Consider the following 65701-nt stretch of genomic DNA (forward strand, 5'->3'; position numbering starts at 1 on the left):
CTGTGCATTTAATTTCCGTTTTTACTTTCTATTAAATTTCTCTTCTACTCCATATTCTCTTAACAACATAAGTCAAAGCCTTAAAAGAGTAATTTTTTAATTGGTAAAGTTTAGGAATAATTAATTCAACCCCCCCTTCTTAATTATTCTGAGGCCACTCGATCCAACAAAAATAAGAAAAATCACACAAGTTGGCAGAAAAATCAGTGTCTAGGAAAAAAAAGTGAAAGGAAAGTGTGCTTGTTGTTTTGGCTCAAAATTTGTTCTATAATTGGTGCCTATTTTATACCAATCCTAGTTCTGAAATTACAATTGAAAATTATTGTGAAAACAAGTGCCAAAATCAGAGGTTTCTTGAGTCTTTTTTTTTTAGTTTTTTTTACTCTACTCTAGAGTCATTCTAAGTTTCTCTTTGAGTCCTACCTTGCTTTTCATTACTTTAATTGTTGAATCATCCTTGAAAATTTGTCTTGTCAAAACTCTTTTGGTTTAGCTTTCATCTCATTTTTTGGTCTTTGGTTATTGTTTGTCTCTTTGTTTCCTTGTTTGTGAGTTGCCATATAGGGAATTGGAAAGGAGGATTGGTGTCATCCCTTGAAGAATTTGAGTCAAGAAGCAAGGGGCCAACCACCTTAAGAGCTATTGGAATAAGAAGCACTCCAAATTGAGTGAAACACAAAAGATAGAATAGCCACCAAAATTGAGGACTTTTTTTTTGTAATTTGTAATTGGCAATTTTCTTTACTTTCAAACTTTGTAACAAAAAGGCCTTTCATTGGACGTAATTTGGGAGCCTCCAATAGGTCACCCTACTTCCATTTGTGTGTAATAATTTTAGGCAATTTTCCCTTAGGATGGTGAGTGTTTTGTTGGGAACCTTAAATGAGGTCATCCAAACACTCTTAGGATCTGCCTAGTTTTCATTTCTTGCACATTAATTTCTTGCTTACTTTCATAGCTTATTTCCTTTACCCTCCATTGTCAAACTGCCTAGATAGCTTACCTTTTACCAATTAGTTTTTACCTTATCTTTGACACCTCTTTTAGTGTTTATTTTGGCTAGTTTCAACCATAGTTTCTTTTACCTTTTGTTTCCAAACCCCCAACAAGAAAGAACCATAACTTAAGAACCAACATGAGTCTTCATTCTTTATCTAATGTTAATGGTGAGGGTTCTACTCCTAAGGACCCCTTGTATAAGATATTAGATGAGTTGAGATCCCTTAAGTTGTGGAAAGAAAAACAAGAGAGAAAAGAAAAAGGGAAAAAAAGAGTGGAAGAAATAAGTGAAGATAAAAGAGAGAAAATAAGAAAGGAAGAAAGAAGAAAAATAATGAAAGAAATGAAAAGAGAAAAGCATGCTTCCTATAGTAGTCATGACTCTTGCAAGAGTTTAAGTGAAGAACTTAGCGACTATTATAGAGGGCACCATAGTTCACATACTAAACATTACTCCCAAAGAAGAGAAAAGGATAGAAGGCCTCAAGAGGTTAACATTCGCCTCCTATATTTCCATGGAAAAGATAATGTTGAGGCCTACTTAGATTGGGAAATGAAGGTTGAACAACTCTTTGCTTGCCATCATATTAGTGAAGAGAGAAAAGTTCCATTGGCTACCCTTAGGTTTAAAGGGTATGCCCTCTATTGGTGGACTTCCCTTCTTAGGGAACGAAGGATTCATGGGGATCCTCCAGTAGAGTATTGGAATGATCTTAATAGTGCCCTTAGGAAGAGGCACATTCCTTCCTACTATGAAAGGGAGCTTATGGACAAGCTCCAAAGGCTTAGACAAAGGAGTATGAGTGTTGAAGAATATAGACAACAAATGGAACTACTCCTTTTAAGAGTTGGACTTAGGGAGGAGGAAAGAACAAGCATAGCTAGGTTCCTTAGTGGGCTTAATATGGAAGTGAGGGATAAGCTTGAACTCCTTCCATATAGGGACCTACATGAGCTAGTCCAACTTTGTATAAGAGTGGAGGAACAACTTAAAGGAAAGCCTTCTTCAAAATCTTATGGCTTTCACTCTTATCCAAGGAAGGCCCAAGCCCAAGGAATTTTGGGGGCTGCACCTTCAAAACCCAAGGAAGATAAGGGTAAGACCATAGAGAAATCCACCCCTAAGACTAGTTCCCAAGAAAGGACTAGCAACATTAAATGCTTCAAATGTCTTGGGAGAGGTCACATTGCCTCTCAATGCCCCACAAAGAAAACCATGATTATGAGAGGTCAAGACATTTATAATAGTCAAGAGGAGACTACTTCTTCCCCTTCCTCTCGTGGAAGTGAAGATGAAGTAAGGGGTGAAGAGTCTAGTGAGGAAGTCTACCCCTATGAAGAAGGTGACCTCTCAATGGTTAAAAGGCTCCTTGGAGGTCAAGCTTGTGATCTATCTCAATCCCAAAGAGAGAACATCTTTCATACAAGATGCAAAATTTTAGATAAAACTTGTTCTCTCATCGTGGATAGTGGATCTTGTTGTAATTGTTGTAGCACAAGATTAGTTTCCAAGTTGAACCTCACTATCATTCCCCACCCAAAACCTTATAAACTTCAATGGCTCAATGAGCAAGGGGAAATGATAGTTAACCAACAAGTGAAGGTACCTTTCTCCATTGGGAGATATGAGGATGAAGTTAATTGTGATATAGTTCCCCTGGAGGCTGGACATATTCTTTTAGGAAGGCATGGGAATTTGATAGGAAGATCATTTACAATGGCCTAACTAATGAAATTACCCTCACCCATCTTGGCACTAAATTTGTGTTGCATCCTCAAACACCTTCATAGGTGGCCAAAGATCAACTAACTATGAAAGATAAGAGGGATGAGGAAGAAAAACTAGAAAAAAAGAAAAGAAAAAGAAGGATAGTAAGGCCTTGTCTTCAGAGGCCAAGGGGAAGGAAAAGGAGGAAAAGGATTCCTCCAAGAAGATTGTTAACAAGGAAAATCATTTTGCAACAAAATGTGATATTAAAAGAGCACTCCTTCTTAAACAATCTTTCTACCTTCTCCTATCAAGGGAAACATCCCTTAGCACCGCCATACCTCTTGAGCTTGAGGTTATTCCTCAAGTAAAGGAGTTATTGGATGAGGGTTTGGTTCGCATGAGTTTCAAGAACCTCTGGATTTGAGTTCAAATCATTTTCAAGGGGGAGGGAATGATGCAATCCTACCCTCCAAGGGCATTGGATAGAAGACTCAAAGAAGATTGGGCCAAAGATGCAAAAGAAGGCCCCAGGGTTCACATGAGCCTAAGGGTAGATTTCGGGCCCATGGGCTAAGTATGAGCCCACTTATCTTTGTACATATTAGATTAAGGTTTCATTAATTTTGGTCCTTGTATTTAGGGCTCCATAATGTAGGTAGGGTACCCTAGAAATATAGGATTTTTCAGCCCTTGTATTTTAGGGCACCTAGACTAGTTTTTGTAGTAGGGGTAGTTTTGTAATTTCACATGAACTAAGTGAATATTTGATGTGTGTGGTTGGAAATAAATTTAATTGAATTGGTAGAAGCCCAATCCAATTAAATTTTAGAGGGGGAGGTGAGCATTTTCTTACTACACCCCATTGCCACATCATATAGTCACACTTTGTGCATGTCCTTCATATTTTACATGCCTCATGACACCTAAGTACGCTTAGTGGAGAATCTTGAAATTGATCTTGGATTAGTGGGCTGAACCATAACTAAAATTCACTAATCATAATTAGTTAAATTTTAGCTCCAAAGTTTGGCTCCACAAATTCAAGTGAAATTTGAATTGAAATTGAAATTTCCCTCCAATTTTGTGGGACACTTAGGCTATAAATAGAGGTCATATGTGTGCATTTTTTAAACTTTGATCATTTGAATATTAAACTTCAGATTTCAGAGCTCTTTTAGAGCATAAAATTTTGTGCTCTTCTCTTCCTCTCCCTTCATTCATCTCCTTCTTCCTCCAAGCTCTTATCCATGGCCTCCTATGGTGGTGAGCTTCTTCTAGACTCGTCTTCTCCTTGAAGTCACATCTCCTCTCTCTCTTCCTTCTCCATTCCGCTGCCATTCATCTTCCGAGAAGCAAAGGAATCCATTGATGAAGAAGATCATAGGCCTACAAGCTCCAATGGAGCTTACATCAGGGACAAGTTATGAATCAATGACTCGGAAAAAGCCAAAAGCTTATTAGTTATCACCAAAAATACTAAATGTAGTAACTTCTTTTTTATTCATTTGCTCTTCAATATGTAGCAAGGGCGTAGAAAAATATTTCAAGTGTGGATCGCATCTAAAATGGCCTGAAGGAGCTGTTTCAAGGGAGAGCATTAGTGCAATGAAGAAGCTTGGTCATCTTAAGGTTTGTTGTGTTTCCTACTGTCTTGTCAGTAATTGCTGGGTTTGAATCTTCAATTAATTAGTGTACTCCAGTGTGTGTGTGTATTAATTTTGTGAATTGTAATGACCCATAATTATTCTTGATGCAGGATATTGTATCACGAAATGTGGACTCTTCAAGGCGAAGTGTAAAAATTAAATAAATGAAAAAGTATTTTTACTAAGGTAACCAAGGATTGCAATTTTATGAATGCTAACATGTTAAACTTTTCTTAATGAATATTTTTTTAACACTATTTTTAAAGAAATATTTAATCTATTTTTTATCTCTTGCCACATCATCTGTAGGATGAAGTCCACAATGCCACAAAATTTGATCTACCAAATAAGGATAGAAAGGATTCCCAAGGAATATGCTTTTTGGGCAAGGTATATGGAGTGAGCAGCTCCTTTACATCATATCTATTTCATGGTGATGAGAAGTCTTTACAAATCACTTTTGAACTAATTCTTGTTAGATCTAATTTTGCACTTTTTTTTGTTAGATCTAATTCTTGTTAGTCCATTTAATAGCCCTGCAAAATGTGTTATTTTTCAACTAAACATCTGACCTTTTTTTTAACACTGCAGGTGCTGGATTTGGATCTAAGAAAAAATATATGTTTCGGAAAGTGACCATCCAGCTCAAGCTTGTGGAGGGTGACTCTGTTGGAACTGGACCATTTCTATGTAAGTGGAAATTTTATCTTCTTATTTAAAGAACAAATTTGCTCATGATGCTCTTTTGATGTTTTAGTATGGAGCTTATGATAATTACTATTTACTAGCTATAGTGCTTAGTTAACAATGAACATAATTTACGGTGTACATATTCAGCTCAATGCATTGAGCTTTTCTCAAGTGCAGACAACCAGATTTGCATCAATGAATTGAATATTACCAGTTTAGGCATCATAGAGATTCCTATTTGCTTAGGTGGCTCCATTTCATCCACTGGCTCCACTTTATATGTGCTCATGTTTTCCTGATTTGATTTCCCCCCTCTGCCACCTTGCCACTCCTATTTCTTCTTATTCAATTCTCTTCCTTTAGCATTTTTAAGTTAAATTAGTTTTTCTTTCTTGACTTGATGTTTTAATTTTTTATTCAAAATTTTAAATTATGATTTTTTAAATTATTTAAAATTGATTTAATTTTATCCTTTTTTATCTAAATTAAATTAATCATATTTAAAAATATATTTATAATCATTTAAAATAAGACGATGTTAAATTTTCATCAAATATGATTTCTCCATGATGATGATTTAATTTAGATAATAAAATTAAATTGAATTAATTAAAGCAATTAAGAGGAGTAAGTTATCTTGAAAAAAAATAAAAGAATAAATTAAATTTAACAAATAAATTAGAGGAAAAAAATTAATTTAACTATCTTTCTTCCAAGATTAGTAGGCTTGGTGCCTCTACATCTGGTTTTGGGCAATCCATTCTTGGCTAGTGCTTATCATAGTTTTGGGCAATCCATTCTTGGTGCCTCTCACTGTCTTGCCTTCTTCCCTTGTGTTCATTTCTTATCATAGTTTATTTGTTGTAATGCTTTCTCTGTTGGCTTCAGCAACTAGAAAGTTCAAGTCTTTTCAGCTCAAAGCTGGATTCTGGGAATCAATTAAATATGGGTACCTTCAATTTCCATTCTCCATTTTGTGCCTTCAATTAAATCTAGGAATCAATTTCTGCACTCCCATGTTTGCTTCCTGCACTCTTTTTGAAATTGAAGGTACTCTGGAATCCCGCGGTCTACGGCTATACACATGCTGAAAGATCCAAGAATAAAAAAGAGAGAAGAAACTCTGCTATCATAAATGCTAATAGTGGATGACCTTATGCTATAAATATATTTTTATTTGTATTATTAAATAGTAGATGTTATAATTATATATATATATATATGTATATATATGTATAAGATATTAGATGTTATAAATACTTCTCTAAAATTAAGTGTTGCCAAACATGTACTCTGCTGCTTTGGGAGCTAAAAGTTTTCACAGATTTTATACATATACATATTTTTCCTTTGATTAGTATATATGTATTGAGTTCCCATGTATTGAACTCCAAGATTGCCAAGACAACCTATATATAGTGAACTCCAAAATTGTATTAGAGGAACTTGTGTAACAACATTAAGAACTTCTTTCTTTCACACTCCTATTTCCAACATCTTTATTTCATTTTTAAAGTTTGGGATAAGGTTATCTTATATATATATATATATATATACTTGCTTTCATTTTTTTATAATTGTGTTATTCTTATTTATCTTTCAAAGTTACATTATATGTTTCACATAAACAATGATGCTTTATTATTGATGATGTCTGTTTGATCTTGGCCTCTTGTCCTTAGTGATACTATCACATGTGTACCAAGCACTCTCTTCATATTATGTTTTCCAATTTTTGAAGAAGACTAGGAGAGGAGGTTGGATGGCCTTTTGTGGAATTTTGTTATGCATAACAAGTTCATTTAATTTGTTTACTTGGTGATTGATAAACTTAAATTTTATGCCAATTTTCTTGTTTTCTAATGCATTCTTTCAATTTTACAGGATCAAAATTCATGTTTGCTGGTCTTGGACACTTTTCCCAACTATCAATCAAGGTATGTTATTTTACACTTACTGATGCTTCTCTTTGAACTCTGTACCTGAACGATAAGGTTTTTAAAATTGATGACGACACTCAACTATTCATCCTGTCTAGTACCAAATTGATGGTGAAAATTATTATTTGTTGGTCACCCCTTATTATTTGTTAGTCTTGGACTTTTATAGATTTGTCAGGATATAATTTGTTTTCATTATTCTCTGTAGTTTTGCTTATAAGCTAGCCATGAAATTTTGTTTGGAATGTATTCAACTTTGCCATGTGCAATGAGCTTCTAATTTTATTTATGAAATTCTTGATTTTGATTGAATGCATTTTCTGATGCTGATAAGTCGTATGGTTCCTGTAAATATTTTGTACCAAAACATTTGTAATTGCAATTCATGAAGAAAAAGGAAAAAAATAAATAATAATTCAACATCGGTTATTAGGATAACCGATGTTGAATTCCCGAATATACTACATCGGTTATTTGGAAAATCGATGTAGATTTCCTGACCTTGGTTACCTATTCAACTACGTTTGACGGCCAAAGCCGATGTAGAATGACAGACATTCTACATCGGTCAGTTAGACAACCGATGTTAAATTATGGAATTCTACATCGGTCCATGCCAAGGGACCGTAGTAGAATTAGCGCCATTCTACAATGGTCGTGACCAAGAGACCGTAATAGAATAAATGTCAATCTACATCGGTCTTCGTGACTGTCGTAGAACACCTGCCCCCCTTTAACGACGTCTTCTACAATATCGGTCCATAACCAATGTAGAATGACCAATATAACCGATGTAGAAAGCCATATTTCAAGTAGTTAATTATATTATTTTCATGGCCAAAGAAGTTATTCCTTGTATATAATTCATGCTCAGCAAGGAAAAAGGAAGACCTGACTAACATAATTTCATCAACAAATCACAACATACATGCAAACAAGGAATTGTCTCCTTGACAAGAAAACTGGTTAGCAACATAACAATCAATAATATCCACACCTTATATAAACATAGATACAATGAAAATTGAAACCAAATTAATTCAATTCAAAACATTAAGCCACAATTTAGTGAGTGTATAAAAACTAAGAACTACTATTTAGCCTTAACACAAATTCTACGGCTTTTAGGCAAAGAGAATTTCGTCCACAACTTTATGTTTGTCACGTGTACGAGACTTTAGATTCTATGGCTTTCATTAAAATCAATTTTACCAAATTGTAACTCAAACAATGCTACATCTTTAAAATTGGGTGGTTTACAAATTTGTTTTTCATTTTTTCCCTTTTTCTATACTATCTTAACATTTGTGTCAAACTAAAACCAACTTTCTCTCTTGCTTTTATAGGCTTTCCAAGAGAGAATGTAAAGATTATAGGAGAAAGACCACTTCAAGGCAATAGATGGAACAGAATGGACCAATCATATCCCATTCCTGACTATTGTGAGCCTCAGGCACTTCAGGGCAAGTTTGAGATTCCAATTCTCAACCTTACAATGCCAAAGAAGACAACTTCTCAAGTTGCTCCTAAACAACAAGAACTGGGAACTTCCCAAGAGAATGGTGAAGCAAAGCCCACAGAAAATGTATAAGACACCACTCCATCACAACCAACAACAACTACTAGTAAAGTGGAAGAACCAATAAAAGAGAAGAAAAGTGTTTCACCACCAAGCCCTGACTTAAAACACAACAAAAAAAGGATTGTCAAATCTTTTTAGAACCAATTCAGGATCAAAAGGTGAAAGAGGATTCTCAAGCCCTTCTGAATTTTATTTTGAGATTTTGTATTTCTTTAAGTATTCTATGTGTTTCATTCAATTTTCCAGTCCCTGAGCAAAATCTATTTTCCATAAAGTTTGTTTCTTTTTCTTATTTTATTTTTCTTATCATAACTTCTCCCAACCACCAAGATTTGTGTTCAACATGACATAAGAATCTCTACTTTCTGGAACAAGCTCATACATGCAAGAAACCTCACACATATCAACATATTTTTGGGTAATGAATGGAACAACAACTATTAGGTATAGAAGAAAGATCTTTAATTATAAATTATATGAACAAGGCCACTCATGATGTAAATATCAAAAACAACACAAAAGTTAGTGGACTCAAAGTTATGGAAGACCTTATCAAGCCTTTCTTGTCATCAGCACTAAGAAAACCCCATTCTCTAATAGTTGCTTCTCGAATTGCTGCAGCCGCTTGAAACCTTGCAATTGCCACCTAGGAATTTTCTGCATAGACAAAACCATTAGGGTATCAGCATGATCTAAACTAAAATACTCAATACCAAACAAATTGCAGTTCTCAAAATGAAAAAACTTAAAAAGGGCATTTAATAGTGTATAATGAATAACAATGATGGACAAAAATGTTCCAAAACAAAAATAATCTATCCAAACTAGTTTGATCCCATGGATTTGGTTGTACTTAAATTTTCTTGAAAAAGCAGAAATTTACCCAAGATTTTTTTTTACAAAAAAAAATAAGGGAAACAAAACTGAGCATGCATCCAAAAAAGTAAAAATTATACTTTCTCAAGGTAATCACCAAGAGATGATTTATTTTGAAGGGAAAATGCGCCACAAATGATAACATTATTTGGAAAACGCACAATCTACCAAAAAATTAACGTGCAAGAGATTGACAACTGAGTCGAAGTCAGTAAAATAAAAACCCTTGTTTCATAGCCTCTTAATAGTACTAAATTAAACGAGAAATAGACTGAGCACTTGATGACATTACTTGTATGACGACCTAACACGTACAGAGGCGCACGAACACACACTTTTAATGGCTGCTAAGCTAACAAAGCAAAAAGGGGTTTGAGGGACAGACTGTTTGACGTATGCTCCGCTTTGATGTGGCTGAGTTTGACGGAGAGAATGGTTGAGGGCTAACATTGTAAGGGAACAACGAAGGAGAGTGTTTGAGGGAGGGTGGCGTTAGGTCGCTCTTCGTAGGGACTGGAATGTTGCAATTAATGAATATGGTCTACGAAGATGGTCTTAGGTCAAAACCGTCTTTGTATTAATTTATCATAATTACAAGATTGCCACCAACTAACATTCTAAGACGATTATAACCGTCTTAGAATGTGCGATGTAAAAAACAAGTTTTATTCCCCTAATTACAAAATTGCCACCACTTCTTATTCTAGAACCGTCTTAGAATGTGCGTCGTAAATAACCTCTTTTGTAGTAGTGAATATTAAAATTTCATTCAAATAAGCTTCACCTTCTTCTGCTATTTTAATTGCATTGCCACCCCCACAAGTCCTATTTTATTTGATTACCTTATGTTTAAATGACATATCACGTGCAGGTCCTTTTCCAACGACCAGATATGGTGAACTATTTGTGTGTTTGGTTCCCCACAAGGTTTTAAATTGCAGTTGTGGGTTGTCGTGGCTGTAGCAAATCAAAAAATCTTTACATTGCAAAAAAATGCGACTAATGTGGATAGTAAAAAAAATTGGTACGTTACGGATGCAATTATAGTTGCAAATCGTAATTTAAAACCATGGTTCCCCGTTTAATACATGTGTTCTCTAATATTTTAGAGTCAAAATCCAAATTAATGCAAAAGCTACAATGTATTGCTTCCATCTTCACATGCGTTCACTTCCTCCAACACACCAAACTGTGAATGTATGTATGGTAGTTGTTGTGCACAAATTTTATGGATGAAGCAACAATTATCTGACTATGGCATCATTCTTGATCGCATACCTATTAAGTGTGATAATACTAGTGCCATAAATCTATCCAAAAACCCAGTTCAACATTCAAGAACTAAACATATAGAGATTAGACACCACTTTCTTAGAGATCATGTCTTAAAGGGAGATTGTGTATTAGAATTTGTTGATACTAAGAATCAACTTGCTGATATTTTCACTAAACCTCTCCCCAAGGAAGTGTTTTTCTCTATTAGAAGAGAATTAGGTCTCTTAGATGTAAGAGATTTAGAAAAATAGGAATTGATTGATTGGTTGATTGATTGGTTGATTGATTGGTTGATTTACTTTTTACCTTTTGATTGTAGATTATTTTGGTTGATCTTGTTTGAATTCTTGTTTTTATGATAGAATTTATGATTTCTTGTGTATATAGTAATTGAATGATTGAATTTAGTGTATTAGTAGTGAAAATTAGACATATAGGATGTATTTGAGCATAAATATAGATATTCTCTTAGAAACTAGCCTAGGATAGGCTCTGGTAATCGATTACCAATCAGTGTAATCGATTACACATGAACAGGCAGCCTGTAATCGATTACCAGAAGGCTTATTGGGCCTGTAATCGATTACCAATACCTGTAATCGATTACAATGCGTCATCTTCTATAAATACTCACGAAATCGGAGCTCGTGCGCAGCCAAAGCTTCCTCCACGTTTTCCTCCATACCTAGAACTTCAAACCTTCGATTCTCACTCGATTCTTCACCAAATCACGTCCCGTAAAGCCCAATCTTCCTCTTTTTCACTCCTCTTTCACTTCCACCGATCAAAATCCAGAAAAACTTCATCAAATGGCAGAGCCATCAAAGAAGAGAAAGGGATTATCTTCCACCGCCACCGCTGCTGCCCATCGCCGTCACGGCCCATCCGGAGCACCCACAGCACCTATTCCTCCTTCTTTGTCATCTCCAAGATCATCAACATTGTTTTCATCCGATGATCAACGTCTACGGTACCTTTCTCAGTTTTCTTCTAGAATAATCTTAGACCCTAAGTACCTAGACGTAGAGTTCTTTAATGATGAAACGTTTGATTGCTATCAAGTGTTTCAAAATTCTGGTCTTGTTGATTTCATGTCATTTAAATTGCCATATTATCCTGAACTTGTAAAGGTCTTCTACTGCAATTTAAAAATTCAGGATGGTATTATTATGTCTGAGGTGCATGGTACTTCTATGGTCATTGATCAGTCACTTTTCTTTTCTTTGACTCATTTACCCAGTCAAGGTGCACCTTTTGAGGGCACCATTGTTGATGACTGGAAATTCGATTATTCGAGTCATGATGCTCGTCGCATGGTCTGCAATGATCAAGCTGACATGACCGGTAGATTGTTGGCCGGGTCATTAACTTTTGATAATCGCATCATGCATTATATCATTGTTAGAATTTTGCTTCCTCGGTCTTCAAATTTAGCACAAGCTTCTGAGGAGGATTTGATTCTTATGTGGGCTTTTCTAACCGGTCGTCAGATCGACTGGGCCCATTTGGTTCGGTACCGAATGCATAAGGCATTACGGGCCAATGCACCTCTTCCTTATCCACATTTGATTACTCTGTTTTTGCGTCATTTTCAAATTCCGCTTGATGATGAACCCTTTGTTCAAGTCAAGCGTTCCTTTGCAATTGGTGCTGGTGCAGTGACCTCCTTTGGGTATCGTAAAGATCGGAATGGACAATGGCTGAAGAAGGATGCACTCCCTCCTCAAGATGAACGCACTCCTTCACCTCCTCTTCAACGTGAGGATTCCGCACTCATGAATGAAGTCCTCTCCGAATTACGAGGTCTTCGTTCGTATGTTGGTGACCGCTTCGACTCGTTAGATTCACGCTTTGCCGGTATGGACATTCGTCTTACACAGCTTGAAGAGGATGTCGGATACATTCGTCAGAGTTTCGATCTTCCACCACCACCTCCGTCTTCTTAGATTTTAGGTTATGATTATTTATCTTTTATAAGCCGTGTATTTTGGCTTTTAGTTTCTTAGAATTTACATTATTATGCTAAGTACTTTGCTTATTTATCTTGTGGATTGTAAATTTCAGTCTTGGATGTTTTGTGGTTGTTGACATTTTCAGTTATTTGGATTCTGGTTTGATTATTTCTTGTTTGTGAGTTTGGCTTATTGTATTTAATACTCTGATGCTTATATCTTGCTACTCCATTGTTATAACTGTGTTGATTTCCGAGTTCTTTGGCTTTTTGATGTTGCCAAAGGGGGAGAAAAAGGTTGTAGCAAAAGCTTAAGAAAAAGCTTAACAAACTTAGAAATCAAGTGATCATGTATTCCGAAATATAGGGGGAGAAAACGGATGCACATTTTATCTATATACAATTGTTTGTTGCTTGCTTGAATCTTGATTTCAGGTATTGTATTGTCATCATCAAAAAGGGGGAGATTGTAGATGCAATTGGCTTTGATGTTTTGATGATGATCATGATGATGTGTTGCAATTGATGCAAATGGGCTTTTCAAGATTAAATTTCAAGACAATACTTCAAGATTACAAGGCACAACATCAAGATGATCACTAGAATATTAGGAAGGGAATTCCTAATTGAATTAGCAAAGGTTTGGCCAAGTGATTTAAAATAAAAAGTGTTTTTCAAAGGTTTTACTCTCTGGTAATCGATTACCAGAGGATGTAATCGATTACCAGTGGCCAAATACGTTTTATAACAGCTATAAAAATTTGAATTCGAAATTTTAGACTGTGTAATCGATTACACAATTTTGGTAATCGATTACCAGCAGTTAGTAAACGTTTTAATTCAAATTTTAAAAGCTGTAATCGATTACACAATTACTGTAATCGATTACCAGACAGGAATTTCAGAAAAATAATTTCAAGAGTCACAACTTTTCAAAGGCTTTACTCATGACCACCAATGGTCTATATATATGTGACTTAAACACGAAATTGCTCAGAGAGATTTTCAGAACAACAAAGTGTTTATCCTCTCAAAGAGCAATTTCATTTTATCCTCTTAAGAATTCCTTGGCCAATTCAATTGCAATTCATTAAGGAATTAATTGAGTGCTCAATCTGTAAAATCCATCTCTTTCTAGAGAGATTTGTTCCTCTTCTTCTTCTCATTCTCTAAGGGATTAAGAGACTGTGAGTCTCTTGTTGTAAAGGATCTCTAAACACAAAGGAAGGATTGTCCTTGTGTGTTTAGAACTTGTAAAAGGAATTTACAAGTTAGTGGAACTCTCAAGCGGGTTGCTTGGGGACTGGACGTAGGCACAAGGGTGTGGCCGAACCAGTATAAAACTGAGTTTGCATTTTCTCTTCCCTTAATCTCCTTTATTTATTATTGCTTTATATTCATATTCAAGTTGCTTCATTTGAATTAATATTTAAAGAAGATTGTCATTAAGGGAATTCATAACTTAAGTAAAAAGTAAGATAGATTTTTAAATTAGGAGAAAAGTTTGGAATATCTTAATTCAACCCCCCCTTCTTAAGATATCTGAGGCCACTTGTCTAACACAAACCAAACACACCCTTTATATTATAGTTAGTTTAGTCTTAGATAAGCTCATTTCTTTTACCACAAATCTATTTTGCTTATTGAAGTTAAAAAATTAAACAGTATGTTTGATAACTTGTTTTCAATGTGGTTTAAGTTACTTTGTATAACTTCTTTCATATTGAACACATGTAATCTTGTAATACTTAATAAATTTCATTAGTCTATCAAATTTTAATATCATTTGTTATCTTCAAAATTATGAGATTTTTGAAGGATTAGACATCATTGCATTTCTTTAGTTCTAACATAAAAGACCCATACAAAGTCTCATTATGAAATAAAGCAATGTAGCAACAAAACAAACTTAATTGCTTTCAAGTTCTCAATTACGAGTAAGACCCACATAATCAGCGAGGCTGTATGGTTCAAACAACTCTGCAAAAAGGCTCTTCTTTCTTCTAGGGTTATGCTTCATGTCTTTGCACAATTGATCTTGATACCAGATGCAACAATTAGCAATGCATGATTTCCAATAATATCGTCCACCATATTGCTTCATATTGTCTTCCCACAATTTCACATCCTTTTCCATCTCTCTTATACTAGGCAACCCTATGTTTCCATCCAAGAAATGCACTAGCCACATGCTTTTCATTTCTGAGGCAAAAATATTTGATATGCCCTCGGCATATCCTACCATTGCCAACTGTGGGATCCGAGGGTGAATTACTTGTCTGAATTGGTACAACATCGGTAACGTTTAGAATCTTTATATAGTAGTAAATTAAGAGTATAAATAATTACTATATTGTTTGAATTAGAGACAATGACTAAAATTCAAATTCTAAAAAAATTTAGGGACTAAAAACTTAGTTAACCCTAAAATTTAATCACAAAGAACATGTTTAAGGCTATAATAAATAGCAGGTTGTGGAAGAAAAATGAGCCACACTAAGAACAGACCGACCTGTAGAGAGGAACTGTTGAGATTGTTGGCCCAATGATATAATTTTGGAAGATCGGAGATTTGAACATGTTTTTGATTTTTTGATCACCTTTGTATCCAGTGGCAAAAATTACTACATCTGTTTCTAGGACCTTAGCTTCTCCATCAATGATTACACCTTCTCTGCTGAAACTAAAGCTTTGTGATTTCTTTATAAGGATGGATCCTTCTTTTAGTTTGTCAAAGAAGTTATCAGGCAGCAGACTAAGCAAGCACGTGGAGAGGTCTTGAAGAAAGTTGTGATTAGGTACCAATCCATACTTCTTTAATGGCAGCTTCCATTTTAGAATAGTTTCAACAAGTTTAGAAATTCCCCATCTCTGAAAGTTAATAATGGAACTGTACATGAACATACTGTACTTTACTTCTAATTGCAAGTATCAATATGAAAAATATATATATATGTGACAATTTGGTTTTGCATGGATAAATTCTTTTTTAAACAGAAAAAAATACTTTTTCGGTAGACTAAAATAAATCTATATCTTCACTTAATTTTTCTAAAAGTTGAGGTGCATGAGTTGGTTTTAATTTAGGAGAGGAAACTTGATTCATTTTACTTTTTATTTTTAAAAATATTTGTGAAGAAGTTTAATTAATCAAGATCTCATTTACTATTACCAATGGTGAAAGTAAAGTGGCCACAAGGCCAAGTAGGAAGGGTTCTCCTGGCTTGTGAATTAACAGCTCCGCAAAGCGATTTAAGAATAAGAATCCAACAATAACACCCCAAGTGTCAAAATCTGGAAGAAACCAGTGTGCGGTCCTTTGGATAATTGTACAAGGATAGGTGACTCCTATAAAAGTGATTAGTGGAATGAAATTTCAGAAGGGGAAAGTTGAGAAGGAAATATAACCATTAACTATATAGTGATGTAGGATAGCCAAACAAATCCTTCTGTAGTTTATGTAGAAAATTTGCAACAAAAAATTTCTCACCATTTGCATTTGAACATTGAGCTGCTAGATCAAGACCAGATTTCTGTGACCCTATTATTGTAACTCTTTTTCCTTTGATCAATTCAGCAGCAGTCTCATTGTCCAAATTTGAGTAGTCCATGTAGTGCATGACCCTGCCATTAAAAACTTCTGGGCCTTTTCCGGGTGGAAATTCAGGAATATTTGGAAAACCACTGTATTTCCCAACGCAAAGAATGACAAACTCAGCCTTATACACCTGTTCATATAAATGTTCAATTTGAGATATGTTATTATTATAAAGCAAAAGTGAGCACTGCAAATGACAAAAGAATCTAATAAGCATACTGCTTCTTTATTCATTATTAATTAATTGAACTCAAACTCATCTTCCATGTCATTCTGTTTGCGTACGGTAATAGTAGTCTCCAAGGGTTAATCTCATCATATCTTATCTCCTTAATTCCTCGAGATAAGATTTGATGAAATGTGGTGAGATACAGTAAGATTTGATAAGATATGATAATACATGATTAGATAGGGACATAAACTAGTTAAGTATGACTCCAATATACTAGATTCATATTTGGGCTGGGTTGGTGACAATTGAGTCAATGATCCCTTAGATGACTCGGCCCAAAGACGACCGGAGGATACACAATCCCTAGTCTCTAGCGTTTTGGCACGAAGAGGCTGAAAAGAGTAAAAACGTCCACGATTACTTTCATGGACTCGGCTCAAAGACGATAGGGGAGTACACATTCAAAAATTTAAAACTTCTGCATACCTATGCCATGATGTCAATTAGTCACTACATTTTTTAGTGAAAAACAGAATTCAAGAATCCCATGGAGATACTTATTCACAAAACAAGAACAGATAAGTAAAAAAACTAAAAATATTTACCTCTATGGATAAATTCTTGGTATGTTGCAGAGCAATATGCCAAGTTCCCTTGGAGCAGAAGGGCCTGCCATTACCACCCCACAATTCCCATGATTTCATTTCTTCACTAGACTCTCCACCAACATAATCTATATCAATGACTTTGGAGTTGAATCTAATGTAAGGAATGAGAGAAAAATGTTCAGCATAGGAGTTAAGATAATCTAGCACTTGCTCGTGACTAGGATTATCTTCTTTAACTGAAGAAGGCCATGCAAAATCCAGGAATTGGTACATTTGTTTCTTATTTTGGAGCTTGGTGGACTCTATAGTATGTCTCCATAGTCCTCCAACACCATCCTCAACTTCAAAGACAATTGGATTAAATCCAAACTCTAAAAGGTATTTGCAGGCAACAAGGCCACTTGTTCCTGCCCCGATAATTGCAACCCTTCTTTCCATTTCAGCTATGGAGACAACAATTGGAATGAATTCTTTGATCCAGTGATGAAAATATTCAAGGCTACAATATTTTGAACCGAATGCTTTAGAACTAAATTAATAGTAAAAAAGTTTTGTTACAGACAGACCAACATGATTTCAGAAGATTCAAAACTTAAAAAAATTGTGTCCTTTGCAAAGACATGTGCAGTTTTGTTATATAGCTCAGTGTGATTAGTTTATATAAATCGTGCAAGGCGGGGAACGATTAAAAACTATATTGTTAATACAAGAGTAAATAATTCATGTATTAATTATATAAAGATCCCAAACAATGAATTTGTATTATTAGAATGTGTAGGGCCCTAGTTTTATGATTTCCTAGTCAGATAAATCTTGCAGAATGATCTTTTTTGGCAGCCTCTATCTGGAGCATGGATAATATATTTTAAATGTTTAATGATTTAGATTTCAGACTTTTAAATTCGCATATAGCACCAAATTGGTTGTTGATGGCTTGGCAAAATGGTTTCACCAATCTCTAGGTGGAGTGACTCCAAAAGTAGTTGTTGATCTTCTGATGTCGAATACTAAACCTGCTCATCATATGGCACCTCTTTTTACCTTAGCTAAGCATATCTTAAATAGACAGTGGTCTGTCAAAGTCTCTCACACGTATAGAGAAGCCAATTTTGCGGCTCATAGATTAGCTAATTGGTCCCTTACACTTGTATAGTCATCCCGAGTTATAAGGTTGGTTTTCTGATTCGGAAGAGGGTTGAAGGGGGAGAGAGGAAGGGAGTGATCGGGGTTTCAAATCCTTCCAATAACAAAAACTAATAACTAACATTTACTTATATTAAAATAAATAAATAAAAACTTGTACTGATCCACCTTCTACTTGTGAATCCTTTTTCTGGTGAGATGTTATTGTGGTAAGTTAGCCTCGATCTACGTTAATATAAAAAAAGGTCGTATATAGCACATCGAATGGAAAATCCTGTACTGCAAAAAAGTAGAAATATGAATGGTCAAAGGAACCTAATAATCTTGCACATGTAATGCTTCAAGCCAAAAGCAAAGTACTGTTTCTTAAGTGTACATGCTGTGCTGTATTTTAAATAAGCGTTAATTCCAATTGTTTTTTTGACATGTATTGTAATTGTACGATTAAAGGCAGGGTAAATGAGATTTATTTTATCCTAATATAATGAACACTGACAACATTGTGCAATTTCTAGTGATATTCATTGCAGAACTTGATGACAATAATATCAGTAATGCAGTCCCCAAAATGTCATGAAATTCCATTGTTTTGAAAAGCCACAACTAGTGAAAAAACTTCATTATATTGAAGCTTAATTGGACGACGGTTAAGTTACTTAAGTAGAACCAGTCGCAGATAGAAATAAAAGAGTCTAATGTGCAGTAGTTCTGATAACATTATTCCTTACCTTCCCAAATGCTCAATGTAATAACATAGGGCCTAGGCCTAACATGCTAGGATAATTTCTCAAAGCACAATATCATGTGACCCATGGTTCGTACATGCTGCCTGAACTTCCTAGCTAGATTTTATCAGGTATTTAATTACTGTGATTATTATTCATTATACAGAAACATGAAAATGACATTAGCATGTATTTATATGAATGAACTTTCACCAACTCCCTAGTGTCTAGAGTATTTTTTTTAAGTCTTATTGGGACCTAATAAATAGTAACTGTACACATTATTCAAGGCCAATCATGTTTTCTTCGTATTCTTGTTAATTTTGATTTTTTTTTATCTCAATTTGTGAATGACATACTCCTTAATTTCCTGCAGAGACTACAATTTCTTGGAGATTCAGTATTGGATTTTATCTGACTACTCCCTCCAGTCCACTTCATACGATGTTTTAACAAAAAAAAGTTCCAATTTATTAGTTATTGTATTACAATGTGGTTAACGTTAATTTTAACACAAATTTTTAAATCTTAATTTATAACTAAATATCACAAAATTGAAATCTTATTAAAATTAAATTCAAATAATTTATTTTATAATTAAAAAAATCTTTGATTAAATATTTAAACTAATGAAGCATTAAATATATTTTTTCTTTGAAATACCCTTTATAAGACTAGTTGTTACTAGAATATTAAGTAATTAATTAGAGAGATAAAAGTTATATTAAGAAGTTAACATATTATTTTTATGAAATTCAATATATTAATTATATTTACGACAACCTTAAACGTCGTATAGCATGGAACAAATAGAGTACTTGACATTTGTATTATAAATACCCTAGCATGACACCTGGGCAGTTAACTGACATAAGGTCAGCTTCTATGAATAATGATTGTTATGAATAATCTGATACAAAATTTTAAGACAATGATCACAATGATACAAATTATAATATGTTGAGCATAGCAATAAAATCAAATAGATTGTGAAAGACATACCTAAATCCGCATTCATTCCCATTAGCTTGGCTAGAGGACACAAACTTGATTGTTCTTGAGATAACTTTTACTCACTTTTTAGGAGTCTATTTAAGAGATTGTGAGTGAGAAAGAGACAATTATAAAAAGTAAATTTGTTTAATGAGATAGTAAATTTATAACCCCTTAGCCGTAGTTAGAGATCTTTCAATGGACTATTTACAATATGATTGACCCAACCCATCACAATGATCACAATGATACAAATTATAATATGTTGAGCATAGCAATAAAACCAAATAGATTGTGAAAGGCATACCTAAATTAGCATTCATTCCCATGAGCTTGGCTAGAGGACACAAACTTGATTGTTCTTGAGAGAACTTCTACCCACTTTTTAGGGGTCTATTTAAGATATTGTGAGTGAGAAAGAGATAGTTATAGAAAGTAAATTTGTTTAATGAGATAGTAAATTTATAACCCCTTAGCAGTGGTTAGGGATCTTTCAATGGACTATTTACTATATGATTGACCCAACCCATCACAATCTTATCTATAATCCTATCTAAAACAATCCATAATCTACATATGATAATATTTAGGCTTAAAATTATTTTTGATCCCTAATAAATATTTGATCTTGGATTTTCTTTTTAATAAATTTTTGTTTTGCAATGTGTCTAATAAAAAAAAACATTTTTATTTTTGGTCCTTGACACTTATTTTTAGTCCCTAATAAATTAACAAATTTTGTATGACAAATATTTCCCATTTATTATTAATATAGACTAAAACAAATTTTGTTAATTTATTAGGAAGCAAACACAAAATTTTCTAATTTATCAAGAACTAAAATAAAATATCTAGGATAAAAAATAAAAATGTTATTTTATTAGGGACTCAATGCAAAGTAAAAATTTATTAGGGATCATACACAAAAATTGAGTATTTATTAGAGATCAAAAACATATTTAAGCCTAATATTTATCATATCTTTAATTTTCAATTGATGATACCAAAAGATACTATAATAATTATTGATTGATACTAATCCATAACAAATATTTTAACATTTTCCCACTTGGATAGTATTAACCTAAAATAGAAATAGGAATCATCAAGGTTAGAACATCAATTTCAATCATATGTCAACAATAATGTAAGAAATCTAAAATCTCCAATGGCACAAAATAATATCAAATAGGGATACATATCGTGTGTGCTAGATAGTTATATGTCAAACAAGAAAAAAGTATATGGAATAACATGGCTTAATAATTCAAAATATGCTACATAATAATGGTCCAAGCATATAAAATGTAATATGAGATATGTTACTAAAATATTACTATATACATATCTCATGATAAAGTTTTCAGACTCTCGTTGACTGATAAACGTCAAATTTACCGTATTTTCATATGTAATTTGAGACATTTATTTGATACTTTAGGCCTTGTTTTAAGTCAAATTCGCTATGTTTCAATTTTTAATATATTTTAGATAGGAATTACAATTTTAGAAGTTTTTAATATGATTTTGTGAATTTTTACAAAGAAATAGAGCAATTTTACAAGGTAGTCTCGCTTAAGCAAGGTATAGGCTACTCAAACAAAAGAGAAGATGAAATTTTACATAAGATATCTCGCTTAAGTGAGAAGCACGTTAGGCAGTGCATCCAGAAATTGAATTAATTCAAAACAGAGATAATTATGGAGATATAACTCGAATATAAATGAAGAAAATCACTTGGAAAATAATTGTAACAATTAAAACAAATTATATCAGTTGAAGAGATAATTCCCTTGTATAGATTATATTATTTTGTAAATTAAGGAGATTATTTGTCTCTATTAAACACATTTATGATTCTATGAATAGAGAGACATAGGCAGAAGCAAAAGAAAACACCTCTACACACCACCCTTTACTGAAAAACCCTCTTCTCTTCTCTCTTCTTGTATTTCATGAGTGGCTAGTTCATTCTTGGCTAGGAGAGAAAAAGATTGAAACTTATTTGATGTAATTTCTCACATTAATATATTGTTTGAGTTCATTATTCACCTTATATACTTAATTATTTGTGAGTCTATGCACCTCATAGATGATTCTAGGAATTGACGTGCACTTTGGCAAGTCTCGTTGAAACCTTAATTGAATTAGATACTTAATTGGGGTTATCTATATGGATGGAATAACCTTGGTTAAGTCTTGCTAATTCTCAAACGATAATGTTGATTGCTTGTGTTGGTTTTCTGAGAGATTGGGAATCAAGGCAAGTGATTTAGGATCTATCACCTAAGGGATTAGGGATATAATACATTAGTGAATTAGGGATGAATGATGTAATGGCGTAGAAGTATGAGGAATTGCAACAAATAGGGGGATTTCGAGTACAATCTTAGCATCTCAACGTTATTGTTTTCATCTACAATTATTATCGTGTCAATGTTAGACTTTTGGCAAGCGTACCAATTGTCATTGTAGGTTTCACATTTATAAAAGAATTTGTCTCCACAGGGACTCGAGTTTACTTAATTCATTCGGATAAAGGTTATCAATTCAACAGTTATGTACAAATTTAATCGAATGTCATTGGTTTTGATTTCATTAACTAAAGACAACTTAAAGTAAAAAAATAGTAAAAATAACAGAATCATGGAATAACAAAAATATGGAAATAATGGAATTCGGTGCTCCAAACAAAATCACGTCCTAGGAAGCAAAGTATTTGACCTATAGCCTCTTCATCAAAACCTGTAGTTTGACCTCTTCTTGCAATGTATTCACATTGTTGCCCCTCCTCTAAGATCAATGGATTCCCTAAAAATTGAATGATGGCATCTGTGTCATAAGGAATCCATTGGCCCCGCACTTTGGAGCGCTTATCCATAACACCTTCCTTAGTAGGCCATGCATTTGCCTAAAATTCTAGGACAACTTCAGGGTCATATTTAGGCATGGGCTCTACAAGCTGTGTCCAGTGTCTCCTAGCAATCTCTATTTGAAATTCAAGATACTCACCCTCAGCTCCATTCTTTCCTTGAGGAAAGACCAATCTTTGATCACTTCAAAGCGGTGTTGATGTTCCTCACTATGAAAGCAGTGTCCATCAAATTCAAATTGTATTGTTGGAGCTATGCTAGATCCTTCTCTTGCAGTAGTCTTCCTAGCTCTCTTAGAGGCGAGTTTCTTTGGATCCATCTGTAACAAAGACAATTTCAACTAGAATTTTAGCAAAAATTATTTTACAAGGAATACCTAGCCATTTGAATTGGTCAATTTTTTTTTAGCAACCATGGGTGTGAAAGTTCAATCCTAAAAAGCAATTCACTCCACCCAAATGCAACAATTTAAGTCAAAAATAAAATGGTGGTCATTCAAACCCAAGAAGTTTAATTGTCCACTAAATACTCATATAATTGCATTTTAAGGAAATGTGGTAATTTTGAAACTCAATTAACAATCCTATTTAAGTTATCAATTTGTGTTGATCTCACATCTAAACTAATGACTAAACATGTTTAAGCATTCATAATTTTTAAAAGAAAAACATAGTAAAGCCATTATGACATTTTATCGAACACTTGGTGTCCACACGTTTAGGCATGTATAAATGAGGGATTGAGAATAATTAGGAATATGCAAACAAGTAGAAAAGCAAGAGCATGCCTTTTATGATTCAGAACAACACATCTTTTGAACAAATGGTCATCCAATCATACAAAACTTTAAATTGCATTTCATTGAAAGGAAAGCACAATTCATCAAATAACACATAAACAAGATGCAAAATTTAGACAGAACATGGTTCTTACTCGAATGAGATGAAGTGAAATGCAGAAATTGGAGAAAAGGAGGACACTTGGATGAATTTTTGGGTGAATAAGGCGTAGCCTTCATGCCTTAATAGGAAGAAGGGTTTTTGGAGCTTGATTTTTCAAATAAGTGGGGTGAAATTTGATTTCACCCCCTTTATATTTTCTTCGCAGACGTTAACTCGCCTAAGTGAGTTAATGGTCTTTTTTTTATAGAAAATTTTAACATTGACAATTAATCTCTTATAAATAAAATGATAATCCTAAAATATTTTTTAATAAAATTCAAACAAACAAATATTTAAATAACACAAGTATGAAAAGAAATTTTAAAAGTAGGGTTTAGAAATACTAGGTTGCCTCCCAGGAGCGCTTCTTTAACGTCTTTATAGTTGGACATCACTGTTGTGGTTCAAGCCTCTTGCAGCTGGACAACAATGATTAGCCTCTCGAAATCTCCATCTAGGTAGTGTTTGATTCTGCTGCCATTCATGGTCCATGTACTTTTGGTGGTTGGGTCCTCCAATATCACTGCTCCATGTGGCATAACTTCTTTGATAATGAATGGTCCAGGCCACTTGGATTTTAGCTTACCTGGAAACAATCTTAATCAAGAATTAAATAACAATACTTGTTGACTAGGCTGAAAATTCCTTTTTGATAGCTTTTTGTCATGATATATTTTTGCTCTTTTCTTATAAAGCTTAGAATTCTCAAAACCTTGAACCCTCAATTCCTCCAATTCATGGAATTGGATCTTCCTGTGTTCACTAGCTGCATTTGAGTCGAAGTTCAGAAATTTTAATGCCCAATAAGCTTTATGTTCCAACTCAACAAGTAGGTGACAAGATTTTCCATAGACCAACTGGAAAGGAGTAAGTCCTGCGGGCTTTGTATGCTGTTTTGTATGCCCACAAAGCTTCATCTAGCTTTTGGGACCAATCCTTCCTTGATTAAGCAACTATTTTTTTCTAAAGTTGTCTTAACTTCCCTGTTAGAAACTTCAGCTTACCCATTGGTCTAAGGTTGGTAAGGTGAGGCTACCTTGTGTTTGACACTGTAGTGTGGAGGACTTTTATGAGTTGAGCATTACAAAAATGAGATCCTCTGTCACTGATTAGTACTCTGGGTGTGCCAAACCTTGAGAAGATATTCTTTTTTAGGAAGCAAATAATGGTTTTTGCATCAGCATGTTGAACCGTTACTACTTCCACCCATTTTGTTACATAGTCCACAACCAATAAAATATATTTATGTGAGTAAGATGAAGGAAATGGACCTATGAAATCTATCCCCCTAGCAGTCAAAAGCTTCAATTTCCAAAATACTTTGTAGTGGAATTTCATTCCTTCTGGAGAGTCCACCTGTTCTTTGACATTTGTCACACCTTTGGACGTATTCATGAGCATCTTTGCACAGGGTAGGCCAATAAAAACAAGATTGGAGAACCTTGATGGTAGTCCTCTCTCCATTATAATGGCCTCCATAAGGTGAACTATGGAAATGTCACAGTATGCTTCTTGCCTCCTCCAAAGTTACACACCATCGTAGGAGATTGTCTACTCCAATTTTAAATAAATAAGGATCATCTAGCATCCTTGAAAAGCTTCTTCTTTTGGTGCCATGTTAGATCATCAAGGAGTGCACAACCTGCTTTAAAATTAGCCATCTCAGCAAACCATGGCCTTGTTCAAATGTTAAATAATTTCTCATCAGGAAACTCTTCTTGAATCTTAGGTCCTTGTGTGGTCACCTAATCAATAGTCAGCCTAGACAAATGATTAGCTACATGATTTTCACTTACCTTTTTATCCTTGATCTCTAAATCAAATTCCTCCAACAATAGAATGCAATGGATAAGTTGAGGTTTAGAATCAACTTTAACCAACAAATATCTTATAGCAACATGATCTGTAAAAACCACAATTTTAGATCCTATCAAATAAGATCTAAATTTTTCCAAAGCATATACTATTGCAAGCAATTTTTTCTCAGTTGTAGCATAATTAATTTGAGCCCCATTTAAAACCTTGCTTGCATAGTGTATGACATGAAATTTTTATTTTTTTGTTGTCCAAAACTGATCCTACTGCATAATCACTTGCATCACACATTATTTCAAAATCTAGTTTCTAACTTGGAGTAGTGACTATGGGTACAGAGATCAGTTTCTGTTTCAAAGTATCAAAAGCTTCAAAACATAATTTATCAAAATGAAATGAAACTTCTTTATTCAAAAGATTGCTCAAAGGTTTGGAAATTTTAGAATAATCTTTGATGAAATGCTTGTAGAATCCAACATGTCCTAAAAAACTTCTGATGCCTTTGACATTTGCTGGTGGTGGTAATTTTTCAATGACTTCCACCTTAGCTTTGTCAACCTCTGAAATAGCTCCATGTGGAGCTTGTAGGCCTTAGATCTTCTTCATCAGTGAAGTCCTTTGTGATGGAAGCTTGCTTATGGGGCTTCTATGGAGGCTGGATTTTTGAGCTTCAATGGGGTCCTTTAATGGTGATTTTCCACCATGGAGATGCACGGAAAACAAAGGAAAAGAGGTGAGAGGAGGCGCCATCCATTAAGGAATAAGCCATGGAAGAAGGAGCTTCACCACCAAGATGAGCCTTGGATAAGAAGCTTGGAGAGGATGCTTCAATGGAGGAAAAGAAAGAGGGAGAGAAAGAGAGAGGGGGGAGCACGGAATTGAAGGAAGAAAAAGGGAGAGAAGTTGAACTTTGAGTTGTGTCTCACAAGACTCTCATTTATCAAAGTTCCTACAAGTGTTACACATACTTCTATTTATAGACTAGGTAGCTTCCTTGAGAAGATTTCTTGAGAAAACTTCCTTGAGAAGCTTCTTTGAGAAAACTTCCTTCAGAAGCTAGAGCTTAGCTACACACACCCCTCTCATAACTAAGATCACCTCCTTGAGAAGCTTCCTTAAGAAGATTCCTAAAGAAGATAGAGCTTAGCTACACACCCCCTATAATAGCTAAGCTAACCCCCATGACAAAATACATGAACATACAAAAAAAATCCCTACTACAAAGACTACTCAAAATTCCTCGAAATACAAGGCTAAAGCCCTATACTACTAGAATGACCAAAATACAAGGCCCAAATGAAGGAAAAACCTATTCTAATATTTACAAAGATAAGCGGGCTCATACTTAGCCCATGGGCTCAAAATCTACCCTAAGGCTCATGAGAACCCTAGGGCCTTCCCTTGGATCTCTGGCCCAATCTACTTGGAGTCTTCTATCCAATGCGAACAAATCAAAATGAGAGAAAAGAGAGAACAAGAGAAAGAAAAGAGTAAGGCACCAAAGAGGAATAGAAAAAAGAAGAGTGATACACTTGAGAGAAAGAGTGATACACATGAGAAAAAATTTAATTGCTTAGCAAAGGCGAGTGAAGTTAGGAAAGTATTACTTGCTTGTGAACCACTTTATCTATTGTATTGCAAAGACAGTAAATTTTTTACTAATAATTCTAATGAGTTAACTATTTCTGTTTTCTCCTAGTGTTGAACCCTTATTGCAAGAATTTAAAGATGTCTTTCCCAAGTAGATTCCTCATGGAGTACCACCTTCAAGAGGCATAGAACATCAAATTGACCTCCTTCCAGGAGCTTCATTGCCTAACAGGCCAACTTACAAAAACAATCCCCAACAGACTCAGCATAAGGATGCACAGGCTAAAGTTAAGTATATGAAAAGATTGCATGACCAAGTGAAGGTGCAAATTGCAAAGAAGAATGATTGCTGACTTCACTCCATTTGTTGCAGGTGATGATTCTGAGCATTTGAGGGAAAATGCTTTCTAAGAATGAGGGCATGATGAGAATCCTAAAACTACCCAAATATAGGGACCTATGACCAGGAGTAGGACCAAATAGTCAGTGGATACCCTCCAACAATTGGTATCAGACATACTTAACAAGGCCCAAGTGGAGAAGGATGAAGGCCCAAAGGCTGAGGCACTACTAAGAATATTAATTGTTGTTGAAGGCCCAGACTAATTTGAAGGCCCTATCATAGAGGAGATATAATGAATGCATGAGGGAATGTTTATGTTATGTATGACAAAATGCGTCTAACTACGGACACAAGAGTCAAGGAGACCATCCCTTCTTACTCACAATGCATTGGGTATCATGGTTCGTTTTCAGACATTACCATGGTGCCTAATGCATGGCAATTAAGAAGGTAACGCGAACCTTCCGGCTTCCCGTGGCAAAGATGATGAGACAAATGTAATGCATAAGTGATGACACGGCAAAAGTATACACGCGCGAGAGCACATGGTTGATAGCACAAAGAGAAACATGACAACGCAATAAATTAATACCAAACTGACATAACAACATGGTAAACACAAGAATGACGCACGCAACCATGACATCATAAAGATATGCATGGCTATATCAAGGAAACAAAACATAGTGTGTTTGTTCCATGCTCCTATTTTAGGAACCTAATGGGAAGAACTAAAGGTTTGCTATTTAGTGACAACTCCCAAAGGTGGTTGCACATAACTTTCAAAGGTTTCTAGAGATATCATTCTCTTTGATATTAAACATTGTGGCAGTAAGGACTGCCAGCGACAACGTATCATCAAAGAGAAAAACTCTAGATGAGACTTCACTGTCATCAAGCGAGTCGAAGACCCAGCCCAATAACTCCTCGTGTGTGCAAATGTGTAAGTGCCATGTATGCATAGAACAAGCAAATGTTTATAAATATGCATCTATTACGTAAACAGCCACACCAAATACAAAAGCACAAAAAGAGTTATATGAACACAAGAACATAAAAGAAAGAAAGGGAAATAAAACAAAGAGAAAGTCACGATAACTATTGCACACAGATTAAATGGCCTAACTCTCTAACAAATCCCCAGTAGAGTCGCCAATTGTCGCAACCTACCCTTCGGCGGGAGGGTGAGGTGAGACTTAAGGGTGCGTCTTCTCATGAAGAAAATGCGCGGAGTCGCCACCAATGTTTTTTCGAGGAAAATTTTAGAAAAAACCAAAAAGACGAAAGGCCTGCGGATTTTGAAAATAAAGGTTCGGGAGTTGTTTACGCATGGGGAAGGTATTATCACCCCATGCACCCGTCACAAGGGACGACAACCTTTAATCGAGTGTGCAAAACATGACTTCAAAATTGTGTATTTTCCCTTTTTTATATTTTTTATTTTTTGGGGGTCGAAAAAGGTGTTGCCCTTGCTCCTGCGTATCCTCAAGTGCAATGAGAAACTCAGACCTATGTAATTCTTTAAAAGCAAGAAAGTTATGTGTCGAGTTGATTTTAAACTTTTGAAAGGTTCATTTTAACCAACAAGAATAAAAGATATCGTTAAGGCGTTGGACCTCGAATGGACTCAAGCGACTTTAATAGATAGAAAGCTTGATTACATGTTGATTTTATCTGGGTTTCACTTGTTTTACTTACAATCTCATTAAAAGACGACTTGTTAGGTAAATGATCGGTTGAAATTTTATTTTGCAAGGATAAAATGAGATTACGGCATAAATGGTCGGTTGAAATTCGCTTTACATGAAGAAATGAGATCACTGATGGTAGAAGAATGAGATGAAGATGTGCAAAGCAACAAGGAGGACCCCTAAGGATGCATAGAGCGAATTCAAAACCTTAAAATAAATACTAACCGGTTGACGAACGAAGAACGATGTAGGAATCGATCACGATTGTGATTTGGAAGCTCCTCGGCCTCGTTTTTTTCTTCTTCTCCTTAATTTCACTAAATCCTTTCAATATATGAAGGTTGAACCCCTTCCTTCAGCCCCCTCACACCTATTTATAGGAAATGAGAGGACATGGTTGATCTGCAGCTCGCACAGGCGAGCTGTTGCTTCAACCTAAAGCAACCTTGCTCGCCTAGGCAAGCTGGTTACTTCACCCCTAAGTTATTTGGGGGCCCAAGCGAGCCAGAGGCTAGCCTAGGCAAGCCAGGGGTCAGGAAAAGCTCCAAAATGACCTTTTTGCCCTCCCATTTGAGTATTTACCGCATTTTTTGCCGAAACGTCAAAAAACCTTTCGTATTGCACGACAACTGGTGTCAAGCAGCTTAATTCGGCTAGCAAGAATCAAATGTTAGCGAATGATAGTCCCTGGACGAAATTAGGGAATGACACTGCCCTTTCTCATCCATAGGACTTACTGCTACAGTATGATTCAACTAAAATATCAACCATCCATTCTGGTTCTATATTTGTTCGAAGAAAATGCTTAGCTAAGACTATGCGTCGAACCAAAATTTTCTTTCTTCTTCCAACTTTTTGATCTTCCCATTCGTTTTCATTGTCCGGGGATCCCTTTTCCCCTAATTCTTTCCATTCTATCAATGAAGAATCCATAAGAATTCTCAAATCTAGATCGGCCAATTGTTCTTGGATAGCACCCGCTCTACTTGAAATTTCTCGATTTCGAAATATATCAAAACCTTGGGTAGTAAAAAAAAAGTGGTATGGCATGTTTCCAAGATTGGATTTCATATTAGAGATCAGCGAAAAAGGATCAAACGGACAAATGAGAAGTAAGAACGATAAGCAAATAAGGTAGACAGAATATGAAGAAATAAGAAGTAAAATTAAGTAAACATGCAATGATTTAAAACAAAAACATTAAAAAGAAAACAGAAACAGTAGTAGAGCCACACTGGACTGTTAGGGGGAGGAAGAGAAGAAACTGAAGCGGTGACAGAGCCGCACAAGATTAGTCAAGAGGGAGAAGAGATATGAAAGAAAGAACTTGAAAATTTTATTAACGAAAGAAAAGCTTACAAAGAGTGTTTCCAAGAGCTTCTATCTCTACAATCTATCTGACTATTCTATCTCCAAGGGTGCCTCACAATGGACTTGAGGACTCCTTTTATAGAAATTTTTTATGTACCATGGCTACAGTACAGGTTACAAAACCAGAACTATGTCTGTAGAAATCGGTAAAATTTATACATCATCTAAACAAATACCAAAACAATCATCTTCATTTTTGTAGAAATCATCATCATTTTTAGAAGAGTTGGTGTCTTCTTTCTTTGAGGAAGAGCTTCCTTCTTCTTGACTTTGAAGTAATTTTAAAACTTCCTTTAAGTTTTTGGTGAGATGTTCCTTAGAGTTGGATCCTGCCAAGAAAGCAACTAGTTGGGACTTCTGATTGAGGAATAAAGAAGTCTCTGGATCAACAGCTTTCAAGAACTTTGGATGGGCTTTAAACCAGATTTTGACCTGATCTGGTTCAGCCTTTGAGGCATTAAACTGATTCTGCCACTTGACAAATGCATGTCGCTACAAGGATGGAAATTGTTTGTTGTTTTTCAACTTGCTATACCTGTATTGCCATGAAAATATCCAAGACAAAGCAAAACTGGAAAAATATTTTAAGTCTATGGGAATTCGTGATTCCTGAGAATTAAACATCTTGTTGAATTGAGCAAATCCATGTTGAACTTGTTCTGGATATATTTCTGGAATTGGACCAAAATGTTGGATCAAGTGGCCTCGGAATAATTAAGAAGGGGGGGTTGAATTAATTATTAATGAATCTTTACTAATTAAAAATCTATCCTTCTTAGTATTACCAAAAGTAAAAACAATAATTAAAGTGCACAACGGAAATTAAAAGAGTAGGGAAGAAAAAGACAAACACAGGAGATTTATACTGGTTCAGCAACAACCCGTGCCTACATCCAGTCCCCAAGCAACCTGCGGTCCTTGAGATTTCTTTTCAACCTTGTAAAAATCCTTTTACAAGCAAAGATCCACAAGTTGAACAACCTAGTAGATGTACCCTCCACTAGAACTGATCCACAAGAGATGCACCCTCTCTTGTTCTCAGTCACAACAACCCCAGTAAATGTACCCTCCAATGTGTTAAGACAAAGTTCTCAGGCAGTTAGTAATTTGAAACTTTGTGAATGGGGAAACAAAAGAATTCTCAGGCGGTTAGTCCTTTGAAATCTTTTGTTTATGGGAAAGGGAAGAATCAAAAGAATTCTCAGACTATGTCGTTTTGAATTCTTTGACAAGGGAGAAGGGAGACACAAAAGAATTCAGGCGGTTAGTCCTTTGTTATTTTGGAAAAGGGAGAAAAGAGACACAAAAAGAATTCAGGCGATTAGTCCTTGGCGAATTCTTTTTGGCAAATGGAGAAGGGAATGAAAAAGATGAATAGCACAAGTTTTTGAACAAAGATCTTTACTTGGAAGAGAAAGTTTTGAACAAAAACTTTTAGAAAGATGAAGAGAAGATGAAACAAAAAAAATGTTGAAAGAGATGAAAGAAAATATTGAAAGAGATGATTGAGATGAATGAATTATTTCATTCCAAGGTCACATATTTATAGTTTCTTGATGACTCAAGTCAAAACTTGTAACTCTTGGCAATTCCTTTAAAACTAATCACTTAAAAAGATATGACTTTTGAAAGAATCTTTATAAACAAGTTACTTGAAGAAATATGACTTTTGGAAATGAATTTTTCGAAAATAGTCATTGGTAATCGATTATCATAAAGGTGTAATCGATTACACATCAATGGATGTGACTCTTCATTTTGAATTTAGAAAATCTTAACTTTTTAAAACCACTGGTAATCGATTACTATAATCTAGTAATCGATTACCAGAGAGTAAAACTCTTTGGTAATGATTTTGTGAAAACTTCTTGTGCTACTCAATGTTTTGAAAAACCTTTTAATACTTATCTTGATTAAGTCTTCTCTTGATTCTTGAATCTTTGAGTCTTGAATCTTGATCTTGAATCTTGAATCGTTCTTGACTCAATCTTGAAATCATTTTCTTGGGCTTTTTTTCATCATCTTTGTTATCATCAAAACACCTTGAATCAATCTTGATTCATCATCATGAAGCAATGAAGTTTGCTTCTACAATCTCCCCTTTTTTGATGATGACAACTCTGAAATCAAGAAACACATACACACACTTTTTCCTAGTTGATCACTCACTTAAATTCTCCCCCTTTGTTTTTGAGTTTATGCTTCACTTTGAAATTAAGTTAATTACTTATGTGAGTTCTTGATTTTAATCCCTATTTCTCTCCCCCTTTGGCATCAACAAAAAGCCAAAGTGTGTAACAAGTATAAGACAAACATGTACTATTAATCATTCACAAGACATACATTGAAGAATATAAACCAATCATGAAGCAAGAAACATGAATAGATCAAATACATATAAACTACATAGTCATATAACATAATTCATAATTGTTTAATCAAACCATGCAAATAAAAGAAATACTAAATTGTTCAAATGTCATAATAATATAGATCATTTAGATAAGTCACTAGCATCTAGTAGTCCTAATTCTCTTCTAATAGTGTAGAAAGAATCTTTGTTTAGTGGTTTTCTGAAGATGTCTGCAAGTTGATTTTTTGTATCTACAAATTCTAAGACAACATCACCTTTTAGGACATGATCTCTAATAAAATGATGCCTAATTTCTATATGCTTGGTTCTAGAGTGAAGGACTGGATTTTTAGATATGTTTATGGCACTTGTGTTATCACATTTTATGGGAATGTGATCTAATACAATTCCATAATTTGATAGTTGTTGTTTCATCCATAGAATCTGTGCAAAACAACTACCAGGAGAAATGTATTCTGCTTCTGCTGTGGACAATGCTACACTATTTTGCTTCTTGCTATTCCAAGAAACAAGAGCAGACCCTATGAATTGACATGTTCCACTAGTGCTTTTCCTATCTGTTTTTGATCCAGCAAAATCTGAATCTGAGTATCCTACTAAATTGCATAAAGAATTCTTAGGGTACCATAATCCTAGGTTAACTATTCCTAATAGATATCTTATGATTCTTTTTACTGCCATTAGATGTGAGTACCTTGGATTTGATTGAAATCTTGCACACATACATACACTAAACATAATATCTGGCCTACTTATAGATAAGTAGAGTAGAGATCCAATCATACCTCTGTATTGCTTTGCATCAACAGGTTGACCGGATTCATCTTTGTCAAGATAACAGCTGGTACTCATAGGAGTAGCCAAGTGTTTTGAGTTTTCCATTCCAAATCTCTTGATGAGTTCCTTGCAATACTTTGCTTGGTTGAAAAAGATCCCATCATTTGTTTGTTTAATTTGTAGTCCAAGAAAGTAATTTAACTCACCCATCATGGACATCTCAAACTCACTTTGCATATCAATGGAAAACTCCTTGCACAAAGATTCATTAGTAGATCCAAAAATTATATCATCAACATAAATTTGTACCAATAAGATATCATTATCCTTTCTTTTTATGAATAAGGTGGTATCTACCTTCCCACGAGTAAAATTCTTTTCTAATAGGAATTTACTTAATCTTTCATACCAAGCCCTAGGTGCTTGTTTTAAACCATAGAGTGCTTTCTTTAATCTATAGACATGATCTAATTTTTGTGAGTCTTCAAACCCAGGAGGTTGTTCTACATATACCTCCTCTTGAATTAGACCATTTAAGAAAGCACTTTTGACATCCATTTGATATAGTTTAAAATTCATAATAGATGCATAAGCTAAGAGCATCCTAATGGCTTCTAATCTGGCTACGGGTGCAAAGGTTTCTTCATAATCTGCACCTTCTTCTTGGTTATATCCTTTTGCTACAAGTCTAGCTTTATTTCTAACTACTATACCATTTTCATCTAATTTATTTCTAAATACCCACTTAGTTCCTATGATTGGATAGTTTAAAGGTTTCTCTACTAATTCCCATACATCATTTCTTTCAAATTGATTTAATTCTTCTTGCATAGTTATTATCCAATGATCATCTATAATGGCTTCCTTAAAGTTTTTAGGTTCTATCAATGAAACAAAAGCCATATTATTGCATAAATCTTTGAGAGAGTGTCTAGTTGTTACCCCTTTTGAGATATCTCCGATGATGATGTCAAGAGGATGATTTCTTGAAGTTTTCCATTCTTTGGGAAGATTATCATCTTCTTGGGCTGTGTCATTTTGATCATCCTTGTTTTCTTCATCTCTCTCTTCCTTTTTAGATTTCTTTCTTCATTGTGAGCATCTTCCAAAGAATCTGCAATATCATCAAGAAATTCCTTTCTCGGAGAGGTAATATTAGTTTCATCAAAAGTAACATGTATTGACTCCTCAATTGTCATGGTTCTTTTGTTGTATATCCTAAAGGCTTTGCTATGTAAGGAATACACAAGGAATATGCCCTCATCTGCCTTAGCATCAAATTTTCCTAGGCTTTCTTTACCATTGTTTAGAACAAAACATTTACATCTAAACACATGTAAATGAGCAATGTTTGGTTTTCTATTATTAAATAGTTCATATGGGGTTTTCTTAAGAATGGGTCTTATTAAAGCTCTATTCATAATATAGCATGCGGTATTTACTGCTTCTGCCCAAAAATATTTTGGAAGTGTTGTATCATTTAAAAGGGTTCTAGCAATTTCTTCTAAAGATTTATTTTCCCTTTCTACTACTTCGTTTTGTTGGGGTGTCCTAGGTGCAGAAAAGTTGTGTTCTATGCCATGTTCATCACAAAATATTTCAAAATCATTGTTTTCAAATTCACCTCCATGATCACTTCTGATGGAGATAATTTTGAGATTTTTCTTGTTTTGGATGACTTTGGCAAGTCTTCTAAATTCATGAAATGCATCATTTTTATGAGTAAGAAATAAAGTCCAAGTATACCTAGAATAGTCATCAACAATTACTAATGCATAATAACTCCCACCAAAACTCATGACCCTAGATGGTCCAAACAAATCCATATGCAATAATTGTAATGGTTGAGTGGTAGAGACAGTGTTTTTGGATTTAAAAGATGCTTTTGTTTGGACCAAAGTATTTTGGCATCTGGTTATGTGACTCAGATCTAGATAATCCTACTGGAATTGATTGGGTTCTTACCGAGAAATATCTTTTTGCCGATTCATACTCGAATCTTGAGGCTTCTATTCTAGATAAGAAAGAGTTTCTCCTATTGAAGGTTATCTCTATCTTACCAGAATTATCCTGCTTGATTTGTTTTATGGTTGGAGCAGGTCTGGGGACTGACGGTGTGGCCTTGTCCATGACTCATTTTTCAGGAAGAGTTACCACATCCCATTTGATGGTTCTTGGGAGAGAAACATTAGCCTTTGTCATATCAGTGATAAACAAAGTTGTCTCCCTTCTTTGAGGTTTTAGAAGGACTCTTGACGCATAAGTGTTCATGACCTTATATTGGATCCTATAAATTAAGGCTACTGGAATTGATCCTTCCATCATGTTAAGTCCATGAAAGTGGATATTTAAGAACAGAGAGTCAAGAATGTTTCTATCCATCAGACTCACTGTTTTATTTGGGTAATAGTTGAAATAGATTGGTCCTTGTCCTAGACTTGTTTCTACTATTCCTATTAAAGAATCTTCGAATTTATTGTGCCTAATATCTCTAAGACACATTAAAACGGCAGCATCTATACCCATATCAATTAATGGTTTAATTGCTACCTAGACACATCCTATGAGTAGGTATTTGTATTTTCTGTTATGTTCGAAGATTGAATTTTTTGATAATAAATGAAATTCTTCCCCTATGTCTTGTCCTAGAGGAATATTATTTTCTACAGTCTTAATTACATAATCAAAGTATTTTGGCATCAAAACAACAAATACAAATATTCATGGCTCATTTACTTCAAGACTAACATAGTCTATAATTTTCCAAATTAGTTCCTTCAATGGTGGGACTTTTTTGTTCCAATTCTAGAAATATATCCAGAACAAGTTCAACATGGATTTGTTCAATTCAACAAGATGTTTAATTCTCAGGAATCACGAATTCCCGCAAACTTAAAATATTTTTCCAGTTTTGCTTTGTCTTGGATATTTTCATGGCAAGACGGAAAACAACAAGCAATTCCTATCCTTGCAGCGACATGCATTTGTCAAGTGGTGGAATCAGTTTGATGCCTCAAAGGCTGAACTAGATCAGGTGAAAATCTGGTTTAAAGCCCATCCAGAGTTCCTAAAAGTTGTTGATCCAGAGACTTCAACCTATCATGCAGTGGTTTGACAATATTATTTAAATATGGTACAAATTCTCTGACATGATTTAGACAACAAGGAAATTTTTGTAACTAGGTTTTATCTAAAATTTGGTTGGGGAATTTACTGGCGAACTCAATTGACCTATCTATTGGTATGATTGTTCCCTGATGTATGTTGTGACCAAGGAATCGGATCTTTGTTTTAAAAAGATTTATTTTCGATTGGGAGACTGCAAGACCATTTTGTTTGATAATGTAAATGAAGGTTTGCATATATTTAAAATGTTGATCAATATTTTGAGAAAAAATTATATATATATATATATATATATATATATATATATATATATATATATGGTGGTTCAATATAATATAATAAGACTAATTTACTCATTCAACCTGATTGATTTCACTGGTAACCATAGAATCGGTCAGATCAAACCAGTTCAATGGTGCATCTAATCAAATAAGTCGCTTAGACCCGTTAAACCACCAATTCCCAACCAATCCGAACTGCTCTTTAAAAGTATACATGTATGAAATAGCCTAATTATGCCCTTTCATCAAAAGCAAAAATAATGACAAGGAATAAATTCATTTAAACATGTAATTTAATAAAATCATAAATTAATTAAAAAATATTTTAAAAAAACTAAAATTAAAATTAAATAAATTTTAATAACAAATAACATCTTTAAAGCTATAATAGATAACTTGTTTGGCTCATTTTTCGTCCACAATCTTTTTAACAGGTTGCAGAAGAAAATGGGGCAAACCTATCACACACTAACTTGTAGAGAGAAACTGTTGAGGTTGCTGGTCTAATGATGTAATTTTGGAAGATTGGAGATTTGAATATGTTTTTTATTTTTTGGTCACCTTTGTATCCAGTGGCAAAAATTACTATATCTGTCTCTAGGGGCTTTCTCCATCAATGATTACACCTTCTCTACATAAGCTAAAGCTTTGTGATTTCTTCATAAGAATGGATCCTTCTTTTAGTTTGTCAAAGAAGTTATCAGGAAACACTCCAAGCAGACATGTGAAGAGATCTTGAAGAAAGCTGTGATTGGGTACCAATCCATACTTCTTTAATGACAGCTTCCATTTTAGAATAGTTTCAACAAGTTTAGAAATTCCCGATCTCTGCAAGTTAATAATAGAACTATATATGAATACATTGTTCTTTACTTCTAAACTACAAGTATCAATATGAAAGATATATGTGATAATCTGGTATTTTTGGGATAAATTCTACTTATAAGAGGAGAAAATGAATCTAAGGTAAAAACTTACATACAGTACCATGGTATGGTACCATAAGTACTGTTAGGGTTATTTTCCAATCAGATTTGTTTCATGCATTACCAAGGTGAAATTTTAAATTTAATTTTAAAACAACACCAACAATACTATGATATTGTATCTAAGTCTTGTCCTCAAAATATAAAATAAATAAATTTTGTCCATAAACTAATATCAATTTATCTACTTTAACTTTTTAATAAATTCTGATCTAATTTCTCCAAAATTTGAGATACATAAATATATTTTAGGTTAGAATAGAATCTCAATTATTTTTTTCAATACTTACGAACAAGTTTATTTAAAAATGATGTCATTTATTATTACCAGTGGTGAAAGTAAAGTGTCCACAAGGCCAAGTAGGAAGGGTTCTCATGGCTTGTGAATTAAAAGCTCCGCAAAGCGATTTAAGAATAAGAATCCAACAATAATACTCCAAATGTCAAAATATCCTTCATTTAATTAAGATTTTAGTTCCAATGACTCCTTTTCATTCCTGGTATCAAGTTTCAATACAGGATAAATTAGGAAAAAATTTAATTTTTAATTTAGATTGGTGTAATTAAATGTGATTAAGTAACTTTTTTAGTTAACATGACTACTTTTGTTTAGTGAGAAACAGAATACAGATATACCAAGGAGATACTTGACAAAACAGGAAACAGATAAATGAAACTAAGACTTCCTCAAATTATAAAACAAAAGCATACCAAAGGAAACAAACTATAAATACATACCTCTATGGATAAATTCTTGGTATCTTGCATAGCAATATGCCAAGTTCCCTTGGAGCAGAAGGGCCTGCCATTACCACCCCACAATTCCCATGATTTCATTTCTTCACTAGACTCTCCAGCATAATCTATATCGATGACATTGGAGTTGAACCTAATGTAAGGAATGAGGGGAAAATGTTCAGCATAGGAGTTAAGATAATCTAGCACTTGGTTGTGACTTGGATTATGTTCTTTAACTGAAGAAGGCCATGGAAAATCTATAAACTGGTACGTTGGTTTAGTGTTTTGGAGTTTCGTGGATTCCATGGTATGTCTCCGTAGTCCTCCAACACCATTATCAACTTCAAAGATAATTGGATTAAATCCAAACTCTAAAAGGTACGTATTTGCAGGCAATAAGGCCACTTGTTCCTGCCCCAATAATTGCAACCCTTCTTTCCATTTCAGCAATGGAGACAACAATTGCAAGGAACTCTTTGCTCCAATGGTCAAATATTCAGGCTGTAGTATTTTGAACTGAATGCTTGAGAACTATAATAATAGTAAAATGGGTTTGTACCAGACTAACATGATTTCAGAAAAGTTTAAACTTAAAAAATAGAAATGTTCTTTGCACAGACGTGTGCAGTTTTGTTATATATGAGTCTGACTGGTTTATATAAATCGTGCAAGGTGGGGAACAATTAAATACTATATTTTTAATATGAAAATAAATAATATATGTATTGACTATCTCATCGAATCACAAAGAATGAATTTCTATTATTAGAATTCGTAGGGCCCTAGTTTTAAGAATCCTTAGCTAAATCATTTGCAGAACGGTTTTCTTTTTCAGTCTGTCTATTATATATATTTTGGCAGCTAAATACCGTACTGCAATTATATAAATACAAAAGTAGAAAGATGAATGGTCAAAGGAACCAAATAATCTAAAGCACAAATAATGCTTCATGCCAAAAGCAAAGTAGTGTTTCTTAATTGCATGCTGAGCTTTATTTTAAATAAGCTTTAATTCCTGTTTTTTTACATGCATTGTAAATGTACGACTAAAGGAAGGGTAATGTGAGATTTAATTCCATCCGACTAAAATGAACACTGACGACATACTGCAATGTCTAGTGGTATCCAATACAGGACTTGGTGACAATATCAGAAATGCAGCCCCCAAAATGTCAAGAAAAACCTTTGTTTTGAAAAGCCACTTGCATGTAACCGTAGTCACCACTTTAGAAAGCTTATTTGAAGCTTTAATTGCACGAAGGTTAAGTAGAACCACTCGCAGTTAGAAATAAAAGAGTAGAAATGAGCAGTTCTGACAGCATTATTCCTTACTTTCCCAAATGGTCAATGTAATGACATAGATTTCGATTTCCGGATACATAAGTTTATAACAAAAAATATAAATTGCAAAACTAGTTATCAGGAAACTCTTGTAAAAAATATAAGATAGCTTGTCTGTCTAGCGTGAAAGCTCTTTTCATCTTTTGGAAAAGCCAAGTCTTATTAATCCATAATGTCGTTCTTTCATATAGCCACCACCTAATCTCTAATTCTCTATATAGAGAGATAGATAAATGAACAACCAATATAGAGCACCAAATAGGTTGAAATACAGCAGGTAAGTAAAATCCAAGAACCATGCTGCTTCCGCCAAAGCAAGAGGCCTAATATGCAATGATAATTTATCAAAGCACAATATCATGTGGACAACGCTACAAAAATAGAATTGAGTTAACATGGTCACCTTTCCAATTTCAAGATAGCACTTTAGACACACAAGTCACAACAGGCTACATGTCATGAACTCTCCCCACATCCTTAACATGACCCGGCACAATCCAAATTATTTCTCTTTTGGCACTTAAACAGAATATGTGTTCTTTACGAAAGTTGTCAGAATTTGGATATATTTTTACAACCTGTGAACCTTTACACCAGACTCAGGTTTTGACCTTTCCATTTCTCATTTATTTACAATTTCTTTACAGATGAAACAAGTGATACAATACATTATACATACATACAGAAGGAATTGATAAAATGCAGGGGAGAATGAATGTTATAAATAGATCAGACCCAATTTTACGGCTTCTGAGCTGTGAACATAATAAAAGCCTGCTGAATTTTGCTTGAGTAATTGGTAAGACCACATGAGGTGCAAAGGTCTTTGATCTCTTCCTCTGTTAGATAGCCATAACCTTGTGGAATCCTCTACAAACCAAAAAACCTTTAAATCAATTTGGTTGGGACTAAAGGGAAACTTATTAAATGGTAAAACACCGTCTAATTTATTAAATCAGGAGATAATCAAGTAGTCACTCAAACAGATAAGTCACGTAAAATGAACATTCAGCATGCAAAATGTTGACACTTCAGAATATATGACAAAAGATCATAGAAAATTATTATCAGAGTTTACCTCTCTGAAAGGGCGTAAAAACCAGGGAGTTAATGAACTATAACGCAGAAAAGTGCTTCCAACAAATACTCCACCACTTTTTAGTACCCGGGTGATTTCAGCTACCTATAAAAAGTTTATATTGGGAGTGTCATCATGAAAATTACAATATTTAACTAGTGTGAAACAGATATGCCAAAGAACAAGCAAATAATATAGATCAAGTAAAATCAACACATTGATGATAAAATATGTGAAAACCATAAAATAAGGAAATCGCGTCTCATGATTAATTGTTTTAGAATTTCAGGGTAAATATTAACAGAATGAGCTTATCGAGACAGGTAAGTGATTTAAAGTAGTGCACACAACTGCGGCACTAGCACCTTTAGACTGCAGCAGGAACTATTTGTCATGTTACATCTCTTCACAAGATTAAAGTCGCATTCAGAAGATAGAGTACCAGGTAACAGAAGATTTGTTCATGTGTTTAGTTCAGCTATTCATTTTGAAAAGAAAAAAATAATCATTCATTTTTTTAGCCAAGAGAATCTTTGAAAAATAAGCTATTATTTCTCCAAAATAATTTAAACCAAACATACACTTAAACTGCAGGTGTTATTCATAATATGTTGGAGATCACTCATCACCTAAAGGCAGCCCTCACCTTACAAGCCAATTTTGTAGGATTGAGTTACGCCCAAACCCATATTCTAAGATAATAAAACATGCTTAACTTTCGATATACAAAACATGCATCTTTATCTTTGCATGTATCATGTATGCATCTGTATGCACATTACAGTCATGTATATTGACCAATAAAATCAGGGAGGGAAGAACTTCCATTTTATTTCTGTGCATCTGCCTCAATACAAAATATTAGATTCAGACACTCAATCAGGACAACTTTATAAAGCAGAAATTTCTGCCAGTTACCTCTTTCTAATCTCCTCATATATCCCTGGAAGCAGAAGTCTAGTATTTATGATGCAGTACTTTAGTTATGACATTGGCACAATAAATATTCTGTTTAGCAAACATTTCTTACTTCAGAAGAACCAATTAAGTAATTGACTTGTATATATACAAATCCAAGCAAATATATATTAGTTTCAAGTAGCTCTACAAAAAGTTGTGCATTTTAAGTAAAAATGCATCACAACAAGATGTAGGAAGACATGCATTTTAGAGTGAAATAGTGAATGGAAGGCACAGCCTTTTTGTCTAAACTGGTTTATGTTTTTATTTGACATGGGCGCACAAAATGATACCAGTCTAGTAAAAAGGTTATCCCAACCCAAACATACTACTTTTACACACAAAGACATGCTGACACAGCACTTACAGCATTGGAGGGAGACGGCCAGCAATGCAAAGCTGCACCAGCATGAACAGCATCAACTGAACCTGATGGGAACGGAAGTCTAGAAACATCTGCCCTTACAAGAGCAATATTACTGCAAACAATAAAGGAAACAGTATTACGGGCATCCATATCTCCAAATACAAACAAAAAAAAAAGAGAATTTTTCATTCTTCAGTGACATTAAATTAAAAATCAAGTATAGGATAAGGAAAAGAATACGTGGTTGAAAGTGTGTCATCTTTCTTAATGAATTCATAACATTGCCGAAGCATATTCTCAGAAAAATCTAGTGCTATGACTCCAGAATATGCTCCAGATTTGGCGAATTTCCGGGAAAATAAACCACTACCACAGCTAACATCAACAATTAGTCCACCTTTAGCAGATTCAAAGTACTCTTGAGCCATTTTGAACTGCATCACAAACAAAATGTATTGAAATTGAACTAAAATGCGGTAAGCCAAATGCCAGAGCAAAAAAGAAAAAAAGATATAGAGCCTCAACTTCCATCCTGTGATACATTTATTATTAAACAAAGTCAGCTATGTCTACCAAAATACTCTTTGACAAGTACCAAGAAACCTGAATATTATTTTTCATGTATTGGCACATTTCAACTACAGGACAGGCTGTGGATGCATACCTCTTCATCGGGACCAGGAAAGCCACTTTGCCTGAAATTCTGACGCCAACCTCTTTCATATAAGAATGAAACCAGGGGACTCCTAATAACAGGTTAAACACACAGGAAAACATAAGAACTTTCCCAAACAATTGGGGCATGCAGAAAACTGAATTATGCAACTTATGTCACATGTTAAAACAATAACTCATAAAAATGGCAAAAAGAAGAAAACAAATCCTCTAATAAAAAACAAATGGAAAAAGGGACATATAACACAATATTGTTGATAAACTGGTATGTGAAACATAAGATAAAAATTGCTCAGCAAGGATATGTACCTGACACCATTATATTACATAGTATCAAGGGGTTATAACACATGTCAGTCTAATTTCAGTGTAGTTATAACACTAATCATACCTGAAAAGCTCAGTCCGAGCAGGTTGAATTTCAGTGTAGTCTCTCAATCCAGCAGTTACAGTTAGATCCAGATACCTGTCTTTGCTAGAATATGACTTCTTACATCTCTTACACATGAAACCAGACCTGTAGATTGCTGGTCTGAAGTTCAAAAACCATTTAGTTAATTACAACAAGTACGACACAGGATTTTTGACACATGATATCTGCTTCAATTACACCTAACATCATGCATGTGATATCTAGCTGACTTACAAGTTAAGGCCAGAAGGACCTTTTCTTATCAATGGTTCATAACATACAGGGCAAGCGAAGATGTCTGCTTCAATTGCTTGATCCTGCTGTGTACCTAACTCCTGAAAGAAAAATTAATAAAAATCCTAACACAAGTCAGAGTTTTTTGTTTATGGCCTTGATATAAATTGATATTGGCAAAAAACAGATATCATATAGGCTATAGCTGTCTCAAATTTACTGCATTACGAAAATTTAAAATTCTTGCAAATGAAATAATTGACAACTTATCAAAAAGTGCCTTGTAGTGTTCATACAACTTTTGCCAAAAGAAAAAGAAAAAGAAAATTGGCCATACGAATTAGTAGTATAAGTCATGATTTTAAACCGTACTATTACTGATTGCAATTGCAAATGCGGACCGAAATTTGAAATCATGTACCACTTAGCAGCTCATTTATGCACCCGTCGTCCATACCTAACTACTTGAACATCACATGACGAAATCTCTCAGGCAACAAGCAGAATAAAATAATTTCAAATATTTTAGAGGAAAAAAAAAACCTTGTAAATGCCTATTTTGGTTCCTGAATTTGTAAACATAATTTAGTTGCTGAAAGAATAAAAATTCTGACTTAGTCCTTGAACATGTAAAAAGTGCAACAATTAATGCGTGTCATAAGTTTTGAGAAACCAATTTGATATTAGGTTGTATTTTCCAGAATTATTTTGACATTAAGTTTTAAAGTTTGGGACCAATTTGTTATTAAGTTGTAGCCATTTTTGCACTTTTTAGATATTTTGAGACTCAATAAGAATTTTCATTCCTTCAATGACCGAATTGACACCAGTTTACACATTTCAAGGATCAAAATGATCATTTACCCTAAACCGTGATCATACCATATATTTGTTAAACTCAATTCCTAAGAGAGAAAAAAAATCAATTATAACGGTAAGCTTAATAGCATGAAAGGAGCATGATATTCAGCCAAAAGAGCATGACAAATATATCTAAGTGGCAGTGTTGCGTTAAATAGGGAAATTATGAATATGATTGGAGGAATGAGGGAAGGGGTGAAGTTTACCGATTCTGCGGCAACTGCGGATATAGCACGAATGATGCTTTGGGGTTGAGAGCGGAAGCGGCGAGGGTGAAACTGAGATTTAGAAGAAAGGCGAGGGCATCTCAGAAATTCTAGTTGATGCAGAGGACGAAGGAAAGGAGGATTAGCAACAACAGACTTGGCCATTACTATAGAATGGAGCTAGAAACAGCAGACTAATCAGCGGGACTAGTCCCCCCTTTCTTCTTCCTACCTCCTACTCCTCTAGAGAAAACTTGTTGGTTGATTGGGAGCCAGACAAATATTTAAATACTAAACCAGAAGAAGTAAGAAAAGAAATAAAAATAACCAGATTGGTTGGTCCCTCAAGACGTGAAGACCTAATAAATTGATTTTTAAAATATAAAAAATATAAATTTATTCCCTGTGACAAATCAATCATGTCTAAGTTAAGTTAAGTTGTAATGTTCAAAAATTAATTTAATAATAATTTATATTTTTGAGAATTAATTTGGCATTAAGTTACAAAAATTTGACATTAAGTTACAAAAATTAGGATTTGTCTTCGAATTGTCTATATAGTTAATTTGTCGCACTTTTTACATATTCAATTATTTACTTTAAATATTTTATTTGTCAAGAATTAATTTGTCAGCATCTCATATTTTTGAAGACGAATTTCAATATTTACTCAAAAAAAAAATGTCGGGGTGTGGTTATTTCCTTTTTGGATGGGGAAATTACATTTTCTTAACACAATTTTTAGGGTAAAAATATGTTTTTCCTCCCTCAGCTTTTGAAGATTTTTGTTTTTAATCTTTGTACCTAATCTTCACTGGTAGTAGTTGTACAAAAACAAATAGAATAGAATAGGACAAGAAGATAAGTACTTGAATTATAAGACAATTTTTATCATGTAATTGTTGAATGAATAATGGACAATCCTTTTTTAATACTAATTATACTAATATAATATACATGAGGAAAAAAGTTTATGCACAAAACCCCATGTATAGTAAGTTTGTTGATTCTAATAATAATTATCTTAAAAGTCAGATAAACGATGATTTGTGATTGAATGATATTATAAATCTATTCTACATTGTCAATGCATGGCTATTAAACTCAATATACGTTATTATTATTATCTGAATCCAAAATACAAAACATATACAAGTTAGTTACGTGTAGATGATAATGTAAATTCAAAATACATGACATGATAAGGTTATTCCAACTAATAGATAACGTGCATTATAAAATACATGTCACTCAATATACATTATTATTATTATCTGAATCCAAAATACAGAACATATACAAGTTAGTTAAGTGGTAGATGATAATGTAAATTCAAAATACATGACATGATAAGGTTATTCCAACTAATAAATAACGTGCATTATAAAATACATGTCATGATAAGGTTGTTGCAACTAGAAGATAATGAGAATTTAAATTTAGTGTTTCAAATTTAGATTTGTGTTTCTATAGAGAAAACATGGGTGGAAAATAAGACAAAGGTGGAGATATATGTGCCTTTTGAACACTTTGTATCTTAAACAAAAAGTTATCTCATGATTTTTCAAGTAACAAAAAGTTGAATTTTTGTTCTGTCCTCATCTGTTTAAGTTGTGTTGTCTCATAATCCTTTTATCAAACATGAAACAATAATATTTGTCATATAGAGTACTATAACTTTTAGCAAATCAAACATACTCTTATATTTTTACATTAACATTTTTAGTCCTTATTGTTAAGTATTAATGTTAAGTGATGACGTGGTATCTAAGTTGATAGTCATGCGACTTGTCATGTGGAATACTAATCTGATGTGGCAATGAATGTAAATTTTCTAGATAAATTATGTTTTAGTCTCTTATCTTTTCATGAAAATATTACTCATGCTTAAGCCTTCACATTAGGGATTGCTTAAGCCTAGATCTGCAACTTCGAAAATGCATAATAAAGTCCTTTCATCACTACTACAAAAAGTAGTTTTAACATCGGCTTATTAACATCGGTTTTATACAAAATCGATGTTAAGTTAAACGCAGTGGCATATTTGTAAATAAAGTATCCTTCTTAACATCGGTTTTCCAAAAAACCGATGTTAATGCATACACGTTAACATCGGTTTTTGGAAAACCGATGTTAACTAATGATGTTAACATCGGTTTTTCAAAAACCGATGTTAACGTATAATATGTTAACATCGGTTTTTTAGAAAACCGATGTTAATGCATACACGTTAACATCGGTTTTTAAAAAACCGATGTTAACTAATGATGTTAACATCGGTTTTTCACAAACCGATGTTAACGTGTATCCATTAACATCGGTTTTTTAGAAAACCGATGTTAATGCATATACGTTAACATCGGTTTTTAAAAAACCGATGTTAATGCATACACGTTAACATCGGTTTTTTAGAAAACCGATGTTAATGCATCTACGTTAACATCGGTTTTTAAAAAACCGATGTTAACGTATCATACGTTAACATCGGTTTTCCAAAAACCGATGTTAATATAAACTTTTTTTTTAATTATTTAAATATTTTTAAAAAAATCATATATTGTGTTATTAATTATATTTTAATTAAAAAAATATAATAATTAAGAAACAATTATAAATTCAAAAGGTAAACATTTAAAAATTAAACTACATTTTTAAAATGAATTTCGTAATTTTAATCTTATTATTATTTAATCAACAAAATTTGACCAGACTTCGTCATATTTTTTATCATTTGACTAAGCAAAGTTATTTATAAAAAATTATAAAAATTAATTTAAGATATGATTCTTGCATAATACTAAATACATGCCGTTAAGAAGATGCATATTTTAAAAAATGTGATTATATCCCATGAAAATTAATCAACAATTTATTATATAAAAAATAATTGTTAATAATTAAAATGCACTATGCCTTGTATTTAAGGATTTTTTTAAAAATAATCTTATATTTTTAAGAACAGATGAGGAAGTATATCATAAAGAATAGAAAAATTATTGATAAATACCTAATATGCTAACAATACCTAGTGAGAGAGAAAGAAAAGTAAAAAAAAAAGTATAAATGTTATAGGTAATGAGATTTGAGATATGAAGAGATAAATAAGAGATATTGATTAGATATATAAAAAAAAACATAAGTATCCATGTATTCCTGATTTTTTTTTAATTTTTATTTAAAAACTTTGATTATAGAAAAATAAATCAAATATTAAGTTGTATATCGATAAATTGTTGGTCCAAATAGTAGTGAGTTAAAGTAAGATTTTGGATTTGGATCTTGTAGATGAAAAAAAACATTGTTGGTCCAAATTTCTTTGACTTTATTATGAAATTTGATTTTTTTAGAAGTCGTTGGGCCGGTGACTTTTTAGTTTTCTTTTTTTTTAATATGTTTGAAATAGAGGTCGTAGAATATGTAGGGATTTCTTTCTTTTTTGAAATAAGTATTATTAAAATAAAAATTTATTTAATTTATTTAATATGATTATTTTAATATTAAGGATAAAATATTTATTTACTAATAAAAGGTAAGAAAAATAACAAAAGGATTTATTTGAAGATAAGTGGATAAAATTTAGAGTAGACAAAAGTTGTATTTAATATAGGAAATAACAAAAGGATTTATTTTCTAGTTTTTTCTATTTTACTAATAAAACAGCAAACTGATTTAACTTAGTCGGCATGTATTTAATATAGGAAATAACAAATTTAGAGTAATTACTGGTAATACTAATTATTCAACAAACTTTTCTTTCCGTATTTTAGACGACAAAGTTTAATTGGATCAAAACAATTTAACTATTAATTTGGTTTTAATGAAAACTAAACGTTAATGATGTTGATCATGATTAAGTCTATTAAACGTCTAATTGGGTTCATTTTTTATTCTAACAATTCCTTCTAGGAGCAGCCACATTGATTGTTTGGGTCATGTCGTAATAATTATGAAAATTCACATGGGTTAACTAAATTCGACTACTTTATTGGGCATACATTGTACTAGTAATTAATTAACTACCAATGTAATCCAAATTCTTGAAGAAAGGGGAGAGAAAGCAGCCACTCGCGCGTGAGAGATTTAAATATTACTTCCATTAAAATCTGGTGTAAACGGTCCACAGATTTTGAGTAAATGAAAAAAAAAATATTCTCTTTAAAATGATTAATTATCAGAACTTTTTCAATAATATTATTTTAAGACCTAAATTAAAAAAATTGAAAAAAAAACATGAAATAATTTTTAACTAATATTTTAAAACACTCATTAACAAAAATAATTTATTTAAAATTTCTGGCAGTTAAAAAAAATACTTCTATTTAATTACATAGATTGTCGTGTATAATTTAATTGGTAGTTTTTATAATAATTACATTAATTATCATATTTAACATAATTTATAATTATTTAATAGTTTAAAATATATTTGCATTAATAGTGTATGAAAATTTAACTTAAATAATAAACACAACTTTATTATGAAATAAACCACTGAAATTATTAAATGTGAAGATAAATTGTTTACTTGCTTATTCCATAATAAATTTCTCGTATATTTACATGAATTTTATGCACACCTACGTAAATTTAATTGCACATAGATTCTGACAATACCAATTAATTGATTCTCAAAGAGCATGCTTGAATTGTTTTTATAAATATGAACTTAAACAATTTACTTAAGGTTTAAATTTAATTCTAATGGCCACGGTGTAAAAGAATGAATGAATAAATAAATAATTTAATTATGATTTTTATATTATTAGCTAAGCATGTTTTTTTATAATTAAAATTTATTGAATTTTGTAATAATTATAATATTATATTTAAAATAATTTTAATTAATTAAAATATATTTTATAATAATAATAATAATGTATTAAAATAAACTCATAAATAAATACAATAAGAAAACGTGTTTCATGACACATATTTAAGAAATGACTGCTTATGAATAAAAAAAGTCTGATGACATTCATCATCGAATTAATTAAAGCCAAAATATGTTAATTCACGTGTAATCATTAAGTATTTGGGGGTGCTGATGATGTAGGATCCATCATGAAATTGAAAGTGTAACATTTCGTTCGTTCTAAACTAAAAGAGTGCTAGACACGGTCAAAAAAGAACAATTGTAGACAAAACCCATCAGTCACTACACAGAATCGTGCCTCTCTCGCTTCTACCCTTTTTACTCTCACTCTCTCAAACCCTCTCTTCTTCTTCTTCTTCTTCGGTACGCTTCTTCTCTTCCCTTCTCACTTTTCCTTTTCCTTATTACATTACGCATTCTCTATTCATCATACTACGGAGTCGTTGTTTGTATAGGATTATATATATATTTTTTGTTTTGAAACGAGAAATTAGAAAAGGGGATGTAATATTTTAGGTTTGGTTGGTTTGAACTGTATTAATCTAATTGGATAGAAAACCTATGTTACGTTGTGATTGAAGTGAATGTGCCTTGTTTTCCTTTTAGTGTTACCAAATCGATTGCGTGTCAGTTCTTAAGGACTTTTTTTTTTGTGTATTGTTGATTGTAATTTTAACTGTGGGATTTAATAGTTGTGGTTTTGATGTTTGAACTTGCTGAATACTGATTGATATTTGAAGTTTGGAAGACATTTGTTATGAGAAGCTTGAAAATCAAACATGCACTATTGCACAGCCATACCATTGTCCAAGAGTATAGCTTGGCCTGGCTTTCCTTTTTCACTTGGTCAGGACACATTAACCACTCCCTCCTATTAGCTTAAATGCCAAAAGGATTTATTTGAAGATAAAACTAGATATAGTTATTTATTTTTTTAGTGTTATTCTTCTGTCAAAATTTTATCTTAATAATGTACAATAGAGTTTGGTTAACAAAAAAAAAAATACACAACTGGCACTAAGATGGCACTGGTTTCCGAAGTAAAATTTTAAAAAATCTATATAATCAATGTTTAGGCTATTATGACTGAAAAGCTTTTTTACTTTAGTATAACACATCTTTTTTGTTTTATTTTTTTATTAGGAATCTACACAGTATTATCTCCAGAGTAGACACTTCAGGATTTAAATCCCTGATATCACAAGTTACTTCTACCTTAATCAGTAAACTTGTATGATTGCCATACTAGTGACAAAATCTATAAACTTGTTTATGTTTTTTAGTTCATGATCTTTAGTGTACTTCGTAGAGTTCATTAGGCTATTAATAAATTTGCAGACTGGCCCCACCACCAAGAAGATATTTGTTTGTGTATTTGTTCTCTTTTGCCTTTTAAAATGGAATCGCTAAAATAAAATCTGACAAAATATAGCTCAAATTTAATCAATATATCACTGGGATTGATTTAGCGTATCTTGATAATGTTGGACAAGATTGAATCAATATGCTACTAAGGGGACTTATAATACACTTTACTTTTTCAAAAATACTAAGGAGAGAGGGTAATACAAAAATAGCAGATTATGATTTATTCTGAGCATTGACGGCATGCATTGCACAGGTAGTTGGAACTTGGAAGATGAGAAGAGTCGTGGGTAATTAAGATTGAAGACTAACAACTCAACTAAAGTTGACGGTACTTTTTTTGTTTTTATTATTCTGTTCTCACAAGCTGACAATAAAATTACTTGTTACTACCCATTAAAAAAAATTATATTTATTAATTATTTAGTGAGATTCATATCTTATTATTTTATTAATTTTGTGAGATTCATCTTATAATTTAACAGTATTCTGAATTCCTACTATTACCCTTTTGTTATTTATGTTCCGATCGAGTGTACTACTATTATTGGATGAGTTTGGTTATATGAATAATGAAAATTGTGTCACACGGAGACAGAGCAGAGCAGTTTATATTTTCAATAAGGTTTAACTCGTTATAAAAAATTTGATTAAAAGAATGCTTTAAAAAAATATATAGGTTTTTAACACTTCTCGTTATAATTAAATTAAACTCATGTCATGTCATTTTCTAATGAGACATGCAATAACACGACTTGATTCAATGACAGGGATACTAGTGGATGGCACAACGTTTGAAGCCATAAAGAAAGTGGGGGACCCTGTGACTGGGCCTGTCCACAGTGCAGTTCTGTGATCTTCTGAGAGGTAATAGAAGTTGTGTGTGTGCGTGTGTGTATATATATATATATATATATATATATATATATATATATATATATATATCCGAAAAGAGAAAGAAGTAAGACATTTTTTTTGATATAATTTAGAATAAATTGTTTTCATATCTTCTGAGCGCTTGTTATACTTAATCTTACTCTTTTTTTTTATCATACACAAAATTGTCTTATGTAGGTGTTCATTCAGTTATTTCTTTGATTCTTGCTTTCATTTTGGACCGTGCTGCTCATCATCACAGGTACAAATGTTTGTTACCAATGAATATTTTTATTACGTGTTCACTGCCATTAATGACAATTGATATATGCTATACAAATTGTGTTCATGATGAGTGAATCTTAGATTCCCGTTTGAGATTGGATGCAATGATTCTTGCGGACAGTTTGCATTAATCATTGTATTCAATCTTGAATTGTCCGTTTGGACAGTTTGGGGAGACTGATATTTTTATGGTAGATTCATGTGTTAAGGTTAAAATTATTTTGTTTAATTTGATGAAATTTTGGTAATGCATTTCTAGTTGTTCTCTGAGTGCATACTTGATTATCGGGAAATTAATTTCACCGATTTCATGTCGTGTACTTAGAGACCAATGCGAAATGCTGCCAAAATTTTGTCAAATTTAACAAAATAGAATTAACCCTGATGTATGAAGCTACCATAAAAGACGGTCTTGCCGAATGGGATAGGGCCACACCTTTAATAAAAAAGTGAGATTTTCATGCATCGAATAACTTTGAGAGTATGACCGAGTTATTACTTAGATGGATCGAAGTTGGATGAATGAAAGTCGCATCAGCCCAGAATATGAGGAAGGCGTCGAGCAATTCTTACAATTTGCTTCAGAAAGAGGTCAACCGGATGAAGATGGAAAATATTATTGTCCTTGCATCAATTGTTTGAATGGAAGACGACAAATACTGGATGACATACGAGAGCATCTGTTGTGTGATGGAATTAAGAGGAATTATACGACGTGGATATGGCATGGTGAAATGACAGACATGCAGAGTGGGCAACAATCCGAACCGTTTGATGTAGAAATGGGAGATCGCTTGGAGGATATGATTCGTGACCTTGGACAAGAGTCTTTTCAGCAAGCACATGCCCCTATGTATGATACATTACAAACTGATTCAAAGAAACCTTTGTATCCGGGGTGCAAGAATTCGTTGACGCTGTTGTCGGCAGTTTTAAGTCTGGTTAATATCAAAGCCAGATATGGGTGGAGTGACAAAAGCTTTAGTTCACTGCTTCAAGTAGTGCACGACATGCTTCCAGAGGAAAACACATTGCCTAAAAGTTACTATCAAGCAAAGAAAATATTGTGTCCTATGGGTATGGAGTATTAGAAGATTCATGCTTGCCCGAATGATTGCATATTATACAGACATCAATTTCAAGAAATGTCGAAATGCCCTAGGTGTGGGGTATCACGGTACAAACTCAAGGATGATGAGGAGTGTAGTAGTGATGAAAACTCAAACAAGGGCCCCCCAGCGAAGGTGTTGTGGTATCTTCCGATCATTCCAAGGTTTAAGCGTATGTTTGCTAATGGAGACGACGCAAAAGACCTTACATGGCATGCAAATGAGAGAAACTGTGATGGAATGCTTCGTCATCCGGCTGATTCCTTGCAATGGAAGAAGATAGACCGTTTGTATCCGGATTTTGGCAAAGAGGCAAGAAATCTTAGGCTTGGACTAGCCACTGATGGAATGAATCCATATGGCAGTTTAAGCACGCAACACAGTTCGTGGCCAGTTTTGCTAGTGATTTACAATTTGCCTCCTTGGTTGTGTATGAAACGAAAATACATGATGTTGTCTATGATGATAACGGGCCCAAGACAGCCAGGAAATGACATCGATGTTTATCTCAATCCCTTGATTGAAGACCTTACAAAGTTGTGGGACGAAGGAGTTTTAGTGTTTGATGGGTTTCGAAATGAGACATTTAATTTACGTGCAATGCTTTTTTGTACCATTAATGATTTTCCAGCATATGGGAATTTGAGCGGTTACAGTGTTAAAGGCCATCGTGCATGCCCCATCTGTGAAGAAGACACAAGCTACATACAACTGAAACATGGAAGAAAAACAGTTTACACTAGGCATCGACGTTTTCTTAAACCTCATCATCCTTACCGACGATTGAAAAAAGCATTTAATGGAAGTCAAGAGCATGAAAATGCACCGGTACCGTTGACTGGTGACCAGATTTTCCAGCGGGTTCAACACCTAAATACAATATTTGGAAAGGTCCAAAAGAAAGACAAAAATAAGACTTGCATATGGAAGAAAAGGTCGATTTTGTTTGATCTTCCGTATTGGGTTGATCTAGATGTTAGACATTGTATTGATGTTATGCATGTGGAGAAAAATGTATGTGATAGTCTCATTTGGACGCTCCTTAACATTCACGGCAAGACAAAAGATGGTTTGAATACTCGTCAAGATCTAGCCGAGATGGGTATTCGAGCGTCGTTACATCCAAGGTCTGATGGTAGAAAAATATACTTGCCTCCAGCTTGTCATACTTTGTCCAGAAAGGAAAAGTTCAGTTTTTGTCAATGCCTACGACGGGTCAAAGTTCCACAAGGATACTCTTCAAATATTAAGAGCCTTGTGCATTTGAAGGATCTTAAGTTGGTAGGCTTAAAGTCTCATGATTGTCACGTCTTGATGCAACAATTGTTATCGGTGGCCATACGAGACATTTTGCCTAACAAAGTCAGGCTTGCCATAACTCGGCTGTGCTTTTTCTTCAATTCTATATGTAGCAAAGTTCTTGATCCTGTGAAGTTAGACGAACTGGAAAATGAGGCTGCTATTATATTGTGTGAGTTGGAGATGTATTTTCCGCCTGCATTCTTTGACATCATGGTTCACTTAATTATTCATCTAGTCAGAGAAATCAAATGTTGTGGTCCTGTTTATTTGCGGTGGATGTATCCGGTTGAGCGATACATGAAGATCTTAAAAGGGTATACCAAAAATCTACACCGTCCTGAAGCATCTATTGTTGAAAGGTACATTGCAGAAGAAGCCATTGAATTTTGTTCAGAGTACATTGAAAAAGCTAAACCTGTTGGGCTTCCCGAGTCTCGGCATGACGAAAGAGTAAGAGGTAAGGGTTCAAGAGGACTGCATGTCATCACTCCAAGTGTAGAAGATTTGCAACAAGCTCACTTGTATGTGTTGAATAATAGTAATGAAGTTTTGCCATACATAGTTCGTCATGAAAATTTAGTCAAACAAAGTAATCCAAAAATGTCGAAGAACTCAGTGTTGAAAAAACATAACAAGACTTTCCTAGATTGGTTTAAACACACAATCTTGGCTGATGATAATGCTTCTGAAATGTTGAGAAAGCTAGCAGATGGACCTAAAAGAAATGTTATAACTTGGCAAGGATATGATATAAACAAGTATTCCTTCTATACAAAAGCACAAGACCAAAAAAGTACAATGCAAAACAGTGGGGTTACCCTAAGGGCTGAATCTCAACACTTCGCTAGTGTACATGATGACAATCCTTGTGTAGCTTTCATCCCTTACTTTGGTTTCATTGAAGAAATTTGGGAGCTTAACTATGTCAAATTCACTGTCTGTGTTTTCAAATGTAAGTGGGTTGACAGTAATACCGGTGTGCGGACCGATGATGTGGGATTTACGTTGGTGGATCTTAACAAACTCGCATACCAGAATGATCCTTTCATTATGGCAGAACAAGCGAAACAAGTATTTTATGTCGAAGACCCTTGTGATCAAAGGTGGTCAGTGGTTTTACATGGAAAAACAATAGGTGTCAATGTTGAAGATGATTATTCATACATTGATACTTATGTTAGTCCTTTGTCCACACAATTGTCACCTAATGTCATCGGAGAAGAAACTGACGATGTTCATGCTAATCGTAATGATCACGATGAAGGAGAATTAATTAACATCGTCTAATGTAATTTTTTTTATTTTGTACTTAATTTCAATTCATTTAATTACATTCATACGCATTTATTTTTTATAACATATTGAATTAATGTTTTTTTTTTTCACAGCCAAATGGCTACACAGTCAAACTCTCCTCCGCCTCCTCCTCCTTCTACTGGTGTAACATCGCATTCGTCGTCACCACCATTGAAGCGGACTAGAAAGGCCTCACGCCTAAGATTATTGGCGACTAGACCAGTTGGGGCAGAGAGACCCCTTGTCCATGTGGATCCTGTTACTGGCAAAGCAGACGGTCCCCACAGCAAGAAATTTAGAACATATTTAGGGATCGTTGCTCGTGATAAGGTGGATGTCACATACGAAAATTGGAAGCATGTCCCTATTACTCAGAAGGATTTGATATGGGAGGATATTCAGGTATCATGTATTATTTCATGTTCCATATTGTTTGTTAGCCAAATATTTGAATTTAGTATTAATAAAACCTAATTTACTCTTTGTTAGGCTGAATTTGATATCCCTGAAGCATCTGATTTAAGGACAAAAAAGAAAATACTTCAGACTGTGGGGGAGCGGTGGAGACAGTTTAAGTCTGATTTGACGTCGAAATGGGCACTTGCAGCTGACAAGGATAGTGTTGATGACACTGTATGCAAAATGTACGGCATTAGCAAGGAGAAATGGACCCAATTTTGCCAGAGCCGTAGAGACCCTTCATGGGAGGTAACTAATTTGGGATTTTCATTTTTTTAACTTTAAATGAACTTATTATAATACATTGTAATCATGAGTTTCATTAATGTTTCATTTTTACAGAATGTTCGAAAAAAAGCACAAGCTGTCCAAAAACAAAACACTGCCCCTCACGTGATGTCTCGTGGGGGTTATGAATATTTAGAAAAAAAGTTGATGGATGAGAAGAGAAAGAAAAAACTAGAGGAAGCAACTCAATCCGGAAGCACTGACACCGTCATTGATCCTCCATCTCCCATCAAACGACACGTGAAGTGGAAGCTAGCCCACACCAAGAAAACTGGTGACATGACATCTGAAGCAGCAAAGGAAATTGCTGACAAGATTGTAAGTCACTTTCAATTCATAATTGTAATTATTTTTTTTATTGTGTGATTAAGTATAGAATAAATGTGTTCTTCACAGGATGCGCTTGAGGAGCAGGCCTCACAGGGTTCCTTTGTTACCCATGGACGTCATGATATACTGACTGCTGCCATTGGGCGACCAGAACACCCTGGTCGTGTGCGTGCTGTAGGAGCTGGTATAACCATCAAACAATACTTTGGATCAGCTTCAAGGACCTCCTCCATTGCTCCCGAATACCTGCAACAGTTGACGCAACAAATCAAGGACCAACTAGAGGATTCAATCACAGAAAAAGTCACTCGACGGATAATGTTATCCCTCAGCCAAATGCAATCACAGGGACTCGCACTGCCTCCTGAACCTGATGTTGGTCCTTCAGCTGCTCATGTCAGCACAAAGGAGAGTTGTGTTGATCCCTCAGGGAACGATCTAGACACCGGTGACTCATACAAATGTGGGTTGTATATTGAAGAATATCCTTCTCGCCTGGTTGCCCTAGGAAGAGTTTATGAGGGATCTACAACAATTCACAACATTCCTTTGCTGCATGATCAAGTTAAGGTTGGTGTTGAGGAGATTAGAGATGTAGATGCTCCCATTCCTGTACCCACTAAAGAGGTTAAGGTCGTGGGACAGGCTCTTAACACATTCCTTGCTTGGCCGACACATCTAGTCAAGCGTTTATCAGAACAGGTATTTTAGTGTCATTAAATGCTTATTTTTCCAATTAAAATGTTTACTGTGATTAAATTATGTCAATTAATTATGTTGGATAAACAGGGAGCTGTGAGACCCGCGAAACCTGCAGATAGGCCGGATGATGAGGTCGATGATCCGCTATATCTAATGACATTGACCATTCCACAGCTTTTTCTGAAGCCATTGCAGGTTATGTGGGATGCTACCTTGTTTGGCCTATTTAATGAAAACTTTCCCTTGTACATAAAGCATGAAGATCTGTCTGAAATTGCACATGGTGGTCAATGTCTCAGCATATCTGTTATACAGTTGTGGATTCTGTAAGTCAATTTAGATTATTGTTAGTTACCTAATTTATTGTTTTACCTTCATGCATAATTTACTTTGTGTTAACAATAATAGGCATATGACTGAGACAAGTATGCGAGCTGGGAATATCGATGTGTATGGATTCCTCGAGCCACAGTCTATCCAGAGATCTGGCCAATCACAATTTGAATCAGAAAATTACATTAAGAACTGGATGCAAAATTCAAAACGAGATGTGTACCTAGGAGCCTACTTGAATGGGTAACTTAAACTCAACAAATGAATTTAAATAATGTATAATAGTATAATAACATATATTGGTCTCCACTGCAGTGCACATTGGCAAATGGTCGTCATTTTGCCTAAGGAAAATGTTGTCATTTGGTTTTGTTCGTTGCATAATAAGCCAGACAACTACCTCAAAGGCATAATTAATAGGTCAGTGTTGTTTTTTAATATATTTGCATTAGCATTAGTCAGGTAAATCAAAATTTTAAATGTACAATAAGAATATATGTTTGTATTCAATAGTGCTTTGAAAGGACTTGACGATACTCAACAAAGTAAATCCAAGACTCCTGCTAGGTGGATTGTTGTTAAAGTAAGTTATTTAAACAATATGTTTTCACTTATATTTTAGTATTGTGTAGACTAATTTGTACTGAACGTTGCATATCTAAATTTCATAATGTATTTAGTGTAATAGACAAAAAGGAAGCACTGAGTGTGGGTATTACGTCATGCATTGGATGTCAACTATAATCTTAGGAAATTTCCAGAATAATTGGGAAATGGTAATTTTTAATTCACCAAATTTCATATTATTATGATTGCTAATATATTATTAACTTATGTTTTATTATATCATGCAGTATTTCACTGATCCTAGACCATTGGAACCAGAAAGATTGAAGGCGCTTCGCAACCAGTGGGCAAAGTACTATTTGAAAGTGAAAAATGAAACTTAGGATGTTTAGACAATCTTGTAATTGTAGTTTATATTTACTTACTTAATTTACAATTCATGTCTCAACATTAAATATGTTTTAAATTCATAGTAATTAGTAAATTTCTTATTGAATTTTCTGGTAAAAACTGTTTCAAAACAGAATGAAAATTATATGTTGTGTGGTCTGATTTTAAAATTTGCAGGTTATTTTTGGGATTTATTGAAAAAACAGACATCATGTTAAAAATAAATTTCTAAAACAACATCGGTCTTTAAAAAAACTGATGTGAAATGTTACTTACAACATCAGTTTTTTTAAAAACTGATGTTAAATGTCACTTACCTCAACATTTTTTAACATCGGTTTTTAAAAAAACTGATGTTGTAAGTAACATTTCACATCAGTTTTTTTAAAAACCGATGTGAAATGTCACCTACAACATCAGTTTTTTAAAAACCGATGTCAAATATCACATTTAACATCGGTTATTTTAAAAACCGATGTTACATGTCACTAACAACATCAGTTTTTTAAAAATCGATGTTGATTTATAGATTTATAACTTTTTTTTCTTCATAATTCATATCATATAACATCGCCTATTTAAATAACTGATGTTAAATATCACTTACAACATCAGATTTTTAAAAAACTGATGTGAAATGTTACTTACAACATCAGTTTTTAAAAAACCGATGTCACATGTCACATTTAACATTGGTTATTTAAAAAACCGATGTTAAATGTCACTTACAACATCAGTTTTTTAAAAAAACCGATGTTAAATGTCACTTACAACATCAGTTTTTTAAAAAACCGATGTTAATTTATAGATTTATAATTTTTTTTTTCATAATTCGTATCATATAACATCGCTTATTTAAATAACCGATGTTGTATTTATTAGTTAACATCGGTTTTGAAAAACCGATGTTAATGATACTACTTTCCACATCGGTACTTTCAACATCAATTAATAACTGATGTTGAAAGTCTTAAATAACCGATGTTAAAACCTTATTTTCTAGTAGTGCATGGCTTCTCAAGGATTCCAAAACCTCAATGAACTTTATATAAAACCAACATTTGAGATTCAAAATGAACAATTTCAAACAATAAAATTAATTACAATTCAAAGAACAAGCTTAATTATCTTACTTGTTCAAACTTAAAATGACTTTGTAAAGAAGGAATGGAAAGAAGTGAGCTATGGGTCAAAGAGAGAAGTTTTCCTCCACTCCCACAATAGTCACACTATAGATGCATCAACCAAACACCAAAGCCAACCAAAACAAAATTAAAACACTAAAAAATAAGTTTTTCCGTGAACTTCCATGGGTGTTTAGAGAAAAATGAAATTACCACACTAAAAGACACAATTGAACACCAAAAAGAAGAGAAAAGAATTTCCTTAGAGCACAAACACCAAGCTCCAAGTCTTTAAGATTTTGAGGTTTCTTGAGGAGGGAGATCAAGGAGAAAAAGACAATTCTTTTGAATAAGAAATCAGAATTGTGAAGCTTAAGGAATAGGAGTGACGGACCCTTCTAGGTTTCTTTTAAAAACTTATCAAAATGGGTCTATTTTAAAATATATTATTGGCATGAGTATATTTTTAATTGAAGAGTAAAAATTTGACAACATGGCAGTCCAAGTCAGCTTCATGATTAGTGCAAAAATAGCCAAATCTATTTGTTGATTTGGTGTACTCAACTGAAATTGACAAATACAAATGACCGTCGTTATTTCAGTGTGATCTTAAAATAAGTTAGATCAATGTGTGCTATATATTATTCAATCATATAATGTCATGTGTCTTATTTATTTTATCACGTAAATGATTAAGTTTAATTTTTGATTTTTTTTTTTTACAATTGAAACCTAATGACCTTCTTGCAAATTTGATATTTTTATTTTTAATGCATTTTAAAAAGACATTTTAATTCCTAATTAATTCCTAATCTTCCTAATTGTAATCATAACCTTCCCTAATTAATTCCTAATCTTTCCTAATACTCACAACCCATCACCATCTCAAAACACGTTTTGTTGGAGAGCAGATGCCTATAATTCTTTAGAATGAATTGTTTTTTATATATTGCCTCTATCACCCTCCAAACGTGATATAAATTGAGAAGAACCCTGATTAATTGGATCAATAATCAAGGATATATCAGCTAGAAAAGTTCTTTTTCACCTACTGATATAAACATGCACTAGCACTCTATTATTGAAACAAGACATTAACAATTTGATGAATCTTTCCCTATGCAAAACATTTACCAACAGAGATAATATTGTTTGATAAGTTATATTATAGATAATATTGTTTGGTCCAATTTAAGTTGTCTTTTAATTCCTTCACATTTCATATAGCTGTCAGATTCTAATTAACTTTAATTTTGCTAATATATCTCCACCCAACTTTATTGAATATAGCAATAATCATAAGTCATAATCTTATTAATTACTTGATCCAATGAATTTACATCATCTTATTAATAAGCGCACCACAGATACAACTTTGTTGAATTTTCCAAAAGTCTAAACTAATGAGCGACAGAAAGGTAATGTTTCCACTTTCTAAACACGATGGAAGAGAGAGGTTGGAGCGGTGGAAAAGATTGGTTCCTGACGTAGTGGCACTGAACAAACTTAGAAGATGGAGATTGTAATTTTTGAGGTGTTGGATCACATTCCACCGCTTCATGGAGGTGCTTTGGGATGGGGATGAGGTGTGAGTTCCAAAGATTAGGAATTAATCAGGAAGGTAAGGTTTAAAATTAGAAAGATAAAGAATTAAGTAGGGATTAAAGTGTATTTTTAAATACATTAAATTAAAAATAAAAATATCAAATTTCATGATACCACAGTAAGAATTGGTATTCTTCAAGCCATGCTAATCTTCAACAATTCGACACAAATTAGTAACTGTCGAGGGAATCTCACCGGAAAAGCTCAAATCCTCCGGAGGGGGATTGGAGATTGGAGAGCACAACCCATTTTTGTGGTGGCTGTCGTGGTGCCATGGAGGTGGTCTCGGTGGCCACTAACTATCAAGGATGAAAGGAGCTGTACGGAGGCTATAAGGGATTGGGGTAAAAAATATCATGCACAGAGAATGTATGGTATAGTTCTAAGGATGAAATGAATCTAATGGTAATTAAACTTATCCAAAATAGACCATTTAGGAAGGTGGTTCATGCTAACATGGCCCTATAATAGTATAAATATTAAATTTAGTGTAACTCTATGGAACCTTCACATTTTAAAAGGGTTTTAGAAACTTGATATGTGTGAACCAATAGATTACAGTAACCTAAAATATCGATTCCACATTATGATAAGTTAATAAATTTGAAGCTTTTGTAGTTTAGTCCCTCTTGTAATTAATTTTTTTAAAATTATTCTTTTAAATTAAAGCGTAATGTTGTTCGTGGTTAACTAAACAGATAGAGATGCAAAGTACAATCCTTTGTACTTTGTAGGATTTCGGATACTATGTGGGTGCACTAAAATCTTCTTCGTACTTTGTAGGATTTCGGATACTATGTGGGTGCACTAAAATCTTCTTCTTCTTCTTGAGGATGTTGGTTGGTGCTTTTATGATGATCAATGTTTGCAGAATCGCGATCTATCTCATAGGATTGTTTGGTTCTACGCACCAAGGAACTATCTCTGTGTTGAATCGACATCATGATGGATGGCTAGTATAATCGGAGAATCATTTGATTTTATGCCGCAAACCACTTAGGCATGGGATCTGCGATCCCATCGGAAGATTGTGGGAATGATGAAGAGTGAGCGTCTCTATGAATCCCAGGGTGGCCCTATCTTACTCTCTCAGGTGTTGTATAGTTTTCATTGCTAACTTGCTTTTGTGTATTTATAAACTATCAGTTTTCTGTAAAAAATTTGGGAAAGGAACTAGATAGACCACTAGTGGTTGTAGACTTTTTAGTTTAGATTTAGCTAAGTGGCTATAATAATAGTGAGACAAGACATTATGTTGTTTCAGATTGAGAATGAGTATAGAGCACAGAGTAAATTTACTTGGACTCGTTGGCCAAAATTATGTGAACTGGGTTGCAAAAATGGTTATGGAAATGGGAACTGGGGTCCCCTGGGTGATGTTCAAGGAAGATGATGCACCAGATCCTGTGGTGAGCACTCTCATTCTTCCTCATTCTTGTAAGTTATGTATTGTTGTCCTCTGATACAACATCGACAATTGTTTTTCTTTTTACATGAGGAAACATCACATGATGCACAAGCCAAGCATAGTTTTGTCACATTTCCTTCCCAATAAACAATAAACAATGAGTATAATTAACTTGCAAGCATTCTTTATGGCACGATGAGCCAAGGTCTGGGCATATATTTTGACATTCGAAAGAAGGCCAGAGGTTTTACAATGCAATTATTTGCCTCTTCCATTTTCATTTTAATCTTCATTAGCATGGATTATAAACTGATGATTGTCCCTATAAATTCTTTGTTTACCTTTGTTTTTTTAGATGTTCTTAACAAGGACTATGCTCAACAACAACAAATCCACTTTAACCATAGATTCTTGAATTAGAATTTAAGTCTCTCCTATCACGTAATATATAACAACTTTTCAACCGACTTGCTATTCTTTTTGCTTTTCTCTTTAAAACATGTTCTTCTTAATCTACTTGTAATTATAGTCTACTCAAGGTTCATTAGATATTCTAACTTAGTCATTTCTTTTTCATTTAAGTGGGTGGGATTAGGGAACTATATATGGACATTTGTCATGAAGTGATTTTGGGTCCAACTATTGCATGTGAATGTATGTATACATGATTTTGATGATATCAAAAGAAGAATCAAACAAGGCTCATTTTGCTTCAAGATTAATACAAGATTGTTTCAACAAACAAAGTCTTAATTCAAGATTTCTTCAAGATCAAGCCTTGCCTCAAAATGTAGAGATTTCAAGTCATCCAAGGCACATGTAATTGATTACCAATACATGTAATCGATTACCAAGGCACATGAAAGTGTGTAATCGATTACACATCATATGTAATCGATTACCAAAGACTCTGAATGTTGGGAATTCAAATTTTAAATGAAGAGTCACAACTGTTCAAGAAAAACAACTGTGTAATCGATTACACTAATTCTGTAATCGATTACCAGAGAGATTTTCAAGGAATATCGCCAACAGTCACATCTTATCATTTGGATTTGAATGACCATCAAAGGCCTATATATATGTGTGACTTGGGACGAAATTGAAGAGAGAGTTTTGCTTGGCAAAAATGTCTATCCTCTCAAAAGAAAAGAGAGAGATTCTAAGAGAACTTCATTGGTAAAATGCTCTCTCAAGAACTCTTGGCAAACACTTGCAAATCCATTAAGAGTTCATCCATGGATCTTCATTGTAATATTCTTCTCTTGAAGAGAGAATTCTTCTTCCATTCTTCTTACTCAATGAAATTAATTAAGGGACGAGGGTCTCTTGAGTTGTAAGGATTCCTGAACACAAGGGATGGGTTGTCCCTGTGTGGTTCAGAAGTTGTAAAGGATTTTACAAAGATATGGAAATCTCAATGGGTTGCTTGATACTGGATGTAGGCACGGGTTGTGGCCGAACCAGTATAAAACTGTGTTTGCATTCTCTCTTCCCTTATCTCATTTATGTTATTGCAATCAATTTTGCCTTGCATGTTTAAAGAACATTATTAAATTGATTGTTGCTGCTTCTTCTGCATTCTAAGCCTATCCCTCTTAAGATTATTGAGGCCACAAGGTCCAACAAGTGGTGTCAGAGCGGAATTCTTGTATAAAGTTTAAAAACTTCAAGAATAGATATGGCCTCATCCAAATTTCCATTTCTGAGGAAAATTCTATCAATAGGCTCTTATGTTCAATGGTGAGGGTTATCATCATTGAAAAACCCGAATGTAGATCTTTATTGAAGCCATAGATCTAAAGATATGGAAGCCATTGAATTTGATTCATTTATTCCTACAATGGTAGAGAAAATGCAACTACATAAAAAAAACTAGAGAAGAAAGAAGATGATGAAAGAAGAAAGAAGAAGGTTCCTCTTTAGCCCCAAAATGTTGAGTGCGATCAACTTGGGCACATGAGATTCAATTGTCCTGTGTTTAAAAGAAGAATGGAAAAATCTGACAAGATGAATTTCAAAGAGAAGAAAGAAAAGAAAGGATATATCACTTGGGAAGATAATGTCATAAATTATTCAAGTGATTTAGAGAAGAAAATCATAAGTCTGGGTATCATGATGAAAGACTATGAAAATGGAGAAAGAGCAAAGTCGATACATTGATAACAATTTCTCCAAACACATGGCATGCATCAAAGTTTATTCATATTTCTCTCCAAGATAAATGAATATGTGATTTATGAAGACAACAAACGAAGGCCACATTTTCCCCCAAGAAAAGTGAATATGCGATATATGGAGACAACAAACAAAGGCCACTTGATCAACAACCCCAACAAGTAATATCAAATGATACCAACAGGTCACTTGTCTTTGATTGATTACTTTTAATGCTGTTTTCTACTTGAGTTTAGACCGTTCTGATTATTGTGATTGAATT

General features: G+C 33.7%; 4 protein-coding genes and 1 long non-coding RNA gene across 5 annotated transcripts; 2 read left to right on the plus strand and 3 right to left on the minus strand.

Moving 5' to 3' along the window:
* Positions 1-14479: 14479 nt before the first annotated feature.
* LOC114386924 (probable flavin-containing monooxygenase 1) lies at positions 14480-17680 on the minus strand. Its single transcript, XM_028346994.1, has 5 exons — positions 17046-17680; positions 16161-16398; positions 15843-16018; positions 15183-15541; positions 14480-14949 (listed from the first exon to the last, which is right to left on the minus strand). The coding sequence occupies exons 1-5, from the start codon at positions 17484-17486 to the stop codon at positions 14598-14600; spliced, it is 1566 nt and encodes a 521-aa protein (XP_028202795.1). The 5' UTR covers positions 17487-17680; the 3' UTR covers positions 14480-14597.
* A 19817-nt stretch (positions 17681-37497) lies between these two features.
* LOC114386681 (probable flavin-containing monooxygenase 1) lies at positions 37498-39378 on the minus strand. The gene is made up of 2 exons (XM_028346719.1): positions 38816-39378; positions 37498-37919 (listed from the first exon to the last, which is right to left on the minus strand). Exons 1-2 carry the CDS (start codon positions 39119-39121, stop codon positions 37689-37691), a joined length of 537 nt encoding a protein of 178 aa, XP_028202520.1. The 5' UTR covers positions 39122-39378; the 3' UTR covers positions 37498-37688.
* Positions 39379-40560: 1182 nt separating this feature from the next.
* Positions 40561-45228, minus strand: LOC114385830 (uncharacterized methyltransferase At2g41040, chloroplastic-like). The gene is made up of 8 exons (XM_028345894.1): positions 44950-45228; positions 43883-43983; positions 43628-43768; positions 43226-43307; positions 42802-42995; positions 42562-42673; positions 41235-41339; positions 40561-41026 (listed from the first exon to the last, which is right to left on the minus strand). Exons 1-8 carry the CDS (start codon positions 45112-45114, stop codon positions 40898-40900), a joined length of 1029 nt encoding a protein of 342 aa, XP_028201695.1. The 5' UTR covers positions 45115-45228; the 3' UTR covers positions 40561-40897.
* Positions 45229-52263: 7035 nt separating this feature from the next.
* Positions 52264-58799, plus strand: LOC114386007. Its single transcript, XM_028346024.1, has 8 exons — positions 52264-52325; positions 56148-56457; positions 56545-56763; positions 56857-57120; positions 57199-57834; positions 57922-58160; positions 58243-58305; positions 58790-58799. Exons 2-8 carry the CDS (start codon positions 56152-56154, stop codon positions 58797-58799), a joined length of 1737 nt encoding a protein of 578 aa, XP_028201825.1. The 5' UTR covers positions 52264-52325; positions 56148-56151.
* An 85-nt stretch (positions 58800-58884) lies between these two features.
* Positions 58885-59244, plus strand: LOC114386838. Its single transcript, XR_003661185.1, has 2 exons — positions 58885-58943; positions 59022-59244. It is a non-coding gene; the product is annotated as an uncharacterized LOC114386838 (long non-coding RNA).
* Positions 59245-65701: the final 6457 nt, after the last annotated feature.

This window comes from Glycine soja, chromosome 15, assembly GCF_004193775.1.
Source record: "Glycine soja cultivar W05 chromosome 15, ASM419377v2, whole genome shotgun sequence".
Taxonomy (NCBI): domain Eukaryota; kingdom Viridiplantae; phylum Streptophyta; class Magnoliopsida; order Fabales; family Fabaceae; genus Glycine; species Glycine soja.

Excerpts from the sequence above, each read along its gene's own strand:
- LOC114385830 (XM_028345894.1), bottom strand. The coding sequence starts at position 45,114 with ATGGCCAAGTCTGTTGTTGCTAATCCTCCTTTCCTTCGTCCTCTGCAT. Across the intron at positions 43,984-44,949 it reads CCGCAGTTGCCGCAGAATCG|GAGTTAGGTACACAGCAGGA; the intron begins GTAAACTTCACC and ends TTTTTCTTTCAG. Across the intron at positions 41,340-42,561 it reads GGCCGTCTCCCTCCAATGCT|GTAGCTGAAATCACCCGGGT; the intron begins GTAAGTGCTGTG and ends AACTTTTTATAG.
- LOC114386681 (XM_028346719.1), bottom strand. The coding sequence starts at position 39,121 with ATGGAATCCACGAAACTCCAAAACACTAAACCAACGTACCAGTTTATA. Across the intron at positions 37,920-38,815 it reads CCAAGAATTTATCCATAGAG|AGATCGGGAATTTCTAAACT; the intron begins GTATGTATTTAT and ends ATTAACTTGCAG.
- LOC114386007 (XM_028346024.1), top strand. The coding sequence starts at position 56,152 with ATGGCTACACAGTCAAACTCTCCTCCGCCTCCTCCTCCTTCTACTGGT. Across the intron at positions 56,764-56,856 it reads GTAGAGACCCTTCATGGGAG|AATGTTCGAAAAAAAGCACA; the intron begins GTAACTAATTTG and ends TCATTTTTACAG. Across the intron at positions 57,121-57,198 it reads AGGAAATTGCTGACAAGATT|GATGCGCTTGAGGAGCAGGC; the intron begins GTAAGTCACTTT and ends TGTTCTTCACAG.
- LOC114386924 (XM_028346994.1), bottom strand. The coding sequence starts at position 17,486 with ATGGAAAGAAGGGTTGCAATTATCGGGGCAGGAACAAGTGGCCTTGTT. Across the intron at positions 16,019-16,160 it reads TCAATGTTCAAATGCAAATG|GAGTCACCTATCCTTGTACA; the intron begins GTGAGAAATTTT and ends TCACTTTTATAG. Across the intron at positions 14,950-15,182 it reads TCAACAGTTCCTCTCTACAG|ACAAGTAATTCACCCTCGGA; the intron begins GTCGGTCTGTTC and ends GTACCAATTCAG.